The 72,089-nt window shown below is 33.1% G+C and overlaps 3 protein-coding genes across 4 annotated transcripts; 1 reads left to right on the forward strand and 2 right to left on the reverse strand.

Annotated features, from left to right (window-relative positions):
* Positions 1 to 25,074: 25,074 nt before the first annotated feature.
* On the reverse strand, positions 25,075 to 25,768 carry LOC139874884 (uncharacterized). The gene is made up of 2 exons (XM_071862277.1): positions 25,451 to 25,768; positions 25,075 to 25,350 (listed from the first exon to the last, which is right to left on the reverse strand). The coding sequence occupies exons 1-2, from the start codon at positions 25,766 to 25,768 to the stop codon at positions 25,075 to 25,077; spliced, it is 594 nt and encodes a 197-aa protein (XP_071718378.1).
* Positions 25,769 to 28,070: 2,302 nt separating this feature from the next.
* Positions 28,071 to 33,142, forward strand: LOC139877305 (mitochondrial arginine transporter BAC1). Of its 2 annotated transcripts, none has more exons than XM_071864714.1 (8): positions 28,071 to 28,308; positions 29,232 to 29,321; positions 29,425 to 29,526; positions 29,641 to 29,745; positions 29,814 to 29,912; positions 30,654 to 30,842; positions 30,952 to 31,050; positions 32,738 to 33,142. In XM_071864714.1, exons 1-8 carry the CDS (start codon positions 28,216 to 28,218, stop codon positions 32,870 to 32,872), a joined length of 912 nt encoding a protein of 303 aa, XP_071720815.1. In that variant the 5' UTR covers positions 28,071 to 28,215; the 3' UTR covers positions 32,873 to 33,142. The 2 variants fall into 2 exon arrangements, with proteins under 2 accessions (XP_071720815.1, XP_071720816.1); XM_071864715.1 differs by having other exon boundaries at positions 32,746 to 33,142.
* A 1,231-nt stretch (positions 33,143 to 34,373) lies between these two features.
* Positions 34,374 to 35,771, reverse strand: LOC139876847 (squamosa promoter-binding protein 1). Its single transcript, XM_071864226.1, has 2 exons — positions 35,448 to 35,771; positions 34,374 to 34,912 (listed from the first exon to the last, which is right to left on the reverse strand). The coding sequence occupies exons 1-2, from the start codon at positions 35,741 to 35,743 to the stop codon at positions 34,795 to 34,797; spliced, it is 414 nt and encodes a 137-aa protein (XP_071720327.1). The 5' UTR covers positions 35,744 to 35,771; the 3' UTR covers positions 34,374 to 34,794.
* Positions 35,772 to 72,089: the final 36,318 nt, after the last annotated feature.

Below are 72,089 nucleotides of genomic sequence, written 5' to 3' on the forward strand. Positions count from 1 at the left end.
TAGCAAAAACTGTAGATGACTTTAACAGTCAAAAGTTTGATGATAAAGAAAGATACGTTGGAAAAGCTCAAAAGAAAACTTGGTATTGAAAAATGGATTGAGCAAACCATGAGGGAGGTGTAGTGACCCGAACTTTTCCATGTTTATATATATTAATTGAGATTGATATTTACATGACTAAATGTTTCCAACGTGTTAAGCAATCAAACTTGTTAAGACTTGATTAAATGAAATAAGTTTCATATAGACAATTGATCACCCAAGTTGACCGGCGATTCACGAAAGTTACAAAATTGTAAAAACTACATGTGGTGGTATATATAGACATATATATATGGTTGACATAAGATTATGATGAGTAAGTATATCACTAAGTATATTAACAATGTGTGATATACATAAGAAATGAGATTACTAAGTTAAGAAACTCGAAATGATATATATAACGATTATCATTATGATAACGTCTACTAAATACATATGTATCATATTAAGATATTGATACACTATATTTAACATGATAAAATGATATTTAAATATATCATTAAGTGTGTTAACAATGAACTACATATGTAAAAACAAGACTACTAACTCAAGAATTACGAAACGAGACTTATATGTAACGATTATCGTTGTAACGATATTTTAATGTATATATCATATTAAGAGATATTCATACATCATAATATCATGATAATATAATAATTTAACATCTCATTTGATATAATAAACATTGGGTTAACAATATTAATTGAGATCGTTTACTTAAAGGTTTCAAAACAACACTTACATGTAACGACTAACGAAGACTTAACGACTCCATTAGAATGTATATACATATTGTGTTTTGATATGTATTCTTACACTTTTGAAAGACTTCAAGACACATATCAAATTACTTCTACTTAACAAAAATGCTTACAATTATATCCTCGTTCAGTTTCATCAACAATTATACTCGTATGCACCCGTATTCGTACTCGTACAATACACAGCTTTTAGATGTATGTACTATTGGTGATGTGTTCTAGAGTGTGTGTATGAAACGGCTATCAGTTTTATATTTATTTACTACAGGAAATCACCTAAATTAAACTAAAACACAAAAGCCAAGTATACCTATCGTGTAATAATATAGCTAAGGTAAAGTCCGGGAGGTCGATCCATGGACACTATTATTGGGTGTCTTACTAGGTCAAATTAGTTAATTAAGTAGTTAAACTAGATATAGTAATTATAGGTAACTTTGGGGGGATTTACCGTTTAATGACCGGTTTGTCGATTTTATATTTTAAGCGTACAGATAAATGACGACAATTAAAGTGCGTAAAATAAATAACAATATTAAAATGACAATAAATAAAATTGCGAGTAAATGAAAGTACGATGAGAAATACAATAAAAGAATTATGCTTATTTAAACTTCCGTAATCATGATATTTGACGTTTTGATTTTAATTTATTATGCTGGGTTAATTGTCCTTTGTCCTGGATTTATTTGATACCTATCTGGTTTTTGCCCATAATAGTTCATCGATCATAATTATAAAATAATCGTCAAATTACCTTATACCCGAAGTCAAATATTCCAACTAATTGGGGATTCGAACTGTAACAAGGTCTTAATACTTTGTTAATAATTACACCAGGTTATCGACCGTGTGTAATCCAAGGTCTTAATACTTTGTTAACAATTACACCAATTACCCTTGTATGTAATCCACCCCTGTTTTAATTAGTCCATGATTATTAATTTACCCACTTGGCCAGAATGAATAATTAATTACCCAACCCAATTGATTAATTAAATGATTGTAAAAGATGTCGTATAAACGTCACTAAATAGGACATGCATAATCATTTAATAATTATTATATTAACTAGTTTGAAGATAGGTTCGACAGACTCCAAAGAGTTGTCATTCGATTAGACAATACCCCCCATCTATTAATGGTCCATGGTCTAATGTCCACAAGTGTCGGTCTTTTGTCCATACCCTAATTATGGTACAAAATCCAATAACCCAATCTTTAATATTTAGTTCAACATCAAGATTACTTCGGCTCAAATAAGCATAATAATAACTTAGTTACGAGACATTAATTTAAAAAGGAAGAACATAGCTTATAGTGGTGAATAATCGCGTAGCGTTACACGGACAGAGTTCCGACTTTAAAACCCGTAAAACATTTCTTACAATAACCCAATTATTATTAAACTTAAATTTAAATTTAAATTATAATTATATATACTATATTTACAGAGAAAAGAAAAGAGAAAAAGGTGTGTCTTTCTTCATTCTCTATAGTCTCGTTTTATAGGCAAATGTTGATTTGAAATTTTCACTTATGACCCTTAACTATGCTCAATTAACAACTTTTTATTATTTATTATTTATTATTATTATGAATTATTTAAATATTATATTATATTCTTGTGCATAGTTGACTTGTACTTTCAGCTCCGTTGCATCGAGCGTTGAAAGTTGGTTCATGTCTCGGTTCCGGATTTTCGAACGCCTTTTTGTATAATTTAATATCTTGTACTTTGCGTTTTGCGGCTTGTACGTTTGTAATTTTTAGACGTTTCTCATTAATATATTGAACCACTTGGATTGTACTTTGTACTTTTTAGCTTTTTGGTCGTTTGCGTCTTCAAATCGTTGAATCTGCCTTTTGTCTTCACCTTTTATTATTTAAACGAATATCACTTGTAAATAGAACAATTGCAACTAAAATCTTGTCTTTCTTGAGGGATAATGCTATGAAATATGTGTTCATTTTTAGCATTATCAATTGGTATATACACTCTAATGATCAACTCTTAGCAGCTCATGTGAGTCACCTAACACATGTGGGAACCATCATTTGGCAACTAGCATGAAATATCTCATAAAATTACAAAAATATTAGTAATCATTCATGACTTATTTACATGAAAACAAAATTACATATCCTTTATATCTAATCCATATACCAACGACCAAAAACACCTAAAAACACTTTCATTCTTCAATTTTCTTCATCTAATTGATCTCTCTCAAGTTCCATCTTCAAGTTCTAAGTGTTCTTCATAAATTCCATAAGTATAGTTTCATAAAAATCAAGAATACTTCCAAGTTTGCAAGTCTACTTCCAAGCTTTCTAATCCAGTCTAAGTAATCATCTAAGATCAAGGAATCTTTGTTATTTACAGTAGGTTATCTTTCTAAATCAAGGTAATATTCATATTCAAACTTTGATTCAATTTCTACAACTATAACAATCTTATTTCGAGTGAAAATCTTACTTGAACTGTTTTCGTGTCATGATTCTGTTTCAAGAACTTTCAAGCCATCCAAGGATCCTTTGAAGCTAGATCCATTTTTCTCATTTCCAGTAGTTTTATCCAGAAAACTTGAGGTAGTAATGATGTTCATAACATCATTCGATTCATACATATAAAGCTATCTTATTCTAAGGTTTAAACTTGTAATCACTAGAACATAGTTTAGTTAATTCTAAACTAGTTCACAAACAAAAGTTAATCCTTCTAACTTGACTTTTAAAATCAACTAAACACATGTTCTATATCTATATGATATGCTAACTTAATGATTTAAAACCTGGAAACACGATGAACGCCATAAAATCGGATATACGCCGTCGTAGTGAAACCGGGGGCTGTTTTGGTTTGGATAATTAAAAACTATGATAAACTTTGATTTAAAAGTTGTTCTTCTGGGAAAATGATTTTTCATATGAACATGAAACTATATCCAAAAATCTTAGTTAAACTCAAAATGAAAGTATGTTTTTCAAAATGGTCATCAAGATGTCGTTCTTTCGATGGAAATGACTACCTCTTTAGTAATTGACATGTAACTTAAATTTTCGACTATAAACCTATATTTTTCTGTTTGGATTCTTAAATTAGAGTTCAATATGAAACCATAGCAATTTGATTCACTCAAAACGGATTTAAAATGAAGAAGTTATGGGTAAAACAAGATTGGATATTTTTGATCTTTTTAGTTACGGGAAATGTTTAACAAATCTATACAAATCATATCCTAGCTAACTTATATTGTATTATACATGTATTCTAATATATTATGTAATCTTGGGATACCATAGACACGTATACAAATGTTTTGACATATCATATCGACCCATGTATATATATTATTTGGAACAACCATAGACACTCTATATGCAGTAATGTTGGAGTTAGCTATATAGGGTTGAGGTTGATTCCAAAAATATATATACTTTAAGTTCTGATCTAGCCTGAGACGTGTATATACTGGATCGTGGATTGATTCAAGATAATATATATCGATTTATTTCTGTAAATCTAACTGTGGACCACTAGTTGTAGGTTACAAACGAGGACAAATGACTAAATACACTCAAATCTTTAAAACAAAATAAAAAATGGTTGTAATTATATTTTGATCATACTTTGATATATATGTACATATTTGTATAGGTTCGTGAATCGATCCGTGGCCAAGTCTTATTTCCGAGGAAGGAAATATCTGTGAAAGTGAGTTATAGTCCCACTTTTAAAATCTAATATTTTTGGGATGAGAATACATGCAGGTTTTATAAATGATTTATAAAATAGACACAAGTACGTGAAACTACATTCGATGGTTGAATTATCAAAATCGAATATGCCCCTTTTTATTAATTCTGGTAATCTAAGAATTAGGGAACATACACCCTAATTGACGCTAATCCTAAAGATAGATCTATTGGGCCTAACAAACCCCATCCAAAGTACCGGATGCTTTAGTACTTCGAAATTTATATCATATCCGAATGGTGTCCCGGAATGATGGGGATATTCTTATATATGCATCTTGTTAATGTCGGTTACCAGGTGTTCACCATATGAATGATTTTTATCTCTATGTATGGGATGTGTATTGAAATATGAAATCTTGTGGTCTATTGTTACGATTTGATATATATATATAGGTTAAACCTATAACTCACCAACATTTTTGTTGACGTTTAAAGCATGTTTATTCTCAGGTGAATACTAAGAGCTTCCGCTGTTGCATACTAAAATAAGGACAAGATTTGGAGTTCATGTTTGTATGATATTGTGTAAAAACTGCATTCAAGAAATACATGTCGATGTAATATATTTCTATTGTAAACCATTATGTAATGGTCGTGTGTAAACACTATATTTTAGAGGTCAAAACCTCGCAACGAAATCAATTAATATGGAACGTTTATAATCAATATGAACGGGATATTTCAGTTGGTATCAGAGCGTTGGTCTTAGAGAACCAAAAAATTTTCATTAGTGTGTCTTATCGAGTTTGTTAGGATGCATTAGTGAGTCTGAACTTCGACCGTGTTTTCTTTAAAAATTATTGCTTAACATTTTTGTTAGAAACTATATATTATTAACATGTAAATATTATGTGATATATTAATCTCTTAACATGTTTGATATTGTGTGATAGATGTCTACCTCTAGCAAAAATCCCATTGACTCACCTAATAATAACGAAGAGTCGAATATATATTGGCAAGATTCACAAGTTCCCGAACAACCGGAAGAAGAGGAAACAGAACCGGAAGAAGAGGAATCGGAACCGGAAGAAGAGGAACCGGAAGAAAAGGAACCGGAAGAAGAAGAGGTTCCGAAGGGGGAATAGTAGGAACCACAGAAAACCGATCAAATAAAAGAAAATCCTCAACCAATGGACCAAAGTTAATAATGGTCAATGGTGTTTCCGCTAAGGAAGCAAAATATTGGGAAAATTACCAATTTTCTGATGAATCGGATCCTGATGAGGATTTCGATGATGTTATAGAAATTACCCTAACCCAATTTAATGAGGCAAAAAAAAAATAATAAGGGAAAAGGCATCAAAATAGAGAAATCTGATTCCGACCCCGATGAACTTTATATGTACCGTCAACACCCGTATTTTCAATATCGTGACAATAACCCGAGAACCTCTAAACCACCAGGTTTTTCTAAACCAATATGGAAAACGACGACTTGTATTAGAGGAACATCATATATCCCTAGAAGATTAGGAAAAAGAACCAAGTCCGAAGAAGAAGAAACCAGTGATTCAGATTAGAGGGGTGTGAGCATGTTGTGTAATAAATGTATTGTAGTGTGCTTGTACTTTTATGTTCTATGTAAAAATTGCTTGTATTATTTGTTATTACTAATCTAATCCTTGTCTATTTTACAGTATAAAAACAAAATGGACGTTAAGGGTAGACAACCGAATATTTTAGAAGGCCTACCAGAGGATATGATTGAGGAAATCTTGTCTAGAGTCGGTCAGAATTCATCAACACATTTAGTTATGGTGAAATTAACTTGTCAAACATTTGAAAGACTTTCCAGAAATGCCTTAGTTTATAAAAGGCTTTCCTTTGATAGGTGGGGTATATCACATTGGGGAGACCGTAAGTTACGTCGTGTTTTCTTTAAAGCGTTAAATGCGGGGAACCCAAATGCAATTTTACGCTACGGGTTAAGAACCTATTTTGACTCAACATATCCCAACATAGGATTTCGTGAATTAGAAAGATCTTCTAACATGCAACATAAAGAAGCATGTTATGCTTACGGGTTAGTGATGTTCGCTTCTTACCAAAGTGAGAAAAAGAACATCGGATTGCAGCTTTTAAATAAAACCTTCCCACAAGTGACGGATTCAGTAGTTGGGATGAGAAACAAGGTTTTTAGATTATTACGGGACTGTTGGACATTACGAAACCCTCGTCCTTTTGACGACATTACAACATGCTGCCTAGCCAATGGTCATAACGGTTATTTTCCACAAGACCAAGGATGGGAAGTCGTCTTAGTAAAACCAGAATGCATGACTTGTTTCTAGACTTATGAATTACGTGTCTTTATTTCTTTTGCTGAACAACTTGCGTACTAACTAGGTTTATCTTCAAAACTGTCCTGTATCAAAGTGTTCTATATTTCATGTTATATGTAATATAGCGAAGTTGTAAGTTTGAAGAATATTTATATGTGATATATTATTATAATCAGTTATTCATATGGAATTGTAGTAGTTGAATTGTATATTAGCTACTAAGTATGAACTTAACGGGTAGGTAGTACCCGAATTTAAACTTATAAAACGCTAATATGAAGAAAAAGCTTTTATAAATGTGTTCATATTATGCTACGAAATACTAATGACTACTCTTAATATTCTGTATGATTAATTCGATTCAGTTGGCTATTTTGAAGGAAATGGCACCGACTACTCGACACACCATGAATATGAGCGAAGAGGAATTTTGTACCTTTCTTACTGAAAACATAGCCGCAGTACAGGCCGTGCTACATACCAACAATAACTTTGAATCTAGCAATACAGCTAACGGCGCAAGAAATCGTGTAGGATGCTCCTACAAGGAATTCACTGCCTGCAAACCTTCAGAATTTGATGGGACCGAAGGACCAATCGGATTGAAACGGTGAACCGAGAAAGTTGAATCGGTGTTTGCCATAAGTAAGTGTACTGAAGGAGACAAAGTGAAGTACGCTACGCATACCTTCACAGGTATTGCGTTAACATAGTGGAATACCTATCTAGAGCAAGTGGGACAAGATGCTACTTACGCGCTACCGTGGTCAGCATTCAAGCACTTGATGAACGAGAAGTACCGTCCCAGAACCGAGGTCAATAAGCTCAAGTCAGAACTTAGAGGGTTACGAACATAGGGATTCGATATTACTTCGTACGAAAGACGATTCACAGAATTGTGCCTATTGTGTCCGAGAGCGTTCGAAGATGAGGAAGAGAAGATCGACGCGTTTGTGAAAGGGTTACCGGAGAGAATCCAAGAAGATATAAGTTCACACGAGCCTGCCTCCATACAAAAGGCATGTAGAATGGCTCACAAACTAGTGAACCAGATTGAGGGAAGAATTAAAGAACAGGCGGCCGAAGAGGCCAACGTGAAGTTAGTCAAAAGAAAGTGGGAGGAAAACGGTGATAAGAGTCACCAAAACAACAACAACTATCCCAACAATCGCAACATCAATCGCAATTACAACAAACGGCACAACAACAATAACAACAACAACTACAACAATCATCCCAACAACAATAACAACCGTAACAACAACAATAATCAGAAGCAGCTATTCCAAAGGTGTGAAAAGTATCACTCGGGGTTATGCACCAAATTTTGCAACAAGTGTAAAAGAAATGGTCATAGCGTGGCGAAGTGTGAGGTCTACGGACCAGGGCTTAACAGAACGAAAGGAACAAATGGTGTCGGAACGAGTAATGGCAGAGCAAGTAGTGTCGGAGCAAGTTATGCCAATGTAGTTTGTTATAAATGTGGAAAACCGGGCTACATTATTAGAAATTGCCCGAACCAAGAGAACACGAATGGACAAGGCCGTGGAAGAGTTTTCAATATTAATGCGGCAGAGGCACAAGAAGACCCGAGCTTGTTACGGGTACGTTTCTTATTGATAATAAATCTGCTTACGTTTTATTTGATTCGGTGCGGATAGAAGCTATATGAGTAGAGATTTTTGTGCTAAATTAAGTTGTCCATTGACGCCATTGGATAGTAAATTTTTACTCGAATTAGCAAACGGTAAATTAATTTCAGCAGATTATATATGCCAGAATCGAGAAATTAAACTGGGTAGCAAAATATTTAAGATTGATTTGATACCAGTAGAGTTAGGGAGTTTTGATGTAATAGTTGGCATGGACTGGCTGAAGGAGATGAAAGCAGAGATCGTATGTTACAAAAATGCAATTCGCATTGTACGAGAAGAAGGAGAACCCTTAATGGTGTACGGAGAAAAGGGCAACACGAAGCTACATCTTATTAGTAATTTGAAGGCACAAAAACTAATAAGAAAAGGTTGCTATGCGATTCTAGCACACGTTGAGAAAGTACAAACTAAAAAAAAGAGCATCAATGATGTTCTCGTCGCAAAAGAATTTCCCGATGTATTTCTGAAAGAATTACCGGGACTACCTCCACATCGATATGTTGAATTTCAAATAGATCTTGTACCAAGAGCTGCACCAATAGCTCGTGCTCCTTACAGACTCGCACCCAGCGAGATGAAAGAACTGCAAAGCCAACTGCAAGAACTATTAGAACGTGGTTTCATTCGACCAAGCACATCACCATGGGGAGCCCCTGTTTTGTTTGTCAAGAAGAAGGATGGTACATTTAGGTTATGTATTGACTACAGAGAGTTGAATAAACTTACCATCAAAAACCGTTATCCACTGCCGAGAATTGACGACTTATTTGATCAACTACAAGGCTCGTCGGTTTATTCTAAAATCAATTTATATTCTGGATATCATCAAATGTTAGTAAAGGAGGATGATATTCCAAAAACTGCTTTTAGGACGCGTTATGGTCATTACGAGTTTATGGTTATGCCATTTGGATTGACTAACGCACCAGCTGTGTTCATGGACCTTATGAACCGAGTGTGTGGGCCATATCTTGACAAGTTTGTCATTGTTTTCATCGATGACATACTTATTTACTCAAAGAATGATCAAGAGCACGAAGAACATTTGAGAAAAATGCTAGAAGTATTGAGGAAAGAAAAACTGTACGCTAAGTTTTCAAAGTGTGCATTTTGGTTGGAAGAAGTTCAATTCCTCGGTCACATAGTGAACAAAGAAGGTATCCAGGTGGACCCGGCAAAGATTGAAACCGTTGAAAAGTGGGAAACCCCAAAAACTCCGAAGCATATACGTCAATTTTTAGGATTGGCTGGTTACTACAGAAGATTCATCCAAGATTTCTCCAAAATAGCAAAACCCTTGACTGCATTAACGCATAAAGGGAAGAAATTTGAATGGAAGGATGAACAAGAGAAGGCGTTTCAGTTATTGAAGAAAAAGCTAACTACGGCACCTATATTGTCATTGCCTGAAGGGAATGATGATTTTGTGATTTATTGTGACGCATCAAAGCAAGGTCTTGGTTGTGTATTAATGCAACGAATGAAGGTGATTGCTTATGCGTCTAGACAATTGAAGATTCACGAGCAAAATTATACAACTCATGATTTGGAATTGGGTGCTGTTGTTTTTGCATTAAAGACTTGGAGGCATTATTTATATGGGGTCGAAAGTATTATATATACCGACCACAAAAGTCTCCAACATATATTTAATCAGAAGCAACTGAATATGAGACAACGTAGGTGGATTGAACTGTTGAATGATTATGATTTTGAGATTTGATGCCACCCGGGGAAGGCGAATGTGGTAGCCGACGCTTTGAGTAGAAAGGACAGAGAACCTATACGGGTAAAAGCTATGAATATAATTATTCGTACTAACCTTACTACTCAAATAAAAGAGGCGCAACAGGGGGTTGTAAAAGAAGGAAAGTTGAAGAATGAGATACCCAAAGGATCAGAGAAACATATTAATATTCGGGAAGACGGAACCCGATATAGGGCTGATAGAATTTGGGTACCAAGGTTTGGAGATGTGAGAGAAATGATACTTAAAGAAGCACATAAAACCAGATATTCAATACATCCCAGAGCGGGAAAGATGTATAAAGATCTCAAGAAACACTTTTGGTGGCCGGGTATGAAAGCCGATATTGCTAAATATGTAGGAGAATGTTTGACGTGTTCTAAGGTCAAAGCTGAACATCAGAAACCATCAGGTCTACTACAACAACCTGAAATCCCGGAATGGAAATGGGAAAACATTACCATGGATTTCATTACTAAATTGCCAAGGACTGCAAGTGGTTATGATACTATTTGGGTAATAGTTGATCGTCTCACCAAGTCAGCACACTTCCTGCCAATGAGAGAAGATGACAAAATGGAGAAGTTGGCCCGATTATATTTGAAGGAGGTTGTCTCCAGACATGGAATACCCGTCTCTATTATCTCTGATAGGGATGGTAGATTTGTTTCAAGGTTCTGGCAGACGTTGCAACAAGCATTGGGGAATCGTTTAGACATGAGTACTGCCTATCATCCACAAACTGATGGGCAGAGTGAAAGGACGATACAAACGCTTGAAGACATGCTACGAGCATGTGTTATTGATTTCGGAAACAGTTGGGATCGACACCTACCGTTAGCAGAATTTTCCTACAACAACAGTTATCATTCTAGTATTGAGATAGCGTCGTTTGAGGCACTTTATGGTAGAAAGTGCAGGTCTCCGATTTGTTAGAATGAAGTGGGGGATAGACAGATTATGGGTCCGGAGATAATACAAGAAACTACCGAGAAAATCATCTAAATTCAACAACGATTGAAAACCGCCCAGAGTCGACAAAAGAGCTACGCGGACAGTAAAAGAAAAGATATAGAGTTTGAAATTGGAGAAATGGTCATGCTTAAGGTTTCACCTTGGAAAGACGTTGTTCGATTTGGTAAACGGGGGAAACTAAATCCAAGGTACATTGGACCATTCAAGATTATAGATCGTGTCGGACCAGTAGCTTACCAACTGGAGCTACCTCAACAAATCGCGGCTGTACATAACACTTTCCACGTCTCGAATTTGAAGAAATGTTTTGCTAAAGAAGATCTCACTATTCCGTTGGACGAAATCCAAATCAATGAAAAACTTCAGTTCATTGAAGAACCCGTTGAAATAATGGATCGTGAGGTTAAGAGACTTAAGCAAAACAAGATACCGATTGTTAAGGTTCGATGGAATGCTTGTAGAGGACCCGAGTTCACCTGGGAGCATGAAGATTAGATGAAGAAGAAATACCCGCATCTATTTCTAGAAGATTCGTCAACACCTTCAATAGCTTAAAATTTCGCGACGAAATTTATTTAACGGGTAGGTACTGTAGTGACCAGAACTTTTCCATGTTTATATATATTAATTGATATTGATATTTACATGACTAAATATTTCCAACATGTTAAGCAATCAAACTTGTTAAGACTTGATTAAATGAAATAAGTTTCATATAGACAATTGATCACCCAAGCTGACCGGCGATTCACGAACGTTACAAAATTGTAAAAACTACATGTGGTGGTATATATAGACATATATATATATATATATATATATATGGTTAACATAAGATTATGATGAGTAAGTATCTCACTAAGTATATTAACAATGTGTGATATACATAAGAAATGAGATTACTAAGTTAAGAAACTCGAAATGATATATATAACGATTATCGTTATGATAACGTCTACTAAATACATATGTATCATATTAAGATATTGATACACTATATTTAACATGATAAAATGATATTTAAATATATCATTAAGTGTGTTAACAATGAACTACATATGTAAAAACAAGACTACTAACTCAAGAATTACGAAACGAGACTTATATGTAATGATTATCGTTGTAACGATATTTTAATGTATATATCATATTAAGAGATATTCATACATCATAATATCATGATAATATAATAATTTAACATCTCACTTGATATAATAAACATTGGGTTAACAACATTAATTGAGATCGTTAACTTAAAGGTTTCAAAACAACACTTACATGTAACGACTAACGAAGACTTAACGACTCCATTAGAATGTATATAAATGTTGTGTTTTGATATGTATTCTTACACTTTTGAAAGACTTCAAGACATATATCAAATTACTTATACTTAAAAAAAATGCTTACAATTATATCCTCGTTCAGTTTCATCAACAATTCTACTCGTATGCACCTGTATTCGTACTCATACAATACACAGCTTTTAGATGTATGTACTATTGGTATATACACTCTAATGATCAACTCTTAGCAGCCCATGTGAGTCACCTAACACATGTGGGAACCATCATTTGGCAACTAGCATGAAATATCTCATAAAATTACAAAAATATTAGTAATCATTCATGACTTATTTACATGAAAACAAAATTACATATCCTTTATATCTAATCCATATACCAACGACAAAAAACACCTAAAAACACTTTCATTCTTCAATTTTCTTCATCTAATTGATCTCTCTCAAGTTCCATCTTCAAGTTCTAAGTGTTCTTCATAAATTCCATAAGTATAGTTTCATAAAAATCAAGAATACTTCCAAGTTTGCAAGTCTACTTCCAAGCTTTCTAATCCAGTCCAAGTAATCATCTAAGATCAAGGAACCTTTATTATTTACAGTAGGTTATCTTTCTAAATCAAGGTAATATTCATATTCAAACTTTGATTCAATTTCTACAACTATAACAATCTTATTTCGAGTGAAAATCTTACTTGAACTGTTTTCGTGTCATGATTCTGCTTCAAGAACTTTCAAGCCATCCAAGGATCCTTTGAAGCTAGATCCATTTTTCTCATTTCCAGTAGTTTTATCCAGAAAACTTGAGGTAGTAATGATGTTCATAACATCATTCGATTCATACATATAAAGCTATCTTATTCGAAGGTTTAAACTTGTAATCACTAGAACATAGTTTAGTTAATTCTAAACTTGTTCGCAAACAAAAGTTAATCCTTCTAACTTGACTTTTAAAATCAACTAAACACATGTTCTATATCTATATGATATGCTAACTTAATGATTTAAAACCTGGAAACACGATGAACGCCATAAAATCGGATATACGCCGTCGTAGTGAAACCGGGGGCTGTTTTGGTTTGGATAATTAAAAACTATGATAAAATTTGATTTAAAAGTTGTTCTTCTGGGAAAATGATTTTTCATATTAACATGAAACTATATCCAAAAATCTTGGTTAAACTCAAAGTGAAAGTATGTTTTTCAAAATGGTCATCAAGATGTCGTTCTTTCGACGGAAATGACTACCTCTTTAGTAATTGACATGTAACTTAAATTTACAACTATAAACCTATAATTTTTTTGTTTGGATTCTTAAATTAGAGTTCAATATGAAACCATAGCAATTTGATTCACTCAAAATGGATTTAAAATGAAGAAGTTATGGGTAAAACAAGATTGGATATTTTTGATCTTTTTAGCTACGGGAAATGTTTAACAAATCTATACAAATCATATCCTAGCTAACTTATATTGTATTATACATGTATTCTAATATATTATGTAATCTTGGGATACCATAGACACGTATGCAAATATTTTGACATATCATATCGATCCATGTATATATATTATTTGGAATTACCATAGACACTCTATATGCAGTAATGTTGGAGTTAGCTATACAGGGTTGACGTTGATTCCAAATATATATATACTTTGAGTTGTGATCTAACCTGAGACGTGTATACACTGGGTCGTGGATTGATTCAAGATAATATATATCGATTTATTTATGTACATCTAACTGTGGACAACTAGTTGTAGGTTACTAACGAGGACAGCTGACTTAATACACTCAAATCTTTAAAACATAATAAAAAATGGTTGTAATTATATTTTGATCATACTTTGATATATATGTACATATTTGTATAGGTTCGTGAATCGATCCGTGGCCAAGTCTTATTTTCGAGGAAGGAAATATCTGTGAAAGTGAGTTATAGTCCCACTTTTAAAATCTAATATTTTTGGGATGAGAATACATGCAGGTTTTATAAATGATTTACAAAATAGACACAAGTACGTGAAACTACATTCTATGGTTGAATTATCGAAATCGAATATGCCCCTTTTTATTAAGTCTGGTAATCTAAGAATTAGGGAACATACACCCTAATTGACACGAATCCTAAAGATAGATCTATTGGGCCTAACAAACCCCATCCAAAGTACCGGATGCTTTAGTACTTTGAAATTTATATCATATCCGAAGGGTGTCCCGGAATGATGGGGATATTCTTATATATGCATCTTGTTAATTTCGGTTACCAGGTGTTCACCATATGAATGATTTTTATCTCTATGTATGGGATGTGTATTGAAATATGAAATCTTGTGGTCTATTGTTACGATTTGATATATATATAGGTTAAACCTATAACTCACCAACATTTTTGTTGACGTTTAAAGCATGTTTATTCTCAGGTGAATACTAAGAGCTTTCGCTATTGCATACTAAAATAAGGACAAGATTTGGAGTCCATGTTTGTATGATATTGTGTAAAAACTGCATTCAAGAAACATATGTCAATGTAATATATTTCTATTGTAAACCATTATGTAATAGTCGTGTGTAAACAGTATATTTTAGATTATCATTATTTGATAATCTACGTAATGTTTTTTAAAACCTTTATTGATAAAATAAAGGTTATGGTTGTTTTAAAAATGAATGCAGTCTTTGAAAAATGTCTCATATAGAGGTCAAAACCTCGCAACAAAATCAATTAATATGGAACGTTTATAATCAATATGAACGGGACATTTCAGGAGGCTGTGGATAAATCACAAAGACTAAACATGTTTTCAAAGAATCCAAATGATTCAGTATCTACTGAAGTCATTAATGAATACCTTGCTTCTGACCTTACACTTTTACGAACAAATCTTCTCCATCATCCTTCGATCTTAGAAATTCTAAGATATCATCGTACCTTTCATTATAAATATCCTCGATATTTCTGAAGATATTTTCATAACTATTCTTATCTGAAATCATTATCTCTTCGCGATATCAGTGTTACATCAGGAAGGAAACTGTTTTAGTTTCTAAATTCTGAAAAATTCGAATCTAAAATATGAATGTTTTTGAAGTAGTGTTGGGAATTGAAGCATGAGTTAGTATAATATAATGACACTTGATCAACGTGATTATATTACAGTAAGTCATGCTGAGTTTCTAATGGAACGTGATGATTCACAGACCCTAACGTCATCATGTGCCATGTTACACGACTCTTACATTTTATCTAATCTATAAACATATCAAGAACATATTTTCTTGATAGTTCTATCTTTTCTCTTAAATTCTGGTAATTTGACAAATAAAATTATGCTACTACCTTTCCTTTCTACTATTATATTCGAAACTCCATATCTACGAATTCTGGACCATTACTTACGAAAAGAAAACAAAAGCATAAAGCTCCGAAATAGAAAGGGGGTATAAATCGCAGAAAATAGGAGAGAGCATTAACTGTGAATGGCAATGATTATAGAAGACAGAAGCAGGGACTCTGAAATATAAGGGAGAATATAAAGCCCGATAACAACACATAAATTACAAACCGTAGATATCAATGTTTATCACGACATAAAGACACGGGAGAATTAAAAATACTATAACCCCAAAGGCGAAGTAGAAGTAAACAGATTCCTCCGGTGGAAGTTGGAAAAGGAGAATGATTGTTGCGATAGATAGGATAAGGACAAGGATCAGAACTGGATTAAGCATTTTCACAATCTTTTAGATGTATAAACTAAGAAAGAAAGTATAGGAATAGTGAAAGTTATGGAACGGAAAAAGTTTAATTTATTTTGGAAATATCAGGCAGAGTAATCAAGACAGATCACCGTATTTAATTATAGAGATCTTAAATTTCCTTACTCGCCGAAGAATCAAATCTTTTAGATTTCAAAGATTTTCTTTAAATCCCTTGAATTCCGAAAATCCACCGTGACTACATCAAAAGTTAAATCTCTATCTCAATCTTTTGTGACCGCTTCACTCGAACGCTCCACATAATGGAATCATTTTATCTATATTTGTCAATGATGATAAAACTCTATTTATCAACTCATATTCGTCATGAAAACATTTTTATTATTAGCCATGACCACCTCACCCAAATTTCGGACCGAAATTTCTTTAACAGGTAGGTACTGTGACGACCCAGAAATTTCCAATCAAATTTAAACTTGATCTTTAATTGATCTCGACACGATAAGCAAAATCTGTAATGTGGAAATCTCAAAAACTTTGAACTGTGTTCATCTATACAGTTGACCTTTGACTATTCTCGACGATTCACGAACAACTTTAAATAAGTAAAGATGTAAACATATATATATATATATATATATATATATATATATATATATATATATATATATATATATATATTTTAAATAAATAAAATAAATACACTTTAACTAATTAAGAATTGAAAATGTAAAATAGACAGAATAATTAAGTATTATCAAAATGAATGAATATATATGTGATTGTTATATAAAAAAAATGAAAATGGGTAACTTGTTATATTATTAATTGTATTATTATTTAACATTATTAATACATTATCATTAATAATTATTATTACTATAATTATTCTTATTATAAAATGGTACAATTTATTATTATCATTAATGTTATTATTATTATTGACTTTATTATTAATAAATATCATTATCATTATTCTTGTTAATTATATTATTATTAGTAATAAATATCATTAAAATTGATATCATTCTTACTAATAGCATTATTCTGATAATTAATATTATTATTATTATTTCAATTATTATTATTAGTATTTTTTATAATATTATTAATTGTATTATTATTATTTAACTTAATTAATAATTATTAATTTTATAAACAAATATAAAAACGCGTATAACTTAATCTGCTGCTATGAACTAAGTTAAATATAAAATGTTAGATATTAAGCAGATAAGGAATCCAGTTCAGTTACCCATCACGATCAGATTTTATATTTTTTTCCTCTCGTTTTTGTTTTATGTCTGCTTAACTGGAACAAGTTGAGAAAAATTATCAAAACCCAACAAAACTGATCAAATCAATTGTACTAGCTCAATTATATGATTACAATTTATATATATCATTGTCCTTCACTGCAATTCCAAAATAAAAGCAGAAAAATAAAGAAAGAGGCTGACGACCTCTGTTCTTACTCCATTCTACAAAAAGATCGATTTTAAATCAATTTTCAAAATCTAAAAGTGCAGTCGTGTTAGAAATCCCCTAGTGAAGCTATCTGAAAAATCTCACCTTCCAATTCTTCAAAATGAAAACGAATTCCTGAGTCAAAGTTTTGGTTTCTAAAAGTCAACTAATGTTCTATAATCAAATTCGTGTCCTCTGTTGTGATTTCAGTTGAATTAACGATTCCAATAGATTTTATGAGTGATTTGAAACTTACTTCAGGTTGTAACATTTTTTCCAAAACGTTTTCAAAATCAAAATCATTATATATTTTTTTTTAACCGTGACCTGCACAACAACATACGTGTTCATATATTTTCTTGGTTGTTTTCAATTAATTTAAATCACTACTAGTCATTTCTGTATTGGGTTTAAATCCTAAAACTTAATAAGTAATTCATTGTTAATATATCTTGACCTCTGATCGATTTAATTTATTGAAGAAGAAGAAGAACATACAGTAACGGGTTAAATAAATATCAGATTCGTATTTAAACAGAAAAGCAGTAATGGTTCCATGGTTTGATGAGTGTGTCGGGTTTCGAGAGGTCTCGGGTTCAATCCCTGGTTGGTGCATTTCTTTTTAAAATGGGCTTTCTAAGGTAGTTTTTCATTTTTAAAAATTATTATTATTATTATTATTATTATTATTATTATTATTATTATTATTATTAATATTATTATAAATTATTATTGTTATTGTGTTATTATTAATATTGTTAGTATTATTATTTATTATGACTATGACTATTATGATTATTATCACTAGTAGTAAAAATGGTTATTTTATAGTTATTATTAATATTAATTATGAACTACTAGTTATTATTATTATTATTAATACAAGTATTAGTTATCATTTATTATTATTAACATAGTTATAATTTCCATTATGGTGATTATTATTATTATTATTGTTATTACTAATATTATTACCATTAATAGTATTATTAAGAAAGTATCATTATTAATATTATCATTAGTAATAAGATCGTTGTTATTATTATTATTATTATTATTATTATTATTATTATTATTATTATTATTATTATTAAGTATTAGGTATCATTATCAAAAGTATTATTTTCATTATCATAGTTAGTAAACTTTTCATTTTTATTAAAAACTACTGTTATAAACATTATTATTATTATTATTATTATTATTATTATTATTATTATTATTATTATTATTATTATTATTATTATTATTATTATTATTATTATTATTATTATTATTATTATTATTATTACAAGTATTATGATTGTTGTTAAGATTATTATTATTATTATTATTAACATATGTACTATTATAAATACTATCATTATTGTTAATATGATTATAATTATTAGTATTGTTATTATTAAAGATTACAATTATTATGACTATCAGTTTTTAATAAAATTATTATTTTGATATCACTAAAACTATCATTATTATTGTTATCAGTATTATTATGTAGTTACCAAAATCATTATCATAATTATTATTAACAATAAAAATTATATTGTTACATTTATTATCATTAATATCATTATTATCATTATCATTATTAACAGAATTACTAACATTATTATCTTATTAATAATATTAAGTATTAAAATCATTTTTAACTATTAATATTATTTTAGTATTATTATAACTATTATTATTAAGATAAAAATGATATATTTGATGCATATAACATAACAAAAATTAATATTTTATATACAAAATAAATATATGAAACATATATATATTATTAATATAAAAATGATATGATTAATAAATTTATATATATATTGTTCGATTACAACTATGTATATTAATAAATATACAAATGATATAGGTTCGTGAATCCAAGGCCAACCCTGCATTGTTCAGTTTCATCGTATGAATATTTTTACGACAAAATATTTTATCGTGAGTTCATTTGATTCCCTTTTACTCTTTACATTTTTGGGACTGAGAATACATGCGCTGTTTTTATAACTGCTTTATTAAATGCTTTTGAAATATATTTTTGAACTGCGAATATATGAAATGCTTTTATAAATGTTTGACGAGATAGACACAAGCAAAACATTCCTCGAATGAATTATTATGCAGACAGAAGTTCTGTGGATTATTATTGAATTATGTGGACATGATAATTGCCACCAATTGATGTGAATATTTTTCCCCTGATTATTATTGCTTGGTAACCTAAGAATTAGAAACGGGTATGGCCCTAATTCACGCAAATCCTAAAGCTAGCTACTGGGTTTAACACCCCCACCCAGAATGTTCACTAGACGGAAGAGCTAGTGGGTGTGGTGTTTATTACTTCGAAGTTTATATATTATACAGATGAGATGTTCTATTTTGGGGATATTATTGATGCGCATTATATGTTAAGGTCGGTTACCATGTTGAGCAATGAAATCGAAATGAATGTTATGTGTCGAGAGAATGATTTTTATACACAGGTTATGTGTATTAGTTTTGTGCACGAGATATGTGCACGATTATTTAAAAATCGCGAGGCAACCTACGGGGGAGAAAAGGATACGAACCTACTCTGCTAAGCATTATGAAAAATGGTTTCGTACACGAGATAGGTGTACTGTATTTGAATCTTGTGGTCTATCAAAATGATGAATTTTATTATTTACGATAAATTTATGAACTTACCAACCTTTTGGTTGACACTTTAAAACATGTTTATTCTCAGGTATTAGAGAAATTTCCGCCGTGCATTAGCTCATTTTAAGGATATTACTTGGAGTCATTCATGGCATATTTCGAAAGACGTTGCATTCGAGTCGTTGAGTTCATCAAGATTATTATTAAGTCAAATATAGTTGGATGTATTATGAAATGGTATGCATGCCGTCAACTTTAAATGTAAAGAAAGTTTGTCTTTTAAAAACGAATGCAATGTTTGAAAAATGTATCATATAGAGGTCAAATACCTCGCGATAAAATCAACTATTGTGAAGCGTTTATAATGTATATGAACGAGTCATTTCAAATAAGATCTAGAATTTGAGATAGTATATAATCATGACGAGATATTCTGGAAATGAGAGAGAAAATGGTATTATGAACAGGTTCGCCGGTAAGTGATTCAGGTTCTTCGCCAAGAGGTGAATGTGGTGGATGGAAGGGATCACCTTCTTTTTGTCTCCAATGATTAAGTAGATTACGAACCCATCCCCAATTCATCCAGAATAAGTGATGGCTAATTGGTTGATCCATTCCGGTTACGCTGCTTTCGGGGCTCAGGTCGAATTCCATATCGGAATAGCGGTCGAAATCCAAGAAATTTGAACTAGATGCGGGATCCATTTTGTATAATCAGGGAATTGATTTTTGATATGAAATAGATTATAGGACTTAGATTGGTATTCTTCAATACATAATTTACATATGTATATATAATACCAAAATTCCATAAATCACGGAGGAATTTTCGGAAGATGTCAAGCAAAGTTTACAGTAATAGATATGCTAAGATATGAATTCATTTGTACACTATGTATGCAATAAATGCAGGAAAACGTGTCTAGAATTAAGAATGATAAACAAGTAATTACTGACAAGAAATGATAAGCAAAACTCGGTAAAAACAGATACGGTTATAGTCCAGACTCACTAATGCATCCTAACAATTACCATTTAAACACACTAATGCAAATTCTGGTTCTCTATGACCTCAAGCTCTGATACCAACTGTGATGACCCGTCCAAATCCATTTGGACGAATACATCATTCATCGATTTCACAGTGAGGTACTGACCTCTACATGATACGTTTTGTAAACATTGCATTTTTTTGAAAAGGTACACCATAAATGAATATCAAATTCCAAGGTTTTTGACGTTTGATGATTTCTACATATAGACAATCACCGTAAATAATAGTTTACAATACTACATCCGTTGATAATGCAGTCAAAATAAGAGACATGGTGATGATTTTGTGAATGCAACATTTTCTCTAATAAAGCATGTATGACTCCATGCACATAGCTTGTATAACATATAAGCAAACAGCGGAAGACTTCTAGGGACCTGAGAATAAACATGCTTAAAAGTGTCAACACAAAGGTTGGTGAGTTCATAGTTTAACATTGCGCATAATCTGTATATAAAGGTGGATCACAAGATTTCAGTAGTTTCATCCAGAAACGTTTATCAAAATATTCTACGAAATTGAGCACCATGGTAACTAAACTTTAACGTTATAATAAGTACCTCTGTTTTAACATACATGCAACCAACATGTACAATACACGTAAACCAACGTGTACTAAACTCAAATAGCATACGTCTATTTTATAGTTCAGGCTAGGGTTTCTATACCTGGAACAGACGGGGATGTCAAGCCCTATGGATCCATATATAACTACTCGCGCCCACCAGTTCTTATAACCGGCAGTTACTAGTTACCAAAGCTAAGGGATTTTCGATTCAAACTCGGTGTAGAATTTAGTATGTACTTGTATCCATTACGTTTAAAATAAAGTGCATGTATTCTCAGCCCAAAAATATAGATTGCAAAAGCAATTAAAAAGGGAGCAAATGAAACTCACCTTAGCAGCACATAAGGTCATTCACCGAAATGTGACCGAAACTCGAAATGCAAAATAACCGTAGATCTCAACATAGAGAACATATGTTGGTCAATACATGTCTAACAAGCTAGGTCAGGTCATAGTGTAACACAATCCTAATGCTCGAGACCGACATACAAAAGTTAACAAAAGTCATCTCAAAAGTCAACCTGGCCCAATATGATCTTTAAATCTCTACATGTTTATTAACATAGTATAAGTCTTGATATTTGAACGAATTTATAGTTTATCAAACTCAAAATATTATTTATTTCAGGAGCTGTATTATATTTGAATTATCATGGCAATCGAAAATATTTTATTATTTCACATTGTTTTCCAATACTTGTAAAATCAGATTATAGTGTTTATAAAGCTTTAAAACAGTCAACTTTGACAATTGTTTACCAAAACGAGACGTGCCTTATATAGAAATTTATTTACTCGCTTAGTAATATTTAAAAATCCAATTTATCAATCTCATAGACAAGTTGTTTAAATATTAATTTACAGTTTCAAACATAATTTCAATTAATCGTCAAACATAATTCAGTTGACCATATCTTTTAATCCGTTCATCGAAATCATGCGATTTCTAAATGAAAAGTTATTAATTTTTCGATAGATTTCCAACGACATGCATATCATATACTTTATATCAGCAGCATGTATATCAAATTCGTGATTCATCATAAACTATTTAACGACAAAATTAAAGCATACAAGCATGTATAAACATATATACTCGAGCATTGGTCAGGGATACACTATTAATATATAAAAGATAAGATATGAATGCTCACGTATCAATATTGTGATTCAATATTGTAGGAAAAGTATGCAGACGCAACGGAAATGATAAATGCAAGGTTGGCCTTTGATTCAGGAGCAATACCCCCGATCAATACCCATAAACTCATTATTTAATACCCATGAATTCCTTAGCTTTAAACCATTTGAAAACCCCGTTTTGAAATCACCCGAGCATACCCCGGTCGTAGTATTTTACGTATAATACTTATAATAATACTACTCAATAATAATAAGATTAATAAAGTGTAATAATAATAATAATATAAATACTAATGATAATATGCGGAGTAAAAATTGAATGAGCCAGAATGAGAAATCGATCATTCATATATAGATTAATAAAATAATAATATAATAATTTTGAAATGAAATATAATAATATAATAACATAAATATAATATAATAATATAATAAAGTAATAATATAATAATAATAATAATAAAAATGTGTGAAATTCATTTTGTCAATTTCTACCGACAGTTTTCACGGACCGGTATTTCGTACTCTATTGCTAATAATTGACGGGTAAAAGTATGAGTAAAAATTTCACTTTTTATATTTGAATATATATATATATATATATCTGTTTTGATCTTAAGTTTTATAAAATTAGTTGTAAAAAGGCTCGTTTATAAAGTTTGTACGCGTAATATGTGTTTTTCTAGTTTTTGACTGGTTAAAGATATATTAATTTAAATATAATAATTTAATAAATATAATAATATAATAATATTGAAATAAAATATAATAAAATAATAATAATTTTGAATCTAATATGAATCGTCAATTTTTAAAAAGTCGTATTTCTTAAATACTTTAGGGGTATATTATGTAACTTATAATTAATAATTTCAATCATGTCGTTTTCATGTGAATAGTAAATGAATTAATTTCGTTTCATTTACTATTTAATGAATAGTAAATGAATTAATTTAAATTCAACTATTTAAGCTACACGTTATTGTACGTTGTGCTTTACAAATTGTACATTTTTAATTTAACTTCGTTTCTTAAAAAAAATACAAAAATTATATCATAAAAATAAAACGACTTAATACGTAAAATTTTTAATTTGAAATAGCATCGTTTAATAGTAAATTTTTATCATTTCATATAAAAATGTTATAAAATTTAGTTTTCTAGATCTAATTATATTCAAAATCATTTTATTAAGAGGTTATAGTAATAGAAATTATTATATCATAAAACGTCTTCGTTTAAGAAGGTAAAATCATATATAAATCATGACGGGTTCGAGTTTTAAATTACAGTATGTTCGTGAATCGCAGGGTAAAGTCTAAAGGTTAATTAAATGTATGAAGACATTTTAATGCAACATATCAATTTGCTTATCTTGTCGGAGTTATCATAGTTTAAATTTGATCGAAATTTTCGGGTCATGACATTTATCAACCAAATAATATTTACCTGATAAAAAAGTTTAAACAAATCGTGTTGGAATTTGAAAAAAGTAACATGAAAGACTAAAATAGATATGTATATTTACCTTCAGGCGGTTGTGGAAAGTTCATTGACTTATTTTGGATTGAGTGCTTAAACACACGTGTGTCATGTGCTGATCCCTCCCATCCGACTGATACATGTGTAAAACACATATCAAAATCACACGTTGCCATTACATTGAAAGTAGGTACTCCTTTTCTACCAATATAAGGCAGTTGTTGATTCTCTGTGATGCAGGCCCTTATATGTGTACCATCGATACATCCGATGCAATTCTAAATGTAATTTCAACATTAGAGACGTAAAAATTTAAATAAATAAAAGATGACATTAATAAATACATTACCTTGAAATAGGGCATATATCTTTTGTCGTTCATGATTTGAGGTGGTATTAGTTGAAAAGTTAGATCTTTTGGTCTTATAATCTCGCGTGCTAGACCTTGAAAAGTTGGATTCTAAAGGTTGCTATAGAAATTGGGATCTTCTGTTTCTAAGTCCTCTAGATTTGAAGGCGTGTCATTGTTAACTTGATAAGCATTTGCATCAAAAAGCATATCAACATCATCATCCACAAGGTTCTCAACATGCACATCATTGATTGTACTTGAGTCCATTGAAGGCGCCACAAAATTCGACCCACTAGCAACTACATCCCCAAATAATTGATCCCATTCGTCTTGTAGTTGTGCTGATGGTTGATTTCTTCTAATTGCTGCATATTTAGAGTTTTCCTATACACAATATAATTGTGAATCATTAGTTAAATTAAATGAATTATATCATCATAACTTTATTTGTTGTTCAAAAATTAAATAACTTATATTAACTTACCGCAGTTTTAGTTTTCCACCATTCATCAGAACAATTAAGTTGCTCGGTACTTTCATTCCAACCAAGACTAGTCTCTCCGTTCTTCAGTGACTTCCAAAGGTTGTAATCCTTTCTCATATTATCATACTTGTTTTTTAAAGCTCTATCGCTATTGAATTTATGTTTTATAGATCTTTCAAACTCGGGTTGAAGGGAAACCCATTTAAAGGGAGAAGTTCGACCATGCTTCGTGATATACCTATTTAAGAACTGACAAAATTCCAAAACCATCTCTTTTGTCCAGTTTTCTTTCTTTGTATTCTCAGGTTTTGAAGCCATCTAACAACGTAATAATATATGACTAATAGTTTGATACTTAAATTATAATACCCTTTATCCCTTAAATCAACTTTCTACATACACATATAATACCCTTTATCCCTTATAATATGTGAGTAATAGTTAAAAACTTAATGTAACCTACTACAACCACTAATAATCACCAAATCTCAAATGGAGTGAAAAATTAAAATATATGAAACAGTATCAAATTCGTAAAATATCTCATTGAATTGATTCATATACAGCATACACATATTTGTTCATTCTTAGCTAATACACATATTTGTTATTTGTTCATTCTTAGCTACTACAACCACATATAATACCTGCTTGCTTCATTATATAATATTTGTTTTCATAAGATTTCACTTTTCAACTAGTGGTTGATTTATATAATAAGTTCTGGTCAAAAACTGTGTTTTTGTCATAGCTACTATTCTGGAAGTTGCAAATTTAATCCTTTGTTGATAAATAAGTTGCCTACCTTTTTTCTTTTTTTTATGCGTTTGTGTATGTTTGTTTAAAACTCATCAAGTGGTTAACATTAACATTAAATGGAAAGAGGTTACACGCATGAAACCTGTTGTTGGAGAAAAAACTATAAGGAGATATTAGCTAAGAATGAACAAATAATTAAGCCAGCAGGTAGTAGAGCATAGAATAAACTTACAAAAATAAAACACAACAACCAATCTATTTGTTCAGGCCTACACTTTTATTACTATTTTTACTAATCTAATTTTTAAGAGCACCTACAAAACATTCAAAGGCTAAAGCCTATCAACAACAGATGCTATGAAACGAGATGAGTTGTTTGCACATATTCGCAGATTAACATCTTAAAAGCAGAATTATAATCGCAGCATCAACAATCGATGATTAACAATCACGGTTAAACTGTTTTTATTGAGTATTAATCATAATCAAATAACAGCCGCTATCACACAACAATTACGGTTTACATCATTATCAAGATGAGTAACATGTTAAAAGCAATAGAGCATTCAGATTTGCAGATCAATAGCAACCGATTAAACTCACAACAGCATCAATAGACGATTAAGAATTGCATATCACAGCAGCATCAATAGAAGATTAAGAATTAGGGTTTACCTCTAAGAACAATTGCAGAGGCGATCGTGAATCAAACCAGAAGAGTAACGATGCTATTAAACGCTCTAGATTATTTCAAACGCTAGTACCAGTAGCGTTTTAAATGAGGGCTTTTTCCCATCTCAAAAAAGCTTTAAGCTTTGTCACCAAACCAAGCTTTTTTATTATGCAGGAGTTTTTTTACAAAAACTAAAAGCTAAAATCTTCAAAAAGCTCCAATAATCTTCTTGCCAAACATAGCCATAATTAATATTAAATATTAATGATAAAATTATACATATCCTAATTGTGGTAGGGTTTGTGGTCGTTTTGGCCACCCCACCAAATGAAAGGGCACCCATCAAAACTCAAACTCAAAAAAACAAAACACCCCCTCAACTATAACAAACTTACAAAAACCACCCTGTACTCCGGGGGGTAAAATGTAAATTCCCTAACTTAAAATAAAAACTCCCTCAAACCTTTCGACAACCCTTATCTTCGTCCTCACTCCGAGTTAAATTTCACCAAACACTCCGTTAAACTCAAAATATTTTTACGAACAAAACGAAACTAACTACGTTCGAAACGGACACTTTTCAAAAAACGCTAAACACAACGACAGCCCGTATCTTCCTGCTCGCCTCGAGTTAAATTTTTCCGACATCATCGTCAGACTCGAAATAATTTTATGAACAAAACGATACTAACTACGTTCGAAACAGACACTTTTTAAAAAACGCTAAACACAACGACAGCCTGTATCTTCCTGCTCGCCGCGAGTTAAATTTTTTCGCCAACACCGTCAGGCTCGAAATAATTTTATCAACAAAACGAAACTAACTACGTTTGAACCGAACAGATTTTAAAAAACACTAAAGACGACGACACCAATATCGACGCATAACACATGAGCCGTTTTCTCTTCTGTAAATAAAACTGCGTTAAATATGAATACGCCGGCCGAAAGACCCGCCGCATCGCGCGGGCCGAACCGGACTAGTTAATTATATTAATGATAAAACTAAATATTAATGATAAAATTTGAATATCAAAAATGATAAAATATAGTAAAAATAAATAAAAAAATACTGTACAGTTAGAATAAAAAAACAACTTTTTCTTGAGCGCAGCCAACACTAATATACGAAGTAAATCATTTGAAAACCAATCGATTTCAACAACACAGTAAACATAATGCGAAGTGTGAAATTTATTCATCTATCGATCTATTACTCTTATTCTAAAAGGATTGAGATTTCAATTATCGAGTAGGGTTTTTAAGTGATTATAGATTATAGATATACAATATACATACACATGCGTTTAGGGTTTTATACAGAAATAGAAAAATGGGTGAAAATTCAGGTTACAAGCATTATGTAGCAGGACTGATTTCAGGTGTTTCAATTGTGATTGTTGGTCATCCTTTTGATACTGTCAAGGTTCGTTTCTAGCAACATTATTTATTTTTATTTAATATTTAATTATCTGTTAATCTATTATGTTTATCAATGAGATAGATATTTAAATGGTGAATTAATTGTATAAAAATGTATTTGTTGGCGAGGTTTAACAACATTAGAGACGTTAATGATGAGATTTAAGCAGAATGATGTACTAATATATTGTGTAGGGTTACCTATAGGAAATTTGGCAAACTTAAATTTGGTAGGTGTTTCGATTTGCGTTTTGAAAACAGATTATGCGTTTTACATAATAAAGTCAAAGAATCATCTGTAGCAAAACCGTGTTGTAATTGAATGGTGTTTGGATTTAATTACGTTGTTCGATATCACAATAATCATTATTATTGGGTGGTTTCTCCGATACTTAATAGGTACAATGACTAAAATAAACATCATATTATTGGAATAAAGTTAGCATATTTAAAAATTATGTCTTTTCACTTGTATTTAAGGGTAATCCTGTTTTTGTTGCAGTATGTGGGAGGTTGTTTTTTCAAAATTCTGTTTTGATAGTCCACAAACGCAAATAATTGTAGGTTAATGTACAAATTCCCCCATTTCGTACGCGTTTTTTCTTGTATGCCCAAGAACACTGGATATTGATTTTTTTTAATGTGACGAAAAACTTGTCTTGTGCATTGTATGTCCTTAGGCGGTGTTTGGCTTAGCTTATGGGCAGGGATTAAGCTTGTTACCTTAAAAATCTCTTTTCAATAAGCCTCAAGTAGCTGGCATTACAAAAATGTGCTGCAATTATAAGCTTAAACCTCAAAAAAATTTTGGCAATCAAGAATATGTTAAACATGTTTGTCCACGTTGTTTAAATTTGCTGGCTCATAAGTTCGAGCGCTGTTTAATTTTCACAATTGTGAATTTTATATGTTATCTTTATTTATCAGGTGAAGCTACAAAAACACAATACAGAAGCTAATGGGTTTAAGTACAGAAATGGATGGCACTGTACCACTAGAATATTAAAGACCGAAGGAGTATGTCTCTCAAGTCTGAATGATAACTTTTTTTTTTTTTAAATAAAAAAGCCATTTATGATTTTATATTTAAACTCGTGAAATATTGAATTGTCTTTGATAGGTAAGGGGACTTTACCGAGGTGCAACACCGTCTTTTGTGGGGATGGCAATCGAAAGTTCACTTGTCTTCGGTATTTACTCGCAAACAAAGCAAGCACTACAGGTTTTGAAATATGTTTAAATTAAATTTATATTAATATTTTTTGCGAATAAGTAAATATTCATAGTTCATAGTTATCCGCTTGTTTTTTAATAAGAAAATTTTATTTTATTAAAGGGAGGAGATCTTACTAGGAAGCCTGAACCTCATATAATAATTCCTTCAGCAGCTTTTGCTGGATCCATTATCAGCTTTGTGTTGTGTCCATCAGAGCTCGTGAAGGTAAATCTAGAAAGTTAAAACTCATAATTTGTGATTTTTGAACGATGTGTGTGACGTAGTGTCTCCAGTGTAGGATGCAAATTCAAGGTACTGATTCTGTGGTTCCAACTTATCGTAAATACAGTGGCCCTCTTAACTGTGCGTTCGAAACTGTAAAAGCTGAAGGGGTAAGAAATTTATACTAATTCTCGTATCTAAAGGTGGAAAAAAGGGTGGGTCGGGCTGATTAACGGGCAATGTTGAATGTTGTAAAAAACTCTGATTACTCCCCATTAATCGCCGATTACTCCTTTTCAAGAACAGACTTATGCGATTTTCCAAAAAATTTAATCGGTCAACAATGGTTAATGGGTCAAAATCAGATTTGTTGCTCAAAGTCAGTCAAAGTAAAAATTGGTCAACATTTTTACATGCATTTAAACTAAAATTATAGAGTTTTTGAACAAATTAACGATTATGTTTATGTTTATAGACAATTATGTTAAAAGTTTATGGTTTTCTTCAATTTTTCACACATATAATCCTTAAATTTCTGATTACTCCCTCCAAAGTCCCAACCGAGTACTCCCGAGTAGCGAGTTTTGCAACCTTGTTAACGGGTCAAAACAAGTTTTGTAGTACGGACTGGGTGGGGTTTGACCTGCATTAGTTTGTTTCCATCTAGTAAGTATGAATGTGTTCATCATGATGAGAAAAAGTATATATATATATATTTTTATAGAGCTATTTGAACTTTGTATGCCTTACCTCCAACTCATTTGAACCACCTTTTTAGCTATTTTGATATATGTGGCCCGTTTGAGATAAAAATACAACTGAAATTGACTCTCCATAAGTTGATGGGTTACAATTGACACATCTACGTGTATCAAATGAACTTGTGAACTTACGGGTCATAGCTGTAACAGGTTAAGGGTCTTTTTAGAGGAGGTGTGGCGACTTTATTTCGAGAATCTATCGGAAATGCAGTCTTCTTTAGTACGTACGAGTATTTGAGACATTCGTTGCATTCACAACTTAAAGGTACTTCTTATGAGCACACCAATGTGGTTGATGTCGGTATTGGAATTGTGAGTGGTGGTCTCGGTGGTATAGCGGTACGTTTCATTATTAAATGCAACAATTAACATAATTCTTGTTTTTGATGAAGTTTTCTTTACCCATTGACCTTTAATTTCGTGTCTTCTTCCAAATGCTCAATTTCAGTTCTGGTCTGCTGTTCTTCCCTTTGACGTTGCAAAAACTATAATTCAAACTACTCCAGATAGAAACCTAAGTACTAATCCTTTCACGTTGCTGAAATCGGTAAGATATTCTTAATTTGATATTTATTTCTGACTTAATGATTTAACACTCCATCCTTCTTAAGATAATTGACTATCTACTCAAGCCTGTTGATCTGAACACATTTTGGTCCATTGCGTTACACGACCTACCAGCTTGCCACTTATGTGTTTAGGATAACCTTTTCAAAAAATAAAATAAAAATATATTGAACATTGGAATAACATATATTGAATACCTGTGAGGTGTAACGTATCCATTTGACTCAAAACTATAATGGTTGCATCTTAATGTAAATTGTTGAAGACTTGAAGGAGTTGTTAATATGAATTTTAGACACAATGACCTGCATTTTGAATGCTAATGGCAAAGGCTTATGATTGGGAAGGGAACAGTTCTGAAGAAGTTTAATGTATTTAGGTTATTATAAACATTAGAAGTGGCAAAATGGGTTCGTTAGGTAACGAGTAATAATAGGTTATTCTTTGGCACAATAGAAATATCGGGTCAAGGCATGAAGCACATTTATGGTTGGATATAGACAGATTAAAAGCAAGGTTGTAAAATTCGCTAGTCGGGGACGAATCGGTCGGGACCTTGGAGGGATAAGTCGGCCGGGCGTTGAGTAAGTTGACTTTTAGTACATATATTACACATAAATATAACATAAAACATAAATATTTCAAACATATATACATGGAACAAAATTTAATTTTAAAAAGGGTTTTGGCTAGCAAATGGTCATATACTTTTTTTTGTCCCAATATAGGCTATATAACCAGAAAAATACTATTGTAGGTTATGTACTTTGGAAAAGTGTGCTAATGTAAATAGAAGGTGACCGGTTACCTGATAAACCGCTCATCTTCATCTTCAACAGAAAAATCCCGCAGAAGCTATGGTGGTCCATGGCGGCTTATGGTGGTGCAAATCGAAAAGACCTCAAAACTTGACCAAAACTCTTCAAAATTTGTAGTTAGCTGCGGTAGATCATTCTAAACATAACCCCATTGATGGATTTCACAAACACAACAAAGTATGAGAAATCAGTCAATTTTAGTAACGATTCTTCGAAAAAAAATGCTCATAACTTGATGAAAATTTTAAGTTAGCCTATGAGATTTTGAGGAAACATTCACTAGATAATTACTAAGCTTTTCACATTTTTACTTTTCTCATATTCATGCTAAATCTCTTAAACCCAAAATAGTCAACAAAAGTCATGTTATAAATTCGAGTTTGTTGATGTTTTGGATCCAGAATCTTCACAAAATTTGTTTATCGCTGCTCAAGGATTGTGTTTCAATCAATTTTATCAAATTTCATTTTGAAAAATTGTGTTCTTCTTAACGGAAGTTAACATTCAGGTTAACAAGTTTTATTGGTTGATATTAACACATGCTCTTTTTGTATATAGCCTTCAATAGTATTTTTTTTTGGTATATGACCTACATTGGACAAAGAAAAAAGTATATGATCATTTGGTAGCCTAAACCCTTTTGAAAATATAAACTTTTGACCTAACTTTGACTTTGATCGATTCAGACCCGGCTTAGCCGACTTTGATCCGACTTTTAAGGCGTTTTCGGGCAAGTGGGGATGGGCTAGTCCCTAAGCCGACATGTCAGGCAACTCGGCTGACTTTTACAACAGTGATTAAAAGTATTTTTAATGGACATGTATTCTTAAAAGAATTATTATGATAAAGATTTACAGGAGGTCTGGGCTTAGAGGATGCTACACAGGTTTAGGTCCTACGGTTTCAAGAGCATTTCCTGCTAATGCTGCTGCAATCGTTACATTTGAAGCGGCTGCAAAATTTTTGGGGATCGTGCGTGACTAAAACCAGCATTGTTTCTCGCGACAACTGTTTTTTGATCATCAATATACTGACTCTTTGATTGTAACCAGCTGAAACGATCCTCCTAATTTGAGGGCGTATGATTCTTGCAAGAAAAATAATACTAGAGTGGGTCCCACCGTTATTGATGCGGCTGATGTATCAATCAATGTACCTAAGGTTTTGCTAAGTCGGCATCAAAGTCCTATTTCCCATGTATTTTGATTTAGACGTCGATGTATTTATGGATGGATTCGGATATATAATATCTGCTTGAAGGTATTGCTCGTTTCTCCTTAAAAGAACTCAAAAAATGAGTTCATTTCAGTTTCAGTTTGTTACCAAACTGGCCAAAAATTGCCACCTTTTAGTCCAATCCTGGTCTACAATTATGCGTGTTTCTTGTTAGATCATTATATCATCATATATGGGAGTCTAAGAACTTAATATCAACAATTACACAAGTAGATAAAAGTATTACATTGTTTGAAGTCCCTCAACAATGTGTGACAAAGTAGCTTTTTATTGTCATAAACTCATAATTCATATGATGGTGACTAATGTAGACATTTAGTCACCAATTAAGATTATAATTACAACTTTCATTGATCTACTATGGTATGCAAGGATGAAAAAGACGCAAGACGGCTCGAGACGGTCGTGATGGATGTTGACCAACGCTGACTTTTAATAAATATATAATATGTATTTATATTATATACATACTTTAAAGTCAAAACTTTCATTTGACTAATTTTTACCTATAATCGCTATCATGTTAATTAATTATAGAAAATCAACCTAAATTACGACAACTTTGACTAACTTGACAGGCTTTCTGATTTTTGACCGACTTTTTCCGACGCTGACCAACTTTTGACCGATAGTCACCAACTTATACTTTTGTACGTTTGAACGTGACTGAGACGAGACACGCTAGTCACTAGCCAGCCGCAACGGCACGAGACTGGGCTGTTTGCAACCATGCTCGTCCCCAACTCGTGACTTTTACTACCTTGGTAAATTCCGATGTTTACCAATAAACAAAGTCAAGATTTTTTTAGTTCTTTTTTTTTTTTTGGTTCCTCCTGAAACCCCCTATAATTTTTTTTTGTTGTGTTCCTCCTGAAACCCCCTATGAACAAGCACATTGGCTCCCTCATAGAGGGTAAAAACTCGGGTAATTAGGTCCTCCGAGCGCGAGACCTGGTACCGGGTGAGTTGCGGATTATGCGCACGCTCTGGTCACACTCCCTTCTGAATAATTTGGCATAGCCATGAATTGAACCCGGGTGGTGTGCTTCATTGGGCAACTCTCATCCAGTTTGGTGTAGCAGTGAAAGCTTCATCGGGCATCAAGTTCTTTCAAGAGATACTGTATGTCTTTATCCCCGTAACAAACAACATATGAATAGTTACTGTTTTCTTCATATATTTAATGTATCAGATAGATTATACAGTTAGTAAACCAATAGATCTCAATATAGAGAAGACAAATTACAGGTGCTGTTAATATACCTCTGCTCTACAATAGCAAACTTGAAATAAAAAAACTGCTTACCAAATACTGGGTTGTACCCTGAAGTAAATATTTGTAAGTCATACATGTTTTCTTTATTAGCAATGCCATAAATTTATGAAGTACAACTGTTGGCCATGTAACAGAACAGATAAAAAGCTCCAATATTACATATGGATAAAGATATAACTTTTTTTCTTATTTTTTTTTATAAAAAGCAAAGGATAAGGATGTAAATAACTCCATACTCCACGGACTGACAGAAGAGAGAAAGCGTGCCCACTCGATATAATAATTATTACAACAACAATAATACCCAATTTTACGTATCGTAGGTATGGGGGAGGTAATAATTATTGTAAGTATTATTTCGTCAAAAGAAACTCCTTATATCATTTGAGCGTTTTTATACCGAAGTGTCTCCATAGGATTCATAGGAGCTTTTACGCCTTCGTTCATTATGTCCAGCCAAGCGCCTACGACAACTTCTTTTCGCATCATCAAATTCTGTTATGTCATGGAACCTGCACCGGTACCAGAACATTATTCACTAGATTCATATGTGCTGACTAGATATTTCAAGATTGGCTGTTCGGGTCAACCCATGTGGGCAGGGGCAATCCTAGGTAGTACCCCCGGGGTCTTGTAACACTGCCAGTTCGGAATTTTATTACAAAATACTGCTCAAATTGTACATGACACAACTACAAGCAAGCTATATAACCCAATATATTTGTGAGATTTATGATTTTTTAAAGTAAATAACCACTAAAATACCCTTCAAATATAATTAGCTTTGAAAATTAATCTCAGGACCCCATTGCGATTGAATTGTAGGGCGGGATTGACACGTTACACTTTTTTGTAATTTTTTTTTTTTTTTTGATGATTCAATTTTTTAGGACACTATTTTGTGAAAAATTTGACTCTTTCCCTTTTAAGGTGGTTTGCTTTACTTGTTAGAGATAAAACATAACCTGAATTAGCCCATTATATCTGAATGGGCCAAATTTGACACCTATGCAAATATTATAGTATTGACGAACACGGTTTTCTTACCTGCTGCATTGCTGACAGAAACGCTGATGTCGTCCACCGATAATAACAATCTGAGCCTTCGCATGAACCTCACACACTTTATGTCGTCGATGATATGTTTTGGACCGAGTCATGTCAGTCGTGCACTCTTCGACCTGACAAAATGGTTGAGAGTGTCCGCTACCAGAACCCCTTTTTCCCATTGCTATCTTTTTCTTACTATCATCGTTATCATCCTCGTCCCACTCTTCGATCATCTCATCGATATACTTTTCGTCCATTCTTCTCGCTACTCTTCCAAAGTTTCTTGTTCCCATTTCTTGAATGTGGAATTTGTGATGGTTTATATAAGTAGTTAGTAGAACATAAACGACAAAAGGAAGTGATACTTTGGCAAAGGACGGGATCACATTCCCTCACTACAACAAATAGGCTTCCGTACACAAGTATTTCTACACTGCTTAAGAAAATGTGTAAAATTATGTTTGATCATATTTATAAGAAAATGTATAATTTTTAAGCATAATGAAATATAGCAAGACAGTTTTGCTAGTATTAGTGAGTGCTCCTACACCTTTAATCGCGTCAACATATTGAATTTAATATACTTAAAAAGCAGTGTTTAAAACTCGAAATTACTCAGGAGAGTAATCGGCGAATACTCGGTTTTTGGAGAGGTTTGATCTAAGGATGACAATGGATCGGATAATGTCATATCCATTTAGTTTTTGTTTATATATATATATATATATATATATATATATATATATATATATATATATATATATATATATATATATATATATATATATGCATTTAATTTCAGTTCATCCATTAATATCATATCCGTTGAATTAAGCTGGTTAATGGATGTCTATTGGATATAAAATGAAATGTTAATTAACAACGATTTTGACAATATAATATAGATTATAATAAATGTAAATATCAATCTTTATGTTTTGGTTTGTTACACATGTATTAATTGTAATTTGTTTACAATTTGAATTTAGTTGAGCAAAATACGTTATAAGTAGACATACGTTTAAATTAATCTAAATAGAAAGAACACATAATAGGTCGTGGTGGTGAAAAAGGTCGTGATGGTGAAAAAGATTGCTTTTGTTTTTGACGGTTAGCTTGGGGGGATGGTGGCGACTGGGTCGGCGACTTGTAAGTGATACATGTTGAGTAAGGTCGGAATCATCAATATCAATAAGGTATTTCCATCCATCATTTTCAAAATTGGCCAATTTTTTGAATGTGAATTAGCGTTTTTTGTAGTTTTCAATTGGTGATTTTTTTGATGTATAAATCTCAGTTTGATGTGTTTAAGATCTAGTTATGTTGTTTATGATGTTATTATTGGAATGAACATAATGGTGGTATAAATAAATGTAAAAAAGTATGAAACCTGAGCATGAAAAGACAAGAATTTAGTCATAATTTGAGGTGTATTATTGCAAGGGAAATCGGAGTTTGAAAATCCGGTTTCTCTGAAAAGCCTGCAAAACCGGAGTTTGAAACTCCGGATTTGGCAGATTCCAAACAAGCACTCTGCCAGGTGGTGAAAAAGCATACAAACCAAAGTTTGAAACTCCGGATTCACCAAAAACGAAGTTTTAAACTCCGGTTATCCTTTTGTAAATTCACCTGCAAAAACTACCATTTAAAAAAATCAGTCAAAGTCCCAATCAATTATTCCCCGATTGGTTTATGGGCCTCATGATGACATAGGTAAACAAATTCTTTGGGACTCGCTATCAATGTTAATCAGCAATCAACCTGATGAGGCATGGGTGTTGTGCGGTGATTTCAATGAGGTTAGAGATGATTCAGAACACCTAAACCATGTTTATGTAGAAGCCTGAGCAAGAAAGTTTAACAGTTTCATCATAAATAACAGTTTAGTTGATATCCCGTTTGGTGGAAGAAATTTTACAAGGGTTTCGTGACAATGGAAATAAATTCGGTAAAATTGATAGGTTCTCGTGTCTCAAAAATTCGACTCCATTTGGGGTAACTTTGCGGTTGTGGCTATGGACAGACTCACTTCCGATCACTGTCCACTTTTGTTAAAGGACGAAGACAAAGACTTTGGGCCAAAGCCATTCAAAATATTCGATTTTTGGATGGATGATTTCGTAATTCTTCAGGTTATTAGTGATTCTTGGAATGAACCGTACAGTTTTGGGGTGCGTAAAGACTATTTTTTTCTAAATAAACTTAAGAGATTGAAAGGGGTTTTAAAGTCGTGGAGCAAGCATAAGTTTGGTAAAATTGATGAAGAAATAGAAGACTGCAAATCTGCAGCCTTGAAGTTGGAGTTAAAGGCGATTGATGAAGAAAATTCGAAGAAAAGTATGTTGAAACAAAAAGCCCGAATTTGTTGGTCCGTTGACGGAGACGAAAATACAAAATTCTTTCATGCCATGATTCGCAATAACTACAACAAATGCAACATACAGGGCCTTACAATCAATGGAAGATGGAATGAAAATCCGCAAGACATTAAAGAAGAAGCCTTGAATCACTTTCGTTCACTATTCGAAGAAAAGGACAACTTGCGACCTTCTCTTGAGGGCCTGAGTTATCCTACCATCTCAGATATGGAAGCTGCTGATCTGGAATGTATGTTCTCAGAATCCAAATTTTTTGATGCGTTAGATGATTGCGGAAGTACAAAAGCGCCCGGACCGGACAACTTTAATATGAGGATTTTTAAAAAAATTGGAATATTGTAAAAAATGATCTCATCGAAGCAATTAATTGGTTTTGGGAAAATGGAGAAATATCGAAAGGGTGTAATGCTTCTTTTGTCACGCTTATTCCAAAAAAACTAAACCCGGAGGGACTTGGTGAATTTTGGCCAATAAGCTTATTCGGGTGCTATTACAAAATTGTTTCTAAAATACTCTTGAATCGTCTTCGTAAATTTATTCCATCACTTGTTGGGCCCGAACAAAGTGCCTTCTTAAAAGGGCGTTATATTCTTGACGGGGTCTTAATCGCGAATGAAACCATCGACCTTTTAAGAGTTAACCGTAAGAAAGGTATTATGTTCAAAGTTGACTTTGAAAAGGCTTTCGATAGTATCAATTGGTGTTTCTTATCAGAGGTAATGAAAAGTATGAGTTTTAGGAATAAATGGAGAAAATGGATACTAAGTTGTCTCACATCGGCTTCTATTTCTATTCTTATTAATGGATCTCCAACTCGATAATTTTCACTTGGTAGAGGGGTGCGTCAAAGCGATCCGCTATCCCCATTCTTTTTTTATTTTAGCGGCCGAATGCTTGAACATTCTTACAAAAGTTGCCATGGAAAATGGTTGTTTAAAGGAATTGAAGTCGGGAAAGATAAAGTCTAAGTTTCTCACTTGCAATACGCGGACGACACTGATATCGGCTAAAAAGTCACATTTTCACCCCGGTATTAAGGCCCAAAAACAAGAAAGATTCGAACTTTATCGGCAAAATACCCACTTCGTCGGTTAGAATTGAAGAACAAGTAATTACGAAGACGGTGCAAAAAGAATCAAGAGAATCGGAGCTAAAACGAAGATTCTAGAGCGAAAACGGTGAAAGACAAGAAATCAAGTTACGATCCAGGGAATCAGCAAGCCAAACGGCTTGCCAAACGGGCTGCCAAACGGCCTGCCATTGTGTCAAACCGCCTGCCAAATGCCCAGATCAAACGGCCTCGTTAAACGACTTGCCTCAGCAAACGGGCCCTGCAAACGGCCTGCCAAACGGCCTGCCAGCCGTTTGCAGGCAAATTTTGTGCTTATTTAAAGGGTCTTTGTCATTCATTCCAACACACACTTCAATTCACTTCTTTCTCTCTCTCTTGTACAATATTAGTCATACTTTCAAGGCCTTCGACTCCGTGCGGGAAACATAGTACCCGGAGAAGAACGCTGAAGATTGTATTAGGAGCGGTCTGGAGTCTTGAAGTTGTCACTTTTGTATTCAGAAGTCATTTAATCTACTGGTACTTTTATCCCTTATCTTTATATAATGTCTTCTATCATTATGTTCTGTGATATTAATTGTAACATCCCAATTAATTAAGGTATTATTTTATGCAATTTAATATGGATATATATATATATATATATATATATATATATATATATATATATATATATATATTGTTGGTATTATTTTGTATAATATAAGTGGATGATATTTAAGTTTGTTAGTTAAGTTGGAAAGGACTAGAGATGCAAAGTTAGATTTAAGGACCTCCCATATTATGGTTTTGGTGGGGAGGGTAGAAAGTGCATATAAGGCAAAGTTAATTAGTAAAAGAGTTAAAATGCTGAATTTTGTATCAGTTGCAAGAAAAATAAACTCAGAGAGTGTGTGTGCTTGTGTGTGTCGACCCAAACAAGAAGAAAAGAAGAAATCTTCAATTGGAAGGATTTTTGTACATGCAAGTGGAAATTAATGTAATCTAGTGTGCTCTAATCATCCTAGCAAGTTACAATTCTTCAATTTCTTCTCCATTGTGCACAATTAGGGTTCTTAAATCCCCAAAGTTAAGGTATGAACTTCAATGTCTAAGTATCACTAAAATTGGGTGTTTTAGATGAATCTCAAGCTTATAAGTTGTTATATGTTGTGAATGTGCACACTTGTATGTTCAAAAACGAAATTTTGTCATGTTAAGATGCAAGTTTATGTAAAGATTTGCCATGAGCACTTATGTTATGAAAATGGTGATATTGGTGTTACTTATAGTCTAGAATCAAGTCATGCACACAAGGTGCTTGATGAAACGCCTCAACGAAGATGTTTATGAAATTTAGTTAATTTGTAAAGAAGAAAGTTTATGTGTGAATTGTTGAAATTGTTATAAGTAATGAGATTTTGATGTATAATGATTTTTAAGGTTGCTAGTAGTTGCAATAGGTTTATGCACATCTAATGTTTGATGAAATGCTTGAAAGAATCACAAGTCATGCTTGTAAGAGATAGACTAGAGAAATTGTGTAATTAGGGAATTGATGGTTGTATGGTAATGTTTGTTCTATTGGAAAAGTAAAAAAAAAAAGTTAAAAGTGTCATTGTATGTGAATGTTCATGTGATTGAAGAAGTAAAAAGGGGATTAAGTCAAATGAGTAGGTATATGAAAATATTGTAAGCTTTTGAAGGATGTAATTTCATTGAATGATGTTATTGATGAGATTAGCTCATGTATAGGTGCTAATCAAGGCAAAGGAGCTCCAAGTGATCAAGGACTCTCGTTTAATCAAGGTGAGTTTATAGGGGGTAAATTGGGCGGGTTAAGAGTGGCTTAGTGTTCCCGAATTGCATCCGTGCAAGAGGGCAACGACTAAGTGCACTAGATGGATAGCTTAGATAGAATTATTAGGTTTTCCTAATAATTGTATCTATGGTTGATGATTAGCTTAGGCAAGGTCATTAAGCTTGCTTAGCGATCTTGTCTATGATATGACTTAGCTTAGACACTTTAGGTGTCCATGTATGTATGTATGTATGTATGTATGTATGAATGTAATGTGATTAAGGTAGCTTAGGCATATGTGTATGCCTATGGTTATGTTTAGATTAGACATAATTACTAGGATTGGCCTTAGTAAGTTATGTCTATGGTAAGTAATGGGTCAGATCCGAAAGTAAGTAAGCAACCATTTGGGTTGGAAAGGCTAAGTGAAGAAATGATTACGCTCATTGATATGTGCTACTTTATTTGCCTATAACTCATTAAGCGTAAAAGCTTACCCCCATGTTGTTTTATGTTTATTTTTATAGGAACGAAAGGACATCGAGAAGGTAAGGAGCCTATGTAAGGATAGCGGAGCTTTGGTCATATAGTAAGTGGTAATGCAAGTCTCTATTTCGAATCTAGCTTTAATGATACCGCTTATCAACGCCAAGTCTTTTGTATTTGAAAATTATGTTTCTTTTAAGTTTTGGGACCAAATGGCATATTTAAGATGTGTAAATCCGTTGCTCTTGATTAAAAGATTTCCGTAATGTTTGACGATGTAAGAAACTGTTTTAATTAAGTTTGATTATGTATTATGTTGTTTAAATGTGTTGGGTAATGATGAAATGGTGAAAATGTGATTTTTGTATCAAGTTGCATGTAGTGACCCGAACTTTTTCATGTTTATATATATATTAATTGAGATTGATATTTACATGACTAAATGTTTCCAACGTGTTAAGCAATCAAACTTGTTAAGACTTGATTAAATGAAATAAGTTTCATATAGACAATTGATCACCCAAGTTGACCGGCGATTCACGAACGTTACAAATTTGTAAAAACTACATGTTGTGGTATGAAAGGACCCGTCCTAATCCATCCGGACGAAGTCCATATCGATTATAAACGATTCACAACAGTTGATTACATCGCGAGGTACTTGACCTCTATATGATACATTTTACAAACATTGCATTCGTTTTTGAAAAGACAATCTTTCATTACATCGAAAGTTGACGGCGTGCATACCATTTTATAATATATCTAACTATAACTGACTTAATAATAATCTTGATGAACTCAACGACTCGAATGCAACGTCTTTTGAAATATGTCGTGAATGACTCCAAGTAATATCTTTAAAATGAGTAAATGCACAGCGGAAGATTTCTTTCGTACCTGAGAATAAACATGCTTCCAAATGTCAACCAAAAGGTTGGTGAGTTCATTAGTTTAACATAAATAATCACTTCATAATTTTAATAGACCACAAGATTTCATATTTCCATTTCTCATAAACATACGTCCCATGCATAGAGACAAAATATCATTCATATGGATTGAACACCTGGTAACCGACATTAACAATATGCATATAAGAATATCCCCATCATTCCGGGATCCTCCTTCGGACATGATATAAATTTTGAAGTACTAAAGCATTCGGTACTTTGGATGGGGCTTGTTGGGCCCGATAGATCTATCTTTAGAGTTCGCGTCAATTAGGGTGTCTGTTCCCTAATTCTTAGATTACCAGACTTAGTAAAAAGGGGCATATTCGATTTCGATCATTCAACCATATAATGTAGTTTCAATTACTTGTGTCTATTTCGTAAAACAGTTATAAAAAAAAGCACATGTATTCTCAGTCCCAAAAATATATATTGCAAAAGCATTTAAAAAGGGATTAATGAAACTCACAGTACTGTATTTTGTAGTAAAAATACATATGACGACATTGAACAAATGCAGGGTTGGCCTTGGATTCACGAACCTATATCATTTATATATTTATTAATACACATAATTGTAATTGAATAAATATATATATAGATTTACTAGTTATATCCTTTTTATATTAATAATATATATATTTCATATATTCATTTGGTACATAAACATATTAAGTTTGTTGTGTTATATGTATTAATTATATTTATATATCAATTTCATTTGGTTGTTAAAGTTGTATTTTGATAATACTAAATTAATACTTTAGGTGATAACGATAATAATAATAATGATAATACTAATAATAATGATAATAGTTTTATTAATTCTATAAACGATAATATTAATGATAGTTTTTATAATAATCTTATAGTAATGGTAATAATAGTAGTTTTGATAATAATACCTAATACTCAATAATAACAATAATAGTTATAACAATCTTTTTACTAGTGATAATTTTAATAATAGTACATTTTGTTAATAACAATAATAAAATCTTCATATTTAATTTCTAAAACAATAATTAAAGTTTCTATAGCAACAATTCGTAACCCCTAATTATAATATTAGTAGTAATATTTATCATAATAATAATATTTGGTGATAATACTAATACTAGTAATAATAATGATATTAATATTAATGATAATAACAATACTACTAGTAAATCATAATGATAACATAACAATACAAGTAATAATAATAAGAATTAATAATAATAACAATAATAATAATAATAATAATAATAATAATAATAATAATAATAATAATAATAATAATAATAATAATATAATTAGAAAACTACCTTAAGTGAAATGGGTTTAAAAAAAAAACACATGGCAGCCCCTAGACTCGAACCCGAGACCTCTCAGTTACACAAACACCCCCAAGACCGTCGAACCCTTTCTGTTTTTCCTGAACTTTTTGCATCCTATATTCATTTATCTAACATTCCTGGTATCTCCTTCTTCATCTTCTTAAAAAAAAAAAATTAATCGATCCAAAGACTTATTAATCTTCAAAACAGAGGTTTAATTATTTCAAGATACTAACAATTCAATATTTATTGTTTATCTAATGTTTGCTTTCAATTGAAAACGAAAAAAATAAAAAAAATAAAAATAAAACAAACACCTGCTTGTTCGTCGCTGGTATTAAAAAAAAATAGATTTTGAGATTTATCACGTTTTGGACGAAGTTTATAATACGAATTAAGTTTCATATTACACCTATAATCTATTGGAATTATCAATTGATCTTTAAACTCAAAAATGAACATGAATTTCTTCATGAACTCAAAGTTTGACTTTTGAAAAATAAATCTTTAACTTCGAAATTGATACTCGATATAACGAATTAAGACTTGAGGATTTGAGGAAACATTCACGACATGAATTAGGACACTTCTGCATTTTTAGATTTTTAAAAAGGATTCGATTTCGATTATTAAGTAAAAAGTTACATAGCAGAGGTATCGGTTCAAAAAAAAAAAAATAACAAGATAAACTCTGACTGATTTCTTTGGATTTCGATTTTTTTTTGAGTTCACGATTAACAGGAGTGGATAATTAATCGTGCAAGTGATCATTTGGTGTTGCAACAAGATTTGATATAAGTTGTTTGATGGTGAGGATGTGTATTGACAGAAAATCACGAGAAAGAAGAAGAAACAAAAAAAAATTCATCTGATTGTGATATAACACACGTATTATTCTGAATTTATGCTATATTTAATATTAAATAATTATTAATAATTATATTATCAATATAACAATTATTATTAATGAATAATTAATAATAATCTTACTAATATAACAATACTATCATTAAAATTTTATGGCAATAATAATTATGAAAGTAGTAATAATAATATTAATAATTAATGTTAGTTTTTATAGAAATACTTATATTAACAATAAAAATTTAAATACTATTAGTAACAATGTTAATAATGAAATTCTTAATAATAATAATACAATTAATAATATTAATATTAATAGTAAAGTAATAATAACAACTTTGTTTTACTTTGTAATTAAATTTAATAATTAATATCACCTATTATTATTTAAGTGGTATGTATATATATAATATAACATATACAGAATATTTAATATCATTTTATATATATTACAATATTCATATATCATTAATTATGTACATAAGTCATATATATATATATATATATATATATATATATATATATATATATATATATATATATATATATATATATATATATATATATATATATATATATATATATATATATATATATATATATATATTTTATATGGATTCATAAAAATTTACTTAATTTGTATCTTATTTTACGTTTTTAATTTCAATTGATTAAAGTGTATTTTATTAATTCAAAAAATATTATATATACACTTATATTTATATTTATATCTATATATTTCTATATTTATTTATTTACATATTTATTTACACATAATGGTTCGTGAATCATTGGGAATGGTCGGAGTCAAATGAATGTACGAAAATAATTTAAAAATTTTGAAACTCAACATTACAGCCTTTACTTATAGTACCGAAATCATATAAAGATTAAGTTTAAATTTAATCGAAAATTCCCGGGTCATCACATGGTATATATAGACATATATATATGGTTGACATGAGATTATGATGAGTAAGTATCTCACTAAGTATATTAACAATGTGTGATATAAATAATAAATGAGATTACTAAGTTAAGAAACTCGAAATGATATATATAACGATTATCGTTATGATAACGTCTACTAAATACATATGTATCATATTAAGATATTGATACACTATATTTAACATGATAAAATGATATTTAAATATATCATTAAGTGTGTTAACAATGAACTACATATGTAAAAACAAGACTACTAACTCAAGAATTACGAAACGAGACTTATATGTAACGATTATCGTTGTAACGATATTTTAATGTATATATCATATTAAGAGATATTCATACATCATAATATCATGATAATATAATAATTTAACATCTCATTTGATATAATAAATATTGGGTTAACAACATTAATTGAGATCGTTAACTTAAAGGTTTCAAAACAACACTTACATGTAACGACTAACGAAGACTTAACGACTCCATTAGAATGTATATACATGTTGTGTTTTGATATGTATTCTTACACTTTTGAAAGACTTCAAGACACATATCAAAGTACTTCTGCTTAACAAAAATGCTTACAATTACATCCTCGTTCAGTTTCATCAACAATTCTACTCGTATGCACCCGTATTCGTACTCGTACAATACACAGCTTTTAGATGTATGTACTATTGGAATATACACTCCAATGATCAGCTCTTAGGAGCCCATGTGAGTCACCTAACACATGTTGGAACCATCATTTGGCAACTAGCATGAAATATCTCATAAAATTACAAAAATATTAGTAATCATTCATGACTTATTTACATGAAAACAAAATTACATATCCTTTATATCTAATCCATATACCAACGACCAAAAATACCTACAAACACTTTCATTCTTCAATTTTCTTCATCTAATTGATCTCTCTCAAGTTCCATCTTCAATTTCTAAGTGTTCTTCATAAATTCCATAAGTTCTAGTTACATAAAATCAAGAATACTTTCAAGTTTGCAAGTCTACTTCCAAGCTTTCTAATCCATTCTAAGTAATCATCTAAGATCAAGAACCTTTGTTATTTATAGTAGGTTATCTTTCTAATTCAAGGTAATATTCATATTCAAACTTTGATTCAATTTCTACAACTATAACAATCTTATTTCGAGTGAAAATCTTACTTGAACTGTTTTCGTGTCATGATTCTGTTTCAAGAACTTTCAAGCCATCCAAGGATCCTTTGAAGCTAGATCCATTTTTTTCATTTCCAGTAGTTTTATCCAGAAAACTTGAGGTAGTAATGATGTTCATAACATCATTCGATTCATACATATAAAGCTATCTTATTCAAAGGTTTAAACTTGTAATCACTAGAACATAGTTTAGTTAATTCTAAACTTGTTTGCAAACAAAAGTTAATCCTTCTAACTTGACTTTTAAAATCAACTAAACACATTTTCTATATCTATATGATATGCTAACTTAATGATTTAAAACCTGGAAACACGATGAACACCATAAAATCGGATATACGCCGTCGTAGTGAAACCGGGGGCTGTTTTGGTTTGGATAATTAAAAACTATGATAAACTTTGATTGAAAAGATGTTCTTCTGGGAAAATGATTTTTCATATGAACATGAAATTATATCCAAAAATCTTGGTTAAACTCAAAGTGAAAGTATGTTTTTCAAAATGGTCATCAAGATGTCGTTCTTTCGACGGAAATGACTACCTCTTTAGTAATTGACATGTAACTTAAATTTCTGACTATAAACCTATAATTTTTCTGTTTGGATTCTTAAATTAGAGTTCAATATGAAACCATAGCAATTTGATTCACTCAAAACGGATTTAAAATGAAGAAGTTATGGGTAAAACAATATTGGATATTTTTGATCTTTTTCGCTACGGGAAATGTTTAACAAATCTATACAAATCATATCCTAGCTAACTTACATTGTATTATACATGTATTCTAATATATTATGTAATCTTGGGATACGATAGACACGTATGCAAATGTTTTGACATATCATATCGACCCATGTATATATATTATTTGGAACAACCATAGACACTCTATATGCAGTAATGTTGGAGTTAGCTATACAGGGTTGAGGTTGATTCTAAAAATATATATACTTTGAGTTGTGATCTAGCCTGAGACGTGTATACACTGGGTCGTGGATTGATTCAAGATAATATATATATATCGATTTATTTCTGTACATCTAACTGTGGACAACTAGTTGTAGGTTACTAACGAGGACAGCTGACTTAATACACTCAAATCTTTAAAACATTATAAAAAATGGTTGTAATTATATTTTGATCATACTTTGATATATATGTACATATTTGTATAGGTTCGTGAATCGATCCGTGGCCAAGTCTTATTTCCAAGGAAGGAAATATCTGTGAAAGTGAGTTATAGTCCCACTTTTAAAATCTAATATTTTTGGGATGAGAATACATGCAAGTTTTATAAATGATTTACAAAATAGACACAAGTACGTGAAACTACATTCTATGGTTGAATTATCGAAATCGAATATGCTCCGTTTTATTAAGTCTGGTAATCTAAGAATTAGGGAACAGACACCCTAATTGACGCGAATCCTAAAGATAGATCTATTGGGTCTAACAAACCCCATCCAAAGTACCGGATGCTTTAGTACTTCGAAATTTATATCATATCCGAAGGGTGTCCCGGAATGACGGGGATATTCTTATATATGCATCTTGTTAATGTCGGTTACCTGGTGTTCACTATATGAATGATTTTTATCTCAATGTATGGGATGTGTATTGAAATATGAAATCTCGTGGTCTATTGTTACGATTTGATATATATAGGTTAAACCTATAACTTACCAACATTTTTATTGACGTTTAAAGCATGTTTATTCTCAGGTGAATACTAAGAGCTTCCGCTGTTGGATACTAAAATAAGGACAAGATTTGGAGTCCATGTTTGTATGATATTGTGTAAAAACTGCATTCAAGAAACTTATTTTGTTGTAACATATTTGTATTGTAAACCATTATGTAATGATCGTGTGTAAACAGTATATTTTAGATTATCATTATTTGATAATCTACGTAATGCTTTTGAAACCTTTATTGATAAAATAAAGGTTATGGTTGATTTAAAAATGAATGCAGTCTTTGAAAAACGTCTCATATAGAGGTCAAAACCTCGCAACGAAATCAATTAATATGGAACGTTTATAATCAATATGAACGGGACATTTCAGTTGGTATCAGAGTGTTGGTCTTAGAGAACCAGAAAATTTGCATTAGTATGTCTTATCGAGTTTGTTAGGATGCATTAGTGAGTCTGGACTTCGACCGTGTTTTCTTTAAAAATGATTGCTTAACATTTTTGTTGGAAACTATATATTATTAACATGTAAATAATATGTGGTATATTAATCTCTTAACATGTTTGATATTTTGTGATAGATGTCTACCTCTAGCACAAATCCCATTGACTCACCTAATAATAACGAAGAGTCGAATATATATATTGGCAAGATTCACAAGTTCCCGAAGAATCGGAAGAAGAGGAAACGGAATCGGAAGAAGAGGAACCGGAAGAAGAGGAACCAGAAGAAGAGGAACCAGAAGAAGAAGAGGTTCCGGAGGGGGGAATAGTAGGAACCACAGAAAACCGGTCAAATAAAAGAAAATCCTCAACCAATGGACCAAAGTTAATAATGGTCAATGGTGTTTCCGCTAAGGAAGCAAAATATTGGGAAAATTACCAATTTTCCGATGAATCGGATCCTGATGAGGATTCCGATGATGTTATAGAAATTACCCCGACCCAATTTAATGAGGCAAAAAAAAATAATAAGGGAAAAGGCATCAAAATAGAGAAATCTGATTCCGACCCCGATGAACTTTATATGTACCGTCAACACCCGTATTTTCAATATCGTGACAATAACCCGGGAACCTCTAAACCACCAGGTTTTTCTAAACCAATGTGGAAAACGATGACTCGTATTAGAGGAACATCATATATCCCTAGAAGATTAGGAAAAAGAACCAAGTCCGAAGAAGAAAAAACCAGTGATTCAGATTAAAGGGGTGTGAGCATGTTGTGTAATAAATGTATTGTAGTGTGCTTGTACTTTTATGTTCTATGTAAAAATTGCTTGTATTGTTTGTTATTACGAATCTAATCCTTGTCTATTTTACAGTATAAAAACAAAATGGATGTTAAGGGTAGACAACCGAATATTTTAGAAGACCTACCAGAGGATATGATTGAGGAAATCTTGTCTAGAGTCGGTCAGAATTCATCAGCACATTTAGTTATGGCGAAATTAACTTGTCAAACATTTGAAAGACTTTCCAGAAATGCCTTAGTTTATAAAAGGCTTTCCTTTGATAGGTGGGGTATATCACATTGGGGAGACTTTAAGTTACACCGTGTTTTCTTTAAAGCGTTAAATGCGGGGAACCCAAATGCAATTTTACGCTACGGGTTAAGAACCTATTTTGACTCAACATATCCCAACATAGGATTTCGTGAATTAGAAAGAGCTTCTAACATGCAACATAAAGAAGCATGTCATGCTTACGGGTTAGTGATGTTCGCTTCTTACCAAAGTGAGAAAAAGAACATCGGATTGCAGCTTTTAAATAAAACTTTCCCACAAGTGACGGATTCAGTAGTTGGGGTGAGAAACAAGGTTTTTAGATTATTACGGGACTGTTGGACATTACGAAACCCTCGTCCTTTTGACGACATTACAACATGCTGCCTGGCTAATGGTCATAACGGTTATTTTCCCCAAGACCAAGGATGGGAAGTCGTCTTAGTAAAACCAGAATGCATGACTTGTTTCTGGACTTATGAATTACGTATCTTTATTTCCTTTGCTGAACAACTTGCGTATTAACTAGATTTATCTTCAAAACTGTCCTGTATCATAGTGTACTATATTTCATGTTATATGTAATATAGCGAAGTTGTAAGTTTGAAGAATATTTGTATGTGATATATTATTATAATCAGTTTTTCATATGGAATTGTAGTAGTTGAATTGTATATTAGCTACTAAGTATGAACTTAACAGGTAGGTAGTACCCGAATTTAAAATTATAAAACGCTAATATGAAGAAAAAGCTTTTATAAATGAGTTCATATTATGCTACGAGATACTATTGACTACTCTTAATATTCTGTATGATTAAATTGTTTCATTTGACTATTTTGAAGGAAATGGCACCGACTACTCGACACACCTTGAATATGAGCGAAGAGGAATTTCGTGCCTTTCTTGCTTCAAACATAGCCGCAGTACAGGCCGCGCTACATACCAACAATAACTCTAAATCTAGCAATACAGCTAACGGCACAAGAAATCGTGTAGGATGCTCCTACAAGGAATTCACTGCCTGCAAACCTTTAGAATTTGATGGGACCGAAGGACCAATCGGATTGAAACGGTGGACCGAGAAAGTTGAATCGGTGTTTGCCATAAGTAAGTGTGCTGAAGGAGACAAAGTGAAGTACGCTACACATACCTTCACAGGTATTGCGTTAACATGGTGGAATAACTATCTAGAGCAAGTGGGACAAGATGCTGTTTACGCGCTACCGTGGTCAGCATTCAAGCACTTGATGAACGAGAAGTACCGTCCCAGAACTGAGGTCAATAAGCTCAAGTCAGAACTTAGAGGGTTACGAACACAGGGATTCGATATTACTTCGTACGAAAGACGATTCACAGAATTGTGCCTATTGTGTCCGAGAGCGTTCGAAGATGAGGAAGAGAAGATCGACGCGTTTGTGAAAGGGTTACCGGAGAGAATCCAAGAAGATACAAGTTTACACGAGCCTGCCTCCATACAAAAGGCATGTAGAATGGCTCACAAACTAGTGAACCAGATTGAGGGAGGAATTAAAGAACAGGCGGCCGAAGAGGCCAACGTGAAGTTAGTCAAAAGAAAGTGGGAGGAAAACGGTGATAAGAGTCACCAAAACAACAACAACTATCCCAACAATCGCAACATCAATCGCAACTACAACAAACGGCACAACAACAACAACAACAACTACAACAATCATCCCAACAACAATAACAACCGCAACAACAACAACAATCAGAAGCAGCTATGCCAAAGGTGTGAAAAGTATCACTCGGGGTTCTGCACCAAATTTTTCAACAAATGTAAAAAAAATGGTCATAGCGCGGCAAAGTGTGAGGTCTACGGACCAGGGGTTAACAGAACGAAAGGAACAAATGGTGTCAGAACGAGTAATGGCGGAGCAAGTAGTGTCGGAGCAAGTTATGCCAATGTAGTTTGTTATAAATGTGGAAAACCGGGCCACATTATTAGAAATTGCCCAAACCAGGAGAACACGAATGGACAAGGCCGCGGAAGAGTTTTCAATATTAATGCGATAGAGGCACAGGAAGACCCGAAGCTTGTTACGGGTACGTTTCTTATTGACAATAAATCTGCTTACGTTTTATTTGATTCGGGTACGGATAGAAACTATATGAGTAGAGATTTTTGTGCTAAATTAAGTTGTCCATTGACGCTGTTGGATAGTAAATTTTTACTCGAATTAGCAAACGGTAAATTAATTTCAGCAGATTATATATGCCGGAATCGAGAAATTAAACTGGGTAGCGAAATATTTAAGATTGATTTGATACCAGTAGAGTTAGGGAGTTTTGATGTAATAGTTGGCATGGACTGGTTGAAGGAGATGAAAGCAGAGATCGTATGTTACAAAAATGCAATTCGCATTGTACGAGAAGAAGGAGAACCCTTAATGGTGTACGGAGAAAAGGGCAACACGAAGCTACATTTTATTAGTAATTTGAAGGCACAAAAACTAATAAGAAAAGGTTGCTATGCTGTTCTAGCACACGTCGAGAAAGTACAAACTGAAGAAAAGAGCATCAATGATGTTCCCGTCACAAAAGAATTTCCCGATGTATTTCCGAAAGAATTACCGGGACTACCTCCACATCGATCTGTTGAATTTCAAATAGATCTTGTACCAGGAGCTGCACCAATAGCTCGTGCTCCTTATAGACTCGCACCCAGCAAGATGAAAGAACTGCAAAGCCAACTGCAAGAACTATTAGAACGTGGTTTCATTCGACCAAGCACATCACCATGGGGAGCTCCTGTTTTGTTTGTCAAGAAGAAGGATGGTACATTTAGGTTGTGTATTGACTACAGAGAGTTGAATAAACTTACCATCAAAAACCGTTATCCATTGCCGAGAATTGACGACTTATTTGATCAACTACAAGGCTCGTCAGTTTATTCGAAAATCGATTTACGTTCTGGATATCATCAAATGCGAGTAAAGGAGGATGATATTCCAAAAAATGCTTTTAGGACGCGTTATGGTCATTACGAGTTTATGGTTATGCCGTTTGGATTGACTAACGCACCAGCTGTGTTCATGGACCTTATGAACCGAGTGTGTGGGCCATATCTTGACAAGTTTGTCATTGTTTTCATCGATGACATACTTATTTACTCAAAGAATGATCAAGAGCACGAAGAACATTTGAGAAAAGTGCTAGAAGTATTGAGAAGAGAAAAACTGTACGCTAAGTTTTCAAAGTGTGCATTTTGGTTGGAAGAAGTTCAATTCCTCGGTCACATAGTGAACAAAGAAGGTATCCAGGTGGACCCGACAAAGATCGAAACCGTTGAAAAGTGTGAAACCCCAAAAACTCCGAAGCATATACGTCAATTTTTAGGATTGGCTGGTTACTACAGAAGATTCATCCAAGATTTCTCCAAAATAGCAAAACCCTTGACTGCATTAACGCATAAAGGGAAGAAATTTGAATGGAAGGATGAACAAGAGAAGGCATTTCAGTTATTGAAGAAAAATCTAACTACGGCACCTATATTGTCATTGCCTGAAGGGAATGATGATTTTGTGATTTATTGTGACGCATCAAAGCAAGGTCTCGGTTGTGTATTAATGCAACGAACGAAGGTGATTACTTATGCGTCTAGACAATTGAAGATTCACGAGCAAAATTATAGAACTCACTATTTGGAATTGGGTGCTGTTGTTTTTGCATTAAAGACTTGGAGGCATTATTTATATGGGGTCAAAAGTATTATATATACCGACCACAAAAGTCTCCAACATATATTTAATCAGAAGCAACTGAATATGAGACAACGCAGGTGGATTGAACTATTGAATGATTATGATTTTGAGATTCGATACCATCCGGGGAAGGCGAATATGGTAGCCGACGTTTTGAGTAGAAAGGACAGAGAACCTATACGGGTAAAAGCTATGAATATAATTATTCGTACTAACCTTACTACTCAAATAAAGGAGGCGCAACAGGGGGTTTTAAAAGAAGGAAAGTTGAAGAATGAGATACCTAAAGGATCAGAGAAACATCTTAATATTTGGGAAGACGGAACCCGATATAGGGCTGATAGAATTTGGGTACCTTTGGAGATGTGAGAGAAATGGTACTTAAAGAAGCACATAAACCAGATATTCAATACATCCCGGAGCGGGGAAGATGTATAAAGATCTCAAGAAACACTTTTGGTGGTCGGGTATGAAAGCCAATATTGCTAAATATGTAGGAGAATGTTTGACGTGTTTTAAGGTCAAAGCTGAACATCAGAAACCATCAGGTCTACTACAACAACCTGAAATCCCAGAATGGAAATGGGAAAACATTACCATGGATTTCATTACTAAATTGCCAAGGACTGCAAGTGTTTATGATACTATTTGGGTAATAGTTGATCGTCTCACCAAGTTAGCACACTTCCTGCCAATGAGAGAAGATGACAAAATGGAGAAGTTGGCGCGATTGTATTTGAAGGAGGTTGTCTCCAGACATGGAATACCCGTCTCTATTATCTCTGATAGGGATGGTAGATTTGTTTCAAGGTTCTGGCAGACGTTGCAACAAGCATTGGGGACTCGTCTAGACATGAGTACTGCCTATCATCCACAAACTGATGGGCAGAGAGAAAGGACGATACAAACGCTTGAAGACATGCTACGAGCATGTGTTATTGATTTCGGAAACAGTTGGGATCGACACCTACCGTTAGCAGAATTTTCCTACAACAACAGTTATCATTCTAGTATTGAGATGGCGCCCTTTGAGGAACTTTATGATAGAAAGTGCAGGTCTCCAATTTGTTGGAATGAAGTGGGGGATAGACAGATTACGGGTCCGGAGATAATACAAGAAACTACCAAGAAAATCATCCAAATTCAACAACGATTGAAAACCGCCCAGAGTCGACAAAAGAGCTACGCGGACAGTAAAAGAAAAGATATAGAGTTTGAAATTAGAGAAACGGTCATGCTTAAGGTTTCACCTTGGAAAGGCGTTGTTCGATTTGGTAAACGGGGGAAACTAAATCCAAGGTACATTGGACCATTCAAGATTATAGATCGTGTCGGACCAGTAGCTTACCAACTGGAGCTACCTCAACAACTCGCGGCTGTACATAACACTTTCCACGTCTCGAATTTGAAGAAATGTTTTGCTAAAGAAGATCTCACTATTCCGTTGGACGAAATCCAAATCAATGAAAAACTTCAATTCATTGAAGAACCCGTCGAAATAATGGATCGTGAGGTTAAGAGACTTAAGCAAAACAAGAAACTGATTGTTAAGGTTTGATGGAATGCTCGTAGAGGACCCGAGTTCACCTGGGAGTGTGAAGATCAGATGAAGAAGAAATACCCGCATCTATTTCCAGAAGATTCGTCAACACCTTCAACAGCTTAAAATTTCGGGACGAAATTTATTTAACGGGTAGGTAGTGTAGTGACCCGAACTTTTCCATGTTTATATATATTAATTTAGATTGATATTTACATGACTAAATGTTTCCAACGTGTTAAGCAATCAAACTTGTTAAGACTTGATTAAATGATATAAGTTTCATATAGACAATTGATCACCCAAGTTGACCGGCGATTCACGAACGTTACAAATTTGTAAAAACTACATGTTGTGGTATATATAGACATATATATATGGTTGACATGAGATTATGATGAGTAAGTATCTCACTAAGTATATTAACAATGTGTGATATACATAAGAAATGAGATTACTAAGTTAAGAAACTCGAAATGATATATATAACGATTATCGTTATGATAACGTCTACTAAATACATATGTATCATATTAAGATATTGATACACTATATTTAACATGATAAAATGATGTTTAAATATATCATTAAGTGTGTTAACAATGAACTACATATGTAAAAACAAGACTACTAACTCAAGAATTACGAAACGAGACTTATATGTAACAATTATCATTGTAACGATATTTTAATGTATATATCATATTAAGAGATATTCATACATCATAATATCATGATAATATAATAATTTAACATCTCATTTGATATAATAGACATTGGGTTAACAACATTAATTGAGATCGTTAACTTAAAGGTTTCAAAACAACACTTACATGTAACGACCAACGAAGACTTAACGACTCCATTAGAATGTATATACATGTTGTGTTTTGATATGTATTCTTAAACTTTTGAAAGACTTCAAGACACATATCAAAGTACTTCTACTTAACAAAAATGCTTACAATTACATCCTCGTTCAGTTTCATCAACAATTCTACTCGTATGCACCCGTATTCGTACTCGTACAATACACAGCTTTTAGATGTATGTACTATTGGTATATACACTCCAATGATCAGCTCTTAGCAGCCCATGTGAGTCACCTAACACATGTGGGAACCATCATTTGGCAACTAGCATGAAATATCTCATAAAATTACAAAAATATTAGTAATCATTCATGACTTATTTACATGAAAACAAAATTACATATCCTTTATATCTAATCCATATACCAACGAACAAAAACACCTACAAACACTTTCATTCTTCAATTTTATTCATCTAATTGATCTCTCTCAAGTTCCATCTTCAAGTTCTAAGTGTTCTTCATAAATTCCATAAGTATAGTTTCATAAAAATCAAGAATACTTCCAAGTTTGCAAGTCTACTTTCAAGCTTTCTAATCCATTCTAAGTAATCATCTAAGATCAAGGAACCTTTGTTATTTACAGTAGGTTATCTTTCTAATTCAAGGTAATATTCATATTCAAACTTTGATTCAATTTCTACAACTATAACAATCTTATTTCGAGTGAAAATCTTACTTGAACTGTTTTCGTGTCATGATTCTGTTTCAAGAACTTTCAAGCCATCCAAGGATCCTTTGAAGCTAGATCCATTTTTCTCATTTCCAATAGTTTTATCCAGAAAACTTGAGGTAGTAATGATGTTCATAACATCATTCAATTCATACATATAAAGCTATCTTATTCGAAGGTTTAAACTTGTAATCACTAGAACATAGTTTAGTTAATTCTAAACTTGTTTGCAAACAAAAGTTAATCCTTTTAACTTGACTTTTAAAATCAACTAAACACATATTCTATATCTATATGATATGCTAACTTAATGATTTAAAACCTGGAAACACGATGAACACCATAAAATCGGATATACGCCGTCGTAGTGAAACCGGGGGCTGTTTTGGTTTGGATAATTAAAAACTATGATAAACTTTGATTTAAAAGATGTTCTTATGGGAAAATAATTTTTCATATGAACATGAAACTATATCCAAAAATCTTGGTTAAACTCAAAGTGAAATTATGTTTTTCAAAATGGTCATCATGATGTCGTTCGTTCGACGGAAATGACTACCTCTTTAGTAATTGACATGTAACTTAAATTTCCGACTATAAAACTATACTTTTTCTGTTTGGATTCTTAAATTAGATTCAATATGAAACCATAGCAATTTGATTCACTCAAAACAGATTTAAAATGAAGAAGTTATGGGTAAAACAAGATTGGATATTTTTGATCTTTTTAGCTACGGGAAATGTTTAACAAATCTATACAAATCATATCCTAGCTAAATTATATTTTATTATACATGTATTCTAATATATTATGTAATCTTAGGATACCATAGACACGTATGCAAATGTTTTGACATATCATATCGACCCATGTATATATATTATTTGGAACAACCATAGACACTCTATATGCAGTAATGTTGGAGTTAGCTATACAGGGTTGAGGTTGATTCCAAAAATATATATACTTTGAGTTGTGATCTAGCCTGAGATGTGTATACACTGGGTCGTGGATTGATTCAAGATAATATATATCGATTTATTTCTGTACATCTAACTGTGGACAACTAGCTGTAGGTTACTAACGAGGACAGCTGACTTAATACACTCAAATCTTTAAAATATAGTAAAAAATGGTTGTAATTATATTTTGATCATACTTTGATATATATGTACATATTTGTATTGGTTCGTGAATCGATCCGTGGCCAAGTCTTATTTTCAAGGAAGGAAATATCTGTGAAAGTGAGTTATAGTCCCACTTTTAAAATCTAATATTTTTGGGATGAGAATACATGCAGGTTTTATAAATGATTTACAAAATAGACACAAGTACGTGAAACTACATTCTATGGTTGAATTATCGAAATCGAATATGCCCCTTTTTATTAAGTCTGGTAATCTAAGAATTAGGGAACAGACACCCTAATTGACGCGAATCCTAAAGATAGATCTATTGGGCCTAACAAACCGCATCCAAAGTACCAGATGCTTTAGTACTTAGAAATTTATATCATATCCGAATGGTGTCCCGGAATGATGGGGATATTCTTATATATGCATCTTGTTAATGTCGGTTACCAGGTGTTCACCATATGAATGATTTTTATCTCTATGTATGGGATGTGTATTGAAATATGAAATCTTGTGGTCTATTGTTACGATTTGATATATATAGGTTAAAACTATAACTCACCAACATTTTTGTTGACGTTTAAAGCATGTTTATTCTCAGGTGAATACTAAGAGCTTCCGCTGTTGCATACTAAAATAAGGACAAGATTTGGAGTCCATGTTTGTATGATATTGTGTAAAAACTGCATTCAAGAAACATATGTCGATGTAATATATTTCTATTGTAAACCATTATGTAATGATCGTGTGTAAACAGTATATTTTAGATTATCATTATTTGATAATCTACGTATTGCTTTTGAAACCTTTATTGATAAAATAAAGGTTATGGTTGATTTAAAAATGAATGCAGTCTTTGAAAAACGTCTCATATAGAGGTCAAAACCTCGCAACGAAATCAATTAATATGGAACGTTTATAATCAATATGAACGGGACATTTCATTGCAGAACAGTAACATCAACCGTGTAAGGTCGCGCCGCGACCCTATATGTCGCGCTGCGACATATCAAATATTTTGATTCCAGGAGGGCTATTAAGCAGGATTGAATTCCTTTGAAAAGTCGCGCCGCGACCAAGAGTTGCCGCGCCGCGGCATATCACTTGGTCTGGGCGGTCACTCTTTTAAAGAAAATTTTTTTCTATCATTTAAGGGCGTTAAAAGTTGGTATCAGAGCTATGGTTTAAGGGACTTGGATAATCCACTATAGGGATTATCTAGGCTTAAACCATCGTTAATATATGATAAGCGGTTTAGGACTTACATGATAGACGAGTTTAAAGGATTATGCCATGCTCCATAGGATAAAGTTTGTTGACGAGATTTATAGTGTGGTACTAAGGTTGTGGATAAAGCAAACAAAGAGTTTAATGCTCACTAACCATGAGTCATAATGGATTAAGTGCGTAATAGGATGGTGTAATGATGACCGGCCATTGCCATTACATCATTTTAGTACGCATGAATATTTACTATGATCATGGTGAAGTGAGTTAGAAATTCTTTCGGTCTTTTAAGTTATGATTAATTGTTGATACATGAGTTTGAACTAATGAATTATATATATTGTTTCAGAATGGTTATTGTATCTCCCAATAGAGGTAATGATGAGGACGATGAGTACGTCCACACCCCGTCAATGGAGTCTGTTGAAGGCTCACAATCTGAATCGATGAAGTTACCATGGCAAACGATATTTCGGGGCAAATAGGGCAAGCTTTGGTGCGATACACCCCAACCCTTCTAGAGAAGATAAAGACATTGATTAATGATCAATTAGATGAAAAGTTAAAGACTCTTATGACTAATAATCCTATGTTAAGAGGAGAAGGGGTAAGTGGGGTAAGGCAAGATGAAGTAGAAGCCCCGAAAAAGAAGGACGAACGCTTTGAGTACAAGAATTTTGCAAATTGCCATCCACCAGAATTTCATGGTAAGGTTGACCCGATTGTTAGTCAAAGGTGGATCGACGAGTTAGAGGAAACCTTCATGTTGTGTGAATGCCCCGAACACTTAGAGGTAATTTACGCGGCACACCAAATGAAGGGAAGTGGTTATGAATGGTGGAATTTCATAGTTAAGTCACATGGGCGGGATGTGGCAACAAATTTTCCATGGGAAAGGTTTCATGAGATGTTTATGGATCAATTTGCTCCACCCGCCGAAGTTAGTAGGTTAAAGTCCGAATTCATGAATATCGAGCATGGGAGTAAATCAGTGACCGAGTTTAATGCCGAGTTTAATAATAAGTCTCGTTTTTGCCCGGACTTTGTTTCAAGTTCTAAGTTGATGATGGATCACTATCATGAGAAGTTAAACCCCGAAATAAGTGAGTTTATTGATAAGGGTACGTATAAGACTTTAGCCGAGATGATGAATACGGCTCTTGTGAGGGAACATGAACTTAAGAAGAAAGCAGCGTTTAAACGAAAATTAGATCAAGATTCAAAGTCAATGCAATATATGAGCCCGAAGAAAGGTAAGTTTAATTCCAAGTCCCCGCACAAATCAAAAGGGGGTTTCATGCTGGGGAAGAGTGGTGGTAAAGAAGTGAAGACGTGTAATAGGTGCGGTAAGAATCATACAGGCGAGTGTAAAGCGGGTACTACCGATTGTTATTCATGTGGGAAGCCGGGTCATAGGGCTGCCAAATGTCCTAAGAAGGGAAAACAGTGTTATTATTGTTTTGAAAAGGGTCATTTTCAGGCCGAATGTCCAGAGTATAAGAAAGATTTAGAAAGTGGTGGTGTTAAGAAGGAAGTTAAAAAGGAACTAAAGACAAGTGATAGCCGACCAAGAGCCCGAGCTCATCAGATTACCGCTCTCGAAGCGAAGGAATCCCAAAATGTGGTGTCAGGTACCTTTATTGTAAACTCTTTACCTGCGCATGTTTTGTTTGATTCCGGTGCTACGCGGTCATTCGTTTCTTATTATTTTTGTAAAGATTTTGATATGACCCCAAGTATGTTAGAGCATCCTTTAGAGGTTGAGATAGCTGATAATAAAACCGTTATGGTGTATAATGTTATTAAAGGATGTGAAATTATTTTAGACGATGAGAAGTTTGTTATAGATTTGATACCCATGCATATGGGAGAGTTTCAGGTAATTGTAGGTATGGATTGGCTAGATGACAATGAAGGAATAATATTGTGTCGAAAGAAGATTGTATTAGTTCAAGCACCAAGTGGGAAGGTTATTTAGATTTATGGGGAACGGGCTATATGTGCTATTCCTATATGCACGTATGCTAGAGCTAAACGATTTTTTGTCTCATGGGTGTTGCGCGTTTTTGGCACATATGATAGATGATTCGAAGAAGGTTGTTGGAATAAGTGATGTACTGATAGTTAATGAGTTTCCGGATGTGTTTCCTGATGAATTGCCCGGTGTTCCTCCCGAATGAGAAGTAGAATTTAGAATAGAGTTGATTCCCGGAGCCACGCCAATTGCCAAAGCACCTTATCGATTAGCCCTGTCGAAAATGAGAGAAATGATGATTCAACTACAAGATTTGATAGATAAAGATTTTATACATCCTAGTAGCTCACCTTGGGGAGCTCCGGTTTTGTTTGTGAAAAAGAAGGATGGAGCGATGAGAATGTGTATACATTATCGTGAATTGAATAAGGTCACTATTAAGAATAAATATCCATTGTCGAGGATAGATGATTTGTTTGATCAATTACAAGGAGCATGTTTCTTTTCAAAAATAGATCTAAGATCGGGTTATCATCAATTAAAGGTGAAAGAAGAAGATATCCCTAAAATGGCTTTTCGCACGAGCTATGGTCATTATGAATTCGTGGTTATACCTTTTGGGCTAACTAATACTCTGGCCGAGTTTATAGATTTGATGAATAGAGTTTGTCGACCAATGCTCGATAGGTTTGTGATAGTATTCAATGACGATATTTTAGTGTATTCTAAGGGGGAAGAGGAGCATGCGGTGCATTTACGACAAGTGTTAGAAACTTTAAGGAGAGAAAAGTTGTTTGCAAAGTTCTCTAAGTGCGAATTTTGGCTTCGTGAAGTTCAATTTTTAGGACATGTCATTAATAAGAAGGGTATTTGTGTTGATCTGACGAAGATTGAAGCGATAATGAGATGGGAACCACCTATGAATCCCACCGAAGTTAGGAGTTTTCTAGGATTAGCTGGGTATTATCGACGGTTTATACAAGATTTTTCTAGAATAGCCACCCCACTCATAAAGTTAACCCGTAAGAATGTGCAATGGAAATGGGAAGAAAAGCAAGAACAAGCGTTTCAACTCCTTAAGGGGAAACTTGTTCAAGCTCCTATACTAGTCTTACCGGAAGGGAATAAGAATATGACGGTTTATTGCGATGCTTCTAAGAAAGGTTTGGGGTGTGTGCTAATGCAAAATAGGAAAGTCATAGCCTATGCTTCTCGTCAATTGAAAACGCATGAAAAACGTTATTCCACCCATGATTTAGAATTAACGTCCGTGGTTTTTTCTTTGAAAATATGGCGTCATTATCTTTATGGTGTAAAGTTCTCCATTTATACCTATTATAAGAACTTAAAGTATTTGTTCGATCAAAGAGATTTGAATGATAGGCAAAGGAGAGGGCTCGACTTGGTGAAAGATTACGATTGTGAAATTTTGTATCACCCCGGAAAGGCTAATGTGGTGGCGGATGCTCTTAGTAGGAAGTCGTGCCACCAACCGATTAAGATAATGAGTTTGGTCATGGTATATCACCACAAATATTCGATAGTATCCGTGTAGCGCAAGATGAAGCTTTAACCCCCTAAAATGTGAGGAAAGAAAGGATCAAAGGTCAAGTTAATGATTTCATGGTAGATTCCCGTGGTCTAAAGCTTAGATATGGAAGAATTAGGGTACCTTTACAAAGTGGTGTTAGAAATGAGCTCCTCGACTTAGCTCACAAATCTAAGTATTCGATTCACCCCGGTGCTACGAAAATGTATAGGAAAGACTATTGGTGGACATGAATGAAGAGAGATATAGTAAAGTATGTTCATAAGTGTCTTACTTGCCTCCAAGTGAAAGCCGATCATCAAATGCCGTATGGTAAACTTCAACCATTAGAGGTACCAGTATAGAAATGGGAGCATATCACGATGGATTTAGTGACTAAGTTGCCTAAGACCCCTCGACATCACGACGCCATTTGGGTTATTGTTGATAGATTGACTAAGAGTGCGTTATTTTTAGCAATAAGAGAAGCTTCATCATCGGAAGCAATGTCTGAATTATATATGAAGGAGGTTGTTGCAAGGCATGGAGTGCCGGTTTCGATTGTTTCGGACCGTGACACCCGATTTACCTCACGATATTGGAGAAAGTTTCAAGAAGAGATGGGCACCAAGTTGCATGTAAGTACCGCGTTTCACCCACAAACGGATGGTAAAAGTGAGCGAACTATTCAAACTATTGAGGATATGTTAAGGGCGTGTGTCATTGATTTTGGTGGTAGTTGGGATACTCACCTACCTTTAGTCGAATTTTCATATAATAATAGTTATCATTCTACCATCGGAATGGCGCCTTATGAGATGTTGTATAGGAGGAGGTGTAGGACCCCACTATGTTGGGGTGAAGTGGGTCAAAGGGAATTAGCAAGCACGGAAGTAGTGCAACAAACAACCGAAATGATAGATCAAATTCGTGAAAGAATGAAAGCGGCACAAGATCGACAACAGTCAATGATAGGTCAGATCATGATGAGATTGAGAGAAATGATAAGATAGAGTGAGATTCGGTATATAGGAAGGAGACTCGGTATGAGAGAGAATCTATAAAATTACATTCCACAACTTCTAGAACTCATTTACAATGCAATGGCTATCTAATTAGGACTACTTAGGTTCCTTATATAGCCCTCTTCTAAGGAACCTTCATTTAAGCTTAATTCACATTAACACTATACAACTTCGGGGTCCTAACAATCTCCCCCTTAGTGTTAAATGTGAACTTTACAATATAATCCTATCGAAAACATATAAAGGAACTTTGTTCCTCTGAAGTGAACTTTAGATCTGAATCCCTTGAGATTCTCATATCTTCGTATATTCACTCTTGTTTTGAGACGACTTTTCAATCTTGTAAGAATGTACTTGACAATTGTAGTGACCCGAACTTTTCCATGTTTATATATATTAATTGAGATTGATATTTATATGATTAAATGTTTCCAACATGTTAAGCAATCAAACTTGTTAAGACTTGATTAATTGAAATATGTTTCATATAGACAATTGACCACCCAAGTTGACCGGTGATTCACGAACGTTAAAACTTGTAAAAACGACATGACGATATATATATGGATATACATATGGTTAACATGAGATTATGATAAGTAAGTATCTCCATAAGTATATTAACAATGAGTTATATACATATAAACAAGACTACTAACTTAAGGATTTCGAAACGAGACATATATGTAACGATTATCGTTGTAACGACATTTAAATGTATATATATCATATTAAGATATATTAATATATCATAATATCATGATAATATAATAATTTAACATCTCATTAGATATAATAAACAATGGGTTAACAACATTAATTGAGATCGTTAACTTAAAGGTTTCAAAACAACACTTACATGTAACGACTAACGATGACTTAACGACTCAGTTAAAATGTATATACATGTAGTGTATTTAGATGTATTAAAATACTTTTGGAAGACTTCAAGACATATATCAAAACACTCATACTTAACGAAAATGGTTACAGTTACTTTCCCATTCTTTTCTTTCATCAAGAATTCTAGTCGTATTCTTACCCGTATTATACACAGCTTCAAAACGTACTTACTATGGGTATATACCAATAGGAACTAGCATGGGATTCCACTCTTGATTATGTCATGTATGACTAATCAATTTTAACTTCTACCATGAGCTAGTCAACTAACTAGAACTCCTTTTAACCCCACTCACCACTCACCAATTACCACTCATCATTCACTCCATTTCACTTCCAATTCTCTTTCTAATTCTCTCTCAACACACACACACACACACACACACTATTATGAACGTATTTTTCCAGTAGTTAATCATCATCTTCATCAAAAATCACTTCAAGAATCAAGCTATAATCATCATAGGAAGAACACTTCAAGAACACTTCAAAAATCCCTTCAAGTTTACTAATTTACTTCCAAGCTTTCTAATCCATTCCAAGTAATCATCTAAGATCAAGAAACGTTTGTTATATACAGTAGGTTATATTTCTTATTCAAGGTAATATTCATATTCAAACTTTGATTCAATTTCTATAACTATAAACTATCTTAATTCGAGTAAAAATCTTACTTGAACTTGTTTTTATGTCATGATCCTACTTCAAGAACTTTCAAGCCATCCAAGATCCTTTGAAGCTAGATCATTTCTTGTCACTTCCAGTAGGTTTACCTACTAAACTTGAGGTAGTAATGATGTTCATAACATCATTCGATTCATATATATAAAACTATCTTATTCGAAGGTTTAAACTCGTAATCACTAGAACATAGTTTAGTTAATTCTAAACTTGTTCGCAAACAAAAGTTAATTCTTCTAACTTAACTTTTAAAATTAACTAAACACATGTTCTATATCTATATGATATGCTAACTTAATGATTTAAAACCTGGAAACACGAAAAACACCGTAAAGCCGGATTTACGCCGTCGTAGTAACACCGCGGGCTGTTTTGGGTTAGTTAATTAAAAACTATGATAAACTTTGATTTAAAAGTTGTTATTCTGAGAAAATGATTTTTATTATGAACATGAAACTATATCCAAAAATTATGGTTAAACTCAAAGTGGAAGTATGTTTTCTAAAATGGTCATCTAGACGTCGTTCTTTCGACTGAAATGACTACCTTTACAAAAATGAATTGTAGCTTATTTTTCCGACAATAAACCTATACTTTTTCTGTTTAGATTAATAAAATATAGTTCAATATGAAACCATAGCAATTTGATTCACTCAAAACGGATTTAAAATAAAGAAGTTATGGGTAAAACAAGATTGGATAATTTTTCTCATTTTAGCTACGTGAAAATTGGTAACAAATCTATTCCAACCATAACTTAATCAACTTGTATTGTATATTATGTAATCTTGAGATACCATAGACACGTATACAATGTTTCAACCTATCATGTCGACACATCTATATATATTTCGGAACAACCATAGACACTCTATATGTGAATGTTGGAGTTAGCTATACAGGGTTGAGGTTGATTCCAAAATATATATAGTTTGAGTTGTGATCAATACTGAGATACGTATACACTGGGTCGTGGATTGATTCAAGATAATATTTATCGATTTATTTCTGTACATCTAACTGTGGACAACTAGTTGTAGGTTACTAACGAGGACAGCTGACTTAATAAACTTAAAACATCAAAATATATTAAAAGTGTTGTAAATATATTTTGAACATACTTTAATATACATGTATATATTGTTATAGGTTCGTGAATCAACAGTGGCCAAGTCTTACTTCTCGACGAAGTAAAAATCTGTGAAAGTGAGTTATAGTCCCACTTTTAAAATCTAATATTTTTGGGATGAGAATACATGCAGGTTTTATAAATGATTTACAAAATAGACACAAGTACGTGAAACTACATTCTATGGTTGAATTATCGAAATCGAATATGCCCCTTTTTATTAAGTCTGGTAATCTAAGAATTAGGGAACAGACACCCTAATTGACGCGAATCCTAAAGATAGATCTATTGGGCCTAACAAACCCCATCCAAAGTACCGGATGCTTTAGTACTTCGAAATTTATATCATATCCGAAGGGTGTCCCGGAATGATGGGGATATTCTTATATATGCATCTTGTTAATGTCGGTTACCAGGTGTTCACCATATGAATGATTTTTATCTCTATGTATGGGATGTGTATTGAAATATGAAATCTTGTGGTCTATTGTTACGATTTGATATATCTAGGTTAAACCTATAACTCACCAACATTTTTGTTGACGTTTTAAGCATGTTTATTCTCAGGTGATTATTAAGAGCTTCCGCTGTCGCATACTTAAATAAGGATGAGATTTGGAGTCCATGCTTGTATGATATTGTGTAAAAACTGCATTCAAGAAACTTATTTTGTTGTAACATATTTGTATTGTAAACCATTATGTAATGGTCGTGTGTAAACAGGATATTTTAGATTATCATTATTTGATAATCTACGTAAAGCTTTTTAAACCTTTATTGATGAAATAAAGGTTATGGTTTGTTTTAAAATGAATGCAGTCTTTAAAAAACGTCTCATATAGAGGTCAAAACCTCGCAACGAAATCAATTAATATGGAACGTTTTTAATCAATAAGAACGGGACATTTCAGTTGGTATCAGAGCGTTGGTATTAGAGAACCAGAATTTTGCATTAGTGTGTCTTATCGAGTTTGTTAGGATGCATTAGTGAGTCTGGACTTCGACCGTGTTTACTTGAAAAATGATTGCTTAACAAATTTTGTTGGAAACTATATATTTTTAACATGTGAATATTATGTGATATATTAATCTCTTAACGCGTTTGATATTATGTGATAGATGTCTACCTCTAGAACAAGTCCCATTGACTCACCTAATAATAATGAAGAGTCAAATGTAAATTGGAATGATTCGTGGACTGATTCACAAGTTCCCGAAGAGGAACCGGAAGAAGAGTCGGAACCGGAAGAAGAATCGGAACCGGAAGAAGAATCGGAACCGGTTGAAGAAATAGAACCGGTGGGGGAAATAATAAAACGGTTAAGTAAAAGAAAATCCTCAACCAACCGACCAAGGTTAATTATGGTCAATGGTGTTTCCGCCAAGGAAGCAAAATATTGGGAGGATTACCAATTCTCCGATGAATCGGATTCCGACGAGAATTCCGATGATGTTATAGAAATTACCCCAACTGAATTTAAAAAGGCAAAAGAAAATAATAAGGGAAAGGGCATAAAAATAGAGAAATCTAATTCCAACCCCGATGAACTTTATATGTATCGTCAACCCCCGAAGTCCTTAAGTTGTAACAATGACCCGGGAACCTCTAAACCACCAGGTTTTTCTAAACCAATGTGGATAACGATGGCTCGTATTAGGGGAACATCATATATCCCTAGAAACTTGGCAAAACGAACCAAAACCGAAGAAGAAGAAACAAGCGAGTCGGAATAAGATAGTTGTATTCGTGTGGTGTAATATAAGTAATATAGTGTGCTTATGCTTTATGATATATGTAAAAATTGCTTGTATTAATAAGTATTTTTTTTATGAATCTAACTCTTGTCTATTTTACAGTATAAAAACACAAAATGGATAGACAACCCAATATTTTAAGAGACCTACCCGGAGACATGATTGATGAAATCTTGTCTAGAGTCGGTCAGAATTCTTCGGCACAACTATTTAAGGTGAGATCAGTTTGTAAGACATTCGAAGAACGTTCCAAGAATGCCTTGGTTTATAAAAGGCTTTCGTTCGAAAGATGGGGGATATCACATTGGGAAATCCATAAGTTACGATGTGTTTACTTTGACGCATATATTGCGGGGAACCCAAATGCTATTTTACGCAATGGGTTAAGAAATTATTTTGACTCAATATATCCGAATATTGGACTTCGTGATTTAGAAAAAGCAGCTAACATGCAACATAAAGAAGCATGTTATGCTTACGGATTAGTAATGTTCGCTTCTCACCAAAGTGAGAACAAGAACATCGGGCTACAACTATTAAACAAAACGTTCCCACAAGTGACGGAGTCGGTAATTGGGGTAAGAAATGAGGTTTTTAGATTGTTACGGGACTGTTGGACATTACGTAACCCTCGTCCCTTTGACGACGTTACAACACGCTGTCTTATCAACGGCCATAACGGTTATGTTCCACAAGACCAAGGATGGGAAGTAATCCTAGTAAAACCAGAATGCATGACTTGTTTCTGGATGTATGAATTACGTGTCTTTATTGTCTTTGCTGAACGACTTGTGTACTAGCTAGAATTATCTTCACAACCATCTTGTATCAAATTTATTGTGTGCTATATTTCATGCTATATGTAAAATAAGCGGTATTGTAAGTTTGTAAAATATTGTATAAAAGTTTGAACGCGAAATATTATTATAATCAGTTTTTCATATAGAATTGTAGTAGTTGAATTGTATATTAGCTACTAAGTATGAACTTAACGGGTAGGTACTACCCGAATTTAAACTTATAAAACGCTAATATGAAGAAAAAGCTTTTATAAATGAGTTCATATTATGCTACAAAATACTATTAACTACTCTTAATATTCTGTATGATTAACTTGTTCCATTTGACTATTTTGAAGGAAATGGCACCGACTACTCGACACACCGTGAATATGAATGAAGAGGAATTCCGTACTTTTCTAGCTTCAAACATAGCCGCAGTACAGGCTGCGCTACATACCAACAATAACCTTGGATCTAGCAGTACAGGAAATCGTGTAGGATGCACCTACAAAGAATTCACTGCCTGCAAACCTTTGGAATTTGATGGAACTGAAGGACCGATCGGATTGAAACGGTGGACCGAGAAGGTCGAATCGGTGTTTGCCATAAGTAAGTGTACTGAAGAGGACAAAGTAAAGTACGCTACGCATACCTTCACAGGTTCTGGTGGAATACCTATCTAGAGCAAGTGGGACAATACGATGCGTACGCACTACCGTGGTCAGCATTCAAGCACTTGATGAACGAGAAGTACCGTCCCAGAACCGAGGTCAATAAGCTCAAGACAGAACTTAGAGGGTTACGAACCCAAGGATTTGATATTACCACGTACGAAAGACGATTCACAGAATTGTGCCTATTGTGTCCGGGAGCATTCGAAGATGAGGAAGAGAAGATCGACGCATTTGTGAAAGGATTACCGGAAAGAATCCAAGAAGATATAAGTTCACACGAGCCCGCCTCCATACAACAGGCATGTAGAATGGCTCACAAACTAGTGAACCAGATTGAAGAAAGAATTAAAGAACAGACTGCTGAAGAGGCCAATGTGAAGCAAGTCAAAAGAAAGTGGGAGGAAAACGGTGATAAGAATCACCAATACAACAACAACAGCAATTACAACAATAATCGCAACAATTATCCCAATAATCGCAACATCAATATCAACTACAACAAACGGCCCAACAATAACAACAACAACAACAACAACAACAACAGCAACTACAACAATCATCCCAACAACAATAATAACCGCAACAACAACAACAATCAGAAGCAGCTATGCCAAAGGTGTGAAAAGTATCACTCGGGGTTCTGCACCAAATTTTGCAACAAGTGTAAAAGAAACGATCATAGCGCGCCGAAGTGTGAGGTCTACGGACCAGGGGTTAATAGAACGAAAGGAACAAATGGTGTCGGAACGAGTAATAGCGGAGCAAGTAGTGTCGGAGCAAGTTATGCCAATGTAGTTTGTTATAAATGTGGAAAACCGGGCCAAATTATTAGAAATTGCCCGAACCAGGAGAACACGAATGGACAAGGCCGCGGAAGAGTTTTCAATATTAATGCGGCAGAGGTACAGGAAGACCCGGAGCTTGTTACGGGTACGTTTCTTATTCACAATAAATCTGCTTACGTTTTATTTGATTCGGGTGCGGATAGAAGCTATATGAGTAGAGATTTTTGTGCTAAATTAAGTTGTCCATTGACGCCTTTGGATAGTAAATTTTTACTCGAATTAGCAAATGGTAAATTAATTTCAGCAGATAATATATGTCGGAATCGAGAAATTAAACTGGTTAGCGAAACATTTAAGATTGACTTGATACCAGTAGAGTTAGGGAGTTTTGATGTGATAATCGGTATGGACTGGTTGAAAGAAGTGAAAGCAGAGATCGTTTGTTACAAAAATGCAATTCACATTATACGAGAAAGAGGAAAACCCTTAATGGTGTACGGAGAAAAGGGCAACACGAAGCTACATCTTATTAGTAATTTGAAGGCACAAAAACTAATAAGAAAAGGTTGCTATGCTATTCTAGCACACGTCGAGAAAGTACAAACTGAAGAAAAGAGCATCAATGATGTTCCCATTGCAAAAGAATTTCCCGATGTATTTCTGAAAGAATTACCAGGATTACCCCCACATCGATCCGTTGAATTTCAAATAGATCTTGTACCAGGAGCTACACCAATAGCTCGTGCTCCTTACAGACTCGCACCCAACGAGATGAAAGAACTGCAAAGCCAATTACAAGAACTTTTAGAGCGTGGTTTCATTCGACCAAGCACATCACCGTGGGGAGCTCCTGTTTTGTTTGTCAAGAAGAAAGATGGTACATTCAGGTTGTGTATCGACTACCGAGAGTTGAACAAACTTACCATCCAGAACCGCTACCCACTACCGAGAATCGATGACTTATTTGATCAACTACAAGGCTCGTCTGTTTATTCAAAGATTGACTTACGTTCCGGGTATCATCAAATGCGGGTGAAAGAAGATGATATTCCAAAGACTGCTTTTAGAACACGTTACAGTCATTACGAGTTTATGGTCATGCCATTTGGTTTAACTAATGCACCAGCTGTGTTCATGGACCTTATGAACCGAGTGTGTGGACCATACCTTGACAAGTTTGTCATTGTTTTCATTGATGACATACTTATTTACTCAAAGAATGACCAAGAACACGGTGAACATTTGAGAAAGGTGTTAGAAGTATTGAGGAAGGAAGAATTGTACGCTAAATTTTCAAAGTGTGCATTTTGGTTGGAAGAAGTTCAATTCCTCGGTCACATAGTGAACAAAAAAGGTATTAAGGTGGATCCGGCAAAGATAGAAACTGTTGAAAAGTGGGAAACCCCGAAAACTCCGAAACACATACGCTAGTTTTTAGGACTAGCTGGTTACTACAGAAGGTTCATCCAAGACTTTTCCAGAATAGCAAAACCCTTGACTGCATTAACGCATAAAGGGAAGAAATTTGAATGGAAGGATGAACAAGAGAAAGCGTTTAAGTTATTGAAGAAAAAGCTAACTACGGCACCTATATTGTCATTGCCTGAAGGGAATGATGATTTTGTGATTTATTGTGACGCATCAAAGCAAGGTCTCGGTTGTGTATTAATGCAACGAACGAAGGTGATTGCTTATGCGTCTAGACAATTGAAGATTCACGAGCAAAATTATACGACGCATGATTTGGAATTAGGCGCGATTGTTTTTGCATTAAAGACTTGGAGGCACTACTTATATGGGGTCAAAAGTATTATATATACCGACCACAAAAGTCTTCAACACATATTTAATCAGAAACAACTGAATATGAGGCAGCGTAGGTGGATTGAATTGTTGAATGATTACGACTTTGAGATTCGTTACCACCCGGGGAAGGCAAATGTGGTAGCCGATGCCTTGAGCAGGAAGGACAGAGAACCCATTCGAGTAAAATCTATGAATATAATGATTCATAATAACCTTACTACTCAAATAAAGGAGGCGCAACA

This window comes from Rutidosis leptorrhynchoides, chromosome 11 (genome assembly GCF_046630445.1).
Source record: "Rutidosis leptorrhynchoides isolate AG116_Rl617_1_P2 chromosome 11, CSIRO_AGI_Rlap_v1, whole genome shotgun sequence".
NCBI lineage: Eukaryota > Viridiplantae > Streptophyta > Magnoliopsida > Asterales > Asteraceae > Rutidosis > Rutidosis leptorrhynchoides.

What these genes read in the sequence shown, in the direction of transcription:
- LOC139877305 (XM_071864714.1), top strand. Translation starts at nt 28,216, where the DNA reads ATGGGTGAAAATTCAGGTTACAAGCATTATGTAGCAGGACTGATTTCA. An exon ending in AAACAAAGCAAGCACTACAG is followed by an intron (nt 29,527 to 29,640) that starts GTTTTGAAATAT and finishes ATTTTATTAAAG; the next exon opens with GGAGGAGATCTTACTAGGAA. An exon ending in CTTTCACGTTGCTGAAATCG is followed by an intron (nt 31,051 to 32,737) that starts GTAAGATATTCT and finishes ATTATGATAAAG; the next exon opens with ATTTACAGGAGGTCTGGGCT.
- LOC139874884 (XM_071862277.1), bottom strand. Translation starts at nt 25,768, where the DNA reads ATGGCTTCAAAACCTGAGAATACAAAGAAAGAAAACTGGACAAAAGAG. An exon ending in GGTGGAAAACTAAAACTGCG is followed by an intron (nt 25,351 to 25,450) that starts GTAAGTTAATAT and finishes TATTGTGTATAG; the next exon opens with GAAAACTCTAAATATGCAGC.
- LOC139876847 (XM_071864226.1), bottom strand. Translation starts at nt 35,743, where the DNA reads ATGGGAACAAGAAACTTTGGAAGAGTAGCGAGAAGAATGGACGAAAAG. An exon ending in TTCTGTCAGCAATGCAGCAG is followed by an intron (nt 34,913 to 35,447) that starts GTAAGAAAACCG and finishes GTACCGGTGCAG; the next exon opens with GTTCCATGACATAACAGAAT.